Source organism: Enhydra lutris, unplaced genomic scaffold, assembly GCF_002288905.1.
Source record: "Enhydra lutris kenyoni isolate GAN:26980312 unplaced genomic scaffold, ASM228890v2 scaffoldscaffold90, whole genome shotgun sequence".
NCBI lineage: Eukaryota > Metazoa > Chordata > Mammalia > Carnivora > Mustelidae > Enhydra > Enhydra lutris.
The window spans coordinates 6,046,765-6,107,712 of NW_019154174.1; the positions used below are offsets into that span (position 1 = coordinate 6,046,765).

The 60,948-nt window shown below is 50.5% G+C and overlaps 3 protein-coding genes and 1 non-coding gene across 7 annotated transcripts; 3 read left to right on the forward strand and 1 right to left on the reverse strand.

Annotated features, from left to right (window-relative positions):
• Positions 1 to 1,186: 1,186 nt before the first annotated feature.
• Positions 1,187 to 1,259, forward strand: TRNAK-CUU. Its single transcript has one exon. It is a non-coding gene; the product is annotated as a tRNA-Lys (tRNA).
• Positions 1,260 to 7,954: 6,695 nt separating this feature from the next.
• Positions 7,955 to 11,893, reverse strand: LOC111162220 (zinc finger protein 689). The gene is made up of 3 exons (XM_022526466.1): positions 11,439 to 11,893; positions 11,082 to 11,195; positions 7,955 to 9,547 (listed from the first exon to the last, which is right to left on the reverse strand). The coding sequence occupies exons 1-3, from the start codon at positions 11,641 to 11,643 to the stop codon at positions 8,364 to 8,366; spliced, it is 1,503 nt and encodes a 500-aa protein (XP_022382174.1). The 5' UTR covers positions 11,644 to 11,893; the 3' UTR covers positions 7,955 to 8,363.
• Positions 11,894 to 40,777: 28,884 nt separating this feature from the next.
• On the forward strand, positions 40,778 to 45,908 carry LOC111162262 (proline rich 14). 4 transcript variants are annotated; one of them, XM_022526545.1, is made up of 12 exons: positions 40,778 to 40,851; positions 41,655 to 41,726; positions 41,850 to 42,018; positions 42,621 to 42,742; positions 42,815 to 43,004; positions 43,236 to 43,279; positions 43,473 to 43,582; positions 43,894 to 44,482; positions 44,845 to 44,914; positions 44,995 to 45,086; positions 45,374 to 45,445; positions 45,536 to 45,908. In XM_022526545.1, exons 2-12 carry the CDS (start codon positions 41,704 to 41,706, stop codon positions 45,813 to 45,815), a joined length of 1,761 nt encoding a protein of 586 aa, XP_022382253.1. In that variant the 5' UTR covers positions 40,778 to 40,851; positions 41,655 to 41,703; the 3' UTR covers positions 45,816 to 45,908. The 4 variants fall into 4 exon arrangements, with proteins under 4 accessions (XP_022382253.1, XP_022382254.1, XP_022382252.1 ...); XM_022526546.1 differs by lacking the exons at positions 40,778 to 40,851; positions 41,655 to 41,726 and having other exon boundaries at positions 41,743 to 42,018; positions 43,518 to 43,582; XM_022526544.1 differs by lacking the exons at positions 40,778 to 40,851; positions 41,655 to 41,726 and having other exon boundaries at positions 41,744 to 42,018.
• A 1,492-nt stretch (positions 45,909 to 47,400) lies between these two features.
• On the forward strand, positions 47,401 to 59,365 carry LOC111162278 (fibrosin). Its single transcript, XM_022526576.1, has 18 exons — positions 47,401 to 48,952; positions 49,242 to 49,421; positions 50,167 to 50,202; positions 50,323 to 50,352; positions 51,433 to 51,481; positions 51,573 to 51,873; positions 53,268 to 53,569; positions 53,779 to 53,984; positions 54,100 to 54,144; positions 54,364 to 54,459; positions 54,716 to 54,784; positions 55,583 to 55,612; positions 55,994 to 56,065; positions 56,383 to 56,503; positions 56,609 to 56,689; positions 57,665 to 57,748; positions 57,880 to 58,087; positions 58,178 to 59,365. Exons 1-18 carry the CDS (start codon positions 48,497 to 48,499, stop codon positions 58,764 to 58,766), a joined length of 2,955 nt encoding a protein of 984 aa, XP_022382284.1. The 5' UTR covers positions 47,401 to 48,496; the 3' UTR covers positions 58,767 to 59,365.
• The last annotated feature ends 1,583 nt before the right edge of the window (positions 59,366 to 60,948 follow it).

The following is a 60,948-nucleotide window of genomic DNA, read 5'->3' on the forward strand; positions in this document are numbered from 1 at the left end:
TGGCTCAGTCGATAGAGTATATGACTCTTGATCTTGGGGTCATGGGTTCGAGCCCCACTTTGGGTGAGGAGCTGACTTTAAAAAAATAAATTAAATATTTAAAAAAACAAGAACAAAATCCGGGGCATCTTTGTCTTGTTCCTGATTCTAGGGGGAAAGTTTTCCATCTTTCCCCATTGAGTGTGATGTTAGGTGTGGGTTGTTCATCTGTGGCCTTTATCATGTTGAGGAAGTTTTCTTCTATATCGAATGTATCAAGAGTTGGGTTTTTTTTTCATGTTTTTGTCATGTTTAGTTTTGTCAAATTCTTTTTCTGCGTTGAGATGATCATTTTTTCCCCTTGTCCTATTATTGTGGCATAGTACATTGACTGACTTTCATCTGTTGAAGCCTTCTTGTATTCCAGGAATATATCCCATTGGTCATAGTGTACAACCCTTCTAATATGCTGCTTTGGTTTGTTAGTATTTTTTTGAGGATTTTTCTATCAATTTTTGTATGGAATAGTGGTCTATAATTTTCTTATAATATCTTTGTCTAGCTCTGGTATCAGTGTAAGAGTTTTTAAAATATATTCTAGACTCAAACCCCTTTTCAGATATATCTGTTGGAAAGAACTTTCTCCCATTCAGTAGACTGTCTTTTAATTCTCTTCAGGATATCTTTTGAAGCACAAGTTTTAATTTTGATGAAATCAGTGGATCTATTTTTATCTTTCATCATTTGTGCTTTTTTTGTCAAAGCTAAGAAACCATTATCTGATCCAAGTCACAAAGACTGACATCTGCATTTACTGTTAAGAGTTTTATAGTTTTAGCTCTTACGTTTAGGTCTATCGTTTGTCCACATTGAGTTAATTTTTTTTAAAGATTTTATTTATTTATTTGAGAGAGAGAGCACAAGTGGGTGGAGGGGCAGAGGGACGAGCAGACTCCTTGCTGAGTGGGGAGCCTGATGTGGGGTTTGATTCCAGGACCCTGAGATCATGATCTGAGCCGAAGGCAGACACTTAACCAACAGAGCCAGCCAGGTGCCCCAAATTAATTTTTATATATGGTTGAAGGAAGGGATCCAGCTTCATTCTTTTGTATGTGTATATCTAGTCTCCACACCATTTGTTGAAAAGACCGTTTCACTTTTTGAATTGTCTTGGCAATTTTGTTGAAAATTAGTTGATCACAGGGGTGCCTGGCTGGCTCAGTTGGTAGAGCATGGGACTCTTGATCTGAGGGTCATGAGTTCAAGCCTCATATTGGGCATGGAGCCTACGGGAAAAGAAAGAAGCGGGGGCCTGGGTGGCTCAGTCACTCAAGTGTCTGCCTTCTGCTGAGGTCATGATGCCAGGATCCTGGGAGCAGCCCCACATCCAGTTTCCTGTTCAGTGAGAAGTCTGCTTCTCCCTCTCCTTCTGCTCCTCCCCCTATTCATGCTCTCTCTGTCTCTAATAAAATCTTAAAAGGAAAAAAAAAAAAAGAAAGAAAAGAAAATCACTTGATCATAAATACAAGGGTTTATTTCTTGGAAGGACATTTTCTCTCATTTAATGAATTCCTGTCATGTAATCCTTCCATCCTTCAGTTGCACAGGAGTGTCCGCTGTGACCTAACTGGGAGTATAATGACTTAAGTGAAAATGTTGTAAGGTTCTTATGTTTTGCTTATAGTTTGGAGATTTTGTTCATTAGATTTTTTTTCCTTCAAAAGCCAAATCCTTTTAAATCCTTTAGCAAGTCCCTGTGAAAATACTATACTGTGTACAATAAAAGTGAAAGGTGAGTACCTAGTATCTGATGCTTAACTGACTGAGCCACCCAGGTGCCCCAGTATTTTTCATTTTAGATTAAAAATAGGGGCACCTGGGTGGCTCAATCAGTTAAGTGACCCACTTTTCATTTTTGCTCAAGTCAGGATCTCGGGATCTTGGGATGGTGAGATCAAGTCCTGCATGGGGCTCATGCTGAATGTGGAGCCTGCTTGGGATTTTCTCTCTCTCCCCCTCTGCCCCTCCCCCACTTCTCACTCTCTCTAGAAAAAATAAAAAATAAAATTAAAAATAGGCAGGCATATTACAGAGCTTGCTTCAGCAGCACATATACTAAAATCAGAATGATACAGAGAAGATTAGCATGGCTGCTGCTTACGGATGACCCGCAAATTCGTGAAGTGTTCCATATTTTGTGCAGTCCCCCCACCAAATGGCCACGCTTTCCGGATGAACTTGGAGGAAATGATAGGAGTCAAAGCACAACGTGCAGCACTGAATAATGAAAATTATGGCATTTTGCTAGAAAAATACTAAAAATAAAAAGAGGCATACAGATAATGAGAAATGTTAGACTTAAATAAGTGTTGGAAATTTATGAGTAACTTCCAAAAGAATGTATAACTTTCAAAGAACAAGGAGTGAAAACCTGCATAAAGAAAGAATACGTAGCAAAAAATCATTAAGTCAATATACCATGACAAATTGAGAAATTTATTTGCAAATTATATTCCAAAGGACTCATTTCTTATTAAAGAACTACAAATGCTAACAACAGAAATATAGGTAAACAATATAAATGGCAATTCACATAAAAGAAAATCCAACATCTTAAAGCATTTGAAAATATAATCACTTGTAACAGGAATGCAACATAGAATTGCATGATGGTATTTTTCAGCTTTCAGAGGAGGAAGGATCAAAAAGTTTACTGATTGCGGGGAAAGGTTTGCTGAAGAGGGTTGGCAGGGGGAAAAAGTTTGCTGACACTCCTGTCCCAAAATAGTCCCCCTCGTCACTCATCCCCTCATCCTGCACTGAGCACTGCCTCATATGGTTTATCTTTTTCTTTAGCCTGGAATCTCCATGAGGGCAAAGACAATATTGTCACTGTTGTATTTCCATCTCCTAGAACATTGCATGGCCTGTGGCTGTTGCCCAAGATATTTGTTGAATGAGGGGATGAACGATGCGCCGTGTCTCAGGAGGCGGAGGCAGTCACACATACTGCTGATGGGAGTGTAAATTCATACCACCTCCTTGGAAAGCAATTTGGTAATAACTATTGAAATTGATGAAAAAGTTCTGGACATAGTGACGGGTTGTACAACATTGTGAATGTACTTAATGCCACTGAACTGCATAGTAAATTTTATATTTTACCACAAAAAACCCCGCAGTTTTGGAACTGCCACAGCAATGTAAGAGATCAACTTTTTTTACTTCCAAAATTCACTTCTTAAACACCATTTGTAGGAAATTTGTACAAAGTAGGCTGTGAATGGAATATTTTATTTGTAAGACTGACTCCTGGATAGCAGCTGGCAGGCCCAGGAATGCAGACTTGCCACATGGCCACAGCTACAGGTAAGATGACCCGATCCTGTGGTGACATCTTTTATTCTGGGTGCTTCTGTCCCTTTCACAGGTATGTTGCCTTTCACTTTCAACTCTGTAGGAGTGTTTCCTGGTCTTGCTTTTGATGACCCCTAAACCAGTAACCTATTTGTTTTTTTAAAAGATTTTATTTATTTATTTGACAGTGAGAGAGGGAGTGGGAGAAGCAGGCTCTCCTCCAAGAAACGAGCCGGATGCAGGGCTCAATCCCATGACCCTGGGACCATGACCCAAGCTGAAGGCAGATGCTTAACTGACTGAGCCACCTAGGCACCCCTTCTCTGTGTTTGCTGTTAAGCTTTAATTCGCAGGACAATCATGATACTTTTTTTTTTTTTTTTTTTGCATTTTCCTGGCTTCTTGACCAATTGCTCTCGGAACTTGGGAAAATGAATACATTTGCCAAGAAATGCTGAGAAGGAATTCCTACGTGTGCACACTAGAAGGAACCACAAGAGGCACCAGGAACACTAGAAGAAAATGGAGCATGAAAGCCAAGTTATGAGAGCACTTCAGTAGAAAAACTAAGATAAATAAGATAAAAATTAAATTACTGATTTGCTAACTAAGTCCTGAGGTGTCTTAAAGGACAGTTTCTGTGGAGTAGTACCTTGTAGAGCAGCCAGCATTGGAGGCAGACCTGGCTTGGAATCCTGGCTCTTAGGTTTACCAGATACGTGATCCTGGACAAGTTATTTAATATTACCAGTGAGCCTCAGTTCCCTCCTCTATTAAAGGGAAATAATACCTACTGTCAGGTGTGCAATTTAAGGTTACCTATTGTTTCATGGATGCTGGCAGAAGACAAGAGATGCCAATGTCATGGACAGAAGGCCTTATTCATGGTACAAGCCAAGTGAGCATCATGTATGTATCGGCTCTTTTGCCTCCCAAGCCCCACAGGCAACATGGAGGGGCCCGATGCATGCCGGGCACACAGCGAGTGGCACTGTGGGGGAGGAACAATGAACTTGAGGAACCTGGTGCTAGGTAAGTAGTAAGCAAGCTGCTCTTTGTCCCACGTAGAGACACTCCTTCTCCCTCACGGTTGCTTAATGCAAACACAACCCGAAGAAATGGCTGGGGAAGAGTAAACGAGTTGTCAGGGCCTTGTCTTTTTTTTTCCCCCCATATACTCTAGGTTATAGCTTACTAAAGGAAAAGGATACAGATTAAAATCAGCAAAGGATAAAGGTGCATGGGGCAAAGTCTAGGAGAAACCAGACACGAACTTACAAACTTGCAGGTGTCCTTGTCCCATGGAGTTGCCCTTTATTCTCCCAACGACTTGTGACAGTATGTGTGAACTGTGGCCAAGCGGAGAAACTCACCCAAGCCTTGGTGTCTAGGGTTTTTATTGGGGAGTCAGTTACACAGACATGGAGACTCACATGACTGACCTCAGCTGCTCAGACTCCGTCTCCCAGAGCAAAGACAGGCATTCATCATAAACCACATTGTTAGGATAAACTCATCTGGTCAGACTGGTACCGCATGACTCGAGGCCTCCAGTGTACAGGAACACCCTCATCAGGCAAAATAGTACAAGGGCTCAGAATTTACCTCCCAGGAAGGAGCCAGGTGCTAGTCCTGAAGGTGAGCTTTCTTTGGAATGTGCCAGGTTTGAGCAGCCTGGGCCTGCTGAGTTAGTCCTTTTCTGCACACTCCTGATCTTCATGAGTCCACAGCCTGGTGAACTACAGTGATGTTTTGGATCTCCAAGAATTAGGATGTGTCTAGATCCAACGTCCAGTAAGCCCTGAAAACTCTAGTTACTTCCCCTTTTCCCGTGCCCTGCCACCCTGGGACATGGCTGCAGGTGCATTTGGAAAAGGCTAGAAGGAACATATACAGCATGTCTCATTCAGGAGCCTCTAGGTCTGGAATCCGCTCATCTGACCATTTGTTGAAGGCAAGGCCTTGCATTTTTGGCAAAAACAGTAAGATATGGGGCGGTGCGAGAGACACATGGAAGCACAATTACTTTGTGTGGTTCTCATACACATTACATGGGAATGTATGTAAAGTGCTTTACACAGTACCTGGCCCATGGTAAATGCTCAACCCGGTGGCTATAACACTTGCAATAGGCCAAAGAACACAGTGAATGCAGGCTACCGTTTCAAGAAATTTAGCTGAGGGGTGCCTGGCGGCCTCAGTCGGTAAACCATGTGATTCTTGATGTTGGGGCTGTGAGTTCAAGCCCCATGTGGGGTGTAGGGATTACTTAAAAATAAAATCTTAGGGGCGCCTGGGTGGCTCAGAGGGTTAAGCCTCTCCCTTCAGCTCGGGTCGTGATATCAGGGTCCTGGGATCAAGCCCCGCATCAGGATCTCTGCTCGGCGGGGAGCCTGCTTCCCTCTCTGTCTACTTTTGATCTCTCTTTCTCTGTCAAATAAATAAAATCTTTAAAAAAATAAAATCTTAAAAGACAGATTTTAGACTGGCATGTGTGTGTTCCAGAAAAGAGAGGGGCTCTGAAACCATAAAACTAAGAGGAGAGGAAGAATAACAGTTGTAGCAAAGTCCCTGAGAGGGCAGTAGGGGAAATCATGAGCACAGCTGTGTTGGTGAGCGTGGCGCCCAAGTAAAAATACTGGTCAGAGTGGGGAATGCAGTGTTAAGAGCTCCTATCTGAAACCTTAGGTTTCTTAGTGAAAGAGAAGGTATTCACTGGTTAAGGATGTAGGGAAGACTTAAGTCATACTGAAGGCTCACTGAGATTGGAGATCAGGAAAGGTGTGCTGGCCCCTGTAGGTAGCACTGCAATTTTCCCCTCTTTGCAGCTCATGGGTGATAAATCAATATTGGGAGGGTGGATTAATTCATTCTTTGGGTTGCAAGTAACAGAAACTCAAACTACCTGAAACAGAAGGGGAATGAATTAGAAGGATACTGGGATCTCCCACTGAAAACAGGGCCAGGATCACAGCTGGTCAGGAATGGACGCTGGGACTGAAGTGCCTTAGGGAACCTAGGAAATTGTCACTCATCTTGGCCCTCCACTGACCGCACACACCCTGGAACTTGGACTTCCAAGCCTTATGAGTCACAGTCCAGGCCCAGAGAAAAGTTACAAAATTCCTAGGTAGGGTTGGGTCAGCCTGGTGATAAGAGTAGAACAGCCACCTCTAATACAGAGCTAGGCAGACGTTTGAATAGCTCTCTGTTAGGGCAGGGCAGGTCTCTGTAGAGTAAAAATTTTTACCCAGTCAAGGACCTAGACTTACAGTTTATAAACAGGGATTCCACAAGGAACATCATTTATTGACATTTTAATGAGACCCAATCTGGTATGACCCCTGTCGTGGGGCAGCTCATCCATTCATCCAAGGAGAAACAGACAAATAGTTACAATGCATCTTGCTAAATACCAGAACAGAGGTAATTACAAACACTGCGTCCCCCAGCGGCTCTCCCACTTTAGGGCTGAGATTAGGAGAGCTGAAGGAACAAGCAACAGGGGTAGGAACATGACTCACACTCCAGCTGTTGAATAGGAGAGAAGTCATGTTTGGAAATCCCAATTTGGTGCAGCTACCCAAGGCAAAGTGGTAGGCCTTGTTCATTTTAATGTGGTAAAGCTTTATTGAGCATCTACTCAGGGGCAAGTGCCAGGGAGGCATATCAGAGATTAAGACACGTTGCTGCTGCTGCTTTGGGGAGCTTCTGTGAGGAAGGCAGGCATAAACACAACTCGATGGCTGTAGACTCCTCCTGCCCTGTATTCAAGTACTTGGCTTTCTGCCCTCCTTGAATGGCTTCACCTCACTTTATGAAAAATGTTGACTGAGGACTCACAGAAGGTTCTGTGCTGATGTCTCATTCGGTTGAGAATCAGGGAGGAGTGAGACCCAGTTCTCAAGGATTTTCTAGCCACTGGCTGCCTGAAACTAATCCAAATCCCCTGGATGAAGTGCAGGCTGGTCCCAGTTTTACCTCTTGCTGCTAGACCATAGCTCCCCTGCTTCTCCTTAAAATCAGTCTTCTCCCAAAACTCACTTTATCTATGTCCCAGACCCAACTTGAATCAATTTTCCAAACACAGGGGGGCAGAAGACTTAGCTTCACAGTATGTGGTTTAAAAAAAAAAAAAAAAAAGCTTAGGTATTTATGTCTTCGTAACCCAATGAAGCCCTGCTCCAATGTCACCACCCCCAAATTCAGTGCAATCTAGAGCTGTTAAAATAAGTAGAGACCAAGGAGGTGTGCACTGTACACTGTGGTGCTGGCTTATTTTTGGATGACCCTTTAAAAGGGACACTGAAAAACCAACACCTGTTTGGAGAGAGATCACGTGTGGGAATTGAAACCCTGTCAATTGACCAAATCATGCTGTTTAACCTGAAAACGTGGGCAAAGCAGTTGTGGTTAAGTTATCTGAAATGCTGTCATGTAGATGAAGTATTACATACTTTGGGCTAGGCTTCTAGGGAAGGAGAAGGTGGTACTTAACCGCCTTCTAAAGATCAGAGCTATCCCAAAACGAAATTACCTGCCTTGTGAGGTAGTGAGCTCCCTGTCAGGGGAGGTTTTAATGCAAAGGTTAAAAAAAAAAAAAGAAAGAAAGAAAAAGAAACCACTTGGCAGGAGTGTTGAAGAAAGGGGGGCTAAACCAGGTTTGTTTAAACCTGGTATGGAGGAAGGGGCAAAGGAGGGCAAGATACTGCCCCCCACCAACTGTATGCACGAACTAGAAAAGCAAACAGCCCCTAAAATGGATGGGAGAACTTTAAGCCCTGACATCCACACACAGAAATTCTTTTGGGCTAGGGTAGCCTGGAAAACATGTGATGTAAGCTCTCCTAACAGGACTGTTCTAGACACATCCGGTAAGGCAGTCAGTGTGGTGAGACAGACTCAAGTTCAGGTCGCCATAGCAGGAGACCTGGGTGTTCCTTCTGCCTCTGCCTTGTATGACCCGGGGCTTCACCTTCCCTTCCCTGAGCCCCTCCATGAAATGAAAATCTACTGTCCTTCCTGTACTAAAGGGCACTGCCCTTCTGGGCGGCCCCCCCTGCAGCAGCTCTGGGGCCGCAGTTTGGGGCTCTGGGGCTACACTTGTGGACGGCCAGAGACCACCTCTGGCGGAAGCAACGGCCGCACTCGAGGCAGGGGAAGGGCTTCTCCCCCGTGTGCAGGAGCTGGTGCTGTGCCAGGTGGCTCCACTGGGCGAAACGCTTGGAGCACAGGTCGCACGCGTACGGCCGCTCTCCGGAGTGCACGCGCCGGTGGCTGGCCAGGAGTGAGGGGTAGGCGAAGCGACGGCCGCAGTCCTCGCAGGCATGCAGCTTCTCCTCGGTGTGCGTGCTGCGGTGGATGGCCAGGGATCCGCTCCGCCGGAAGGCGCGGCCGCAGTCCGGGCAGGGGTAGGGCTTCTCCCCCGTGTGCAAGAGCTGGTGCTGGAGCAGCGTGCTGCGCTGGGAGAAGCGGGCCTCGCAGTGCTCGCAGGCGTAGGGGCGCTCGCCAGAGTGCACCCGCCGGTGGCTGACCAGGCGGGAGGACGAGGAGAAGCGCCGCTCGCAGTCCGGGCACGGGTAGGGCTTCTCGCCCGTGTGGATGCGCTGGTGGATGACGAGCGCGGTGCGCTGTCGGAAGCGGCGGCTGCATTCCAGGCAGGTGTAGGGCTTCTCGCCGGTGTGCGTGCGCTGGTGGATGGCCAGCAGGGAGGGGTAGGCAAAGCGCCGGCCACAGCTGGGGCACTGGTGGGGTTTCTCGCCGGTGTGCGTGGTCCGGTGATTGGCTAGGGACCGGCTCCTCCGGAAGCAGCGGCCGCAGTCAGGGCAGTGGTAGGGCTTCTCGCCCGTGTGGATGACCTGGTGCTGTGAGAGGTTCTTGCGCTGGGAGAAGCGCTTGCCACACTGGTCACAAACGTAGGGACACTCACCAGAGTGTGCCCGCCGGTGACTGACTAGCAGGGAGGGGTAGGAGAAGCGGCGCCCGCAGTCCGGGCAAGGGTAAGGCTTTTTCAGATTCTGGGCACACTTGTGGCTCTCCAGGGCCGGCCGGTCAGGGAAGGTGCAACCACAGTCCGGGCAGATGGGGCCCCCAGAGGTCTGCCTGGGGATTAGTCGGGGTTTGCTGGGCCGCCGGCCTCGCTTGCCCTTTCGGGGGGCCTCCTTAGGTGGGAACACTTCCTTCTCTCCATTCTTCTTTCTGGTTCTGGTTTCTACGGACACACAGGGAGACATTAATTTAACAAATACGGGGCCCCTGCCCTTGCCTATGGCAGTGTTAGAGGTTAGAAGGCGAAGACACTCAACCTGTCTTCAGGGAGTGTTAGTGCCACAGACATCCCACTGTGACACAACCACTACAGAAACGGGGAGGATATTCCAGGAGTCCCCAGCTCCATCTGGAGAAGTCGGGAAGTGTTTCTTGCAGGTTCTGCAGGCTTGAGAAATTAAGTTTTTGAAGCGGTAAGTATAAGGCAGGAAGTGGGAACATGAGGTACGGGCTGGCAGGGACTAGGTCATAAGGCCCTCTAAGCCAGTGGTTCTCAAATTTTATGGTGATCAGAATCATTTGGATGGCTCATTGAAACAATTTTGGGTTCAGCAGCTCTGGGATGGGGCCCAAGAATTTGTATCTGATTCTTTTCCCGGTGATGCTGCAGCTGGTCTGAGAACTACATCCTCAGAACCACTGCCATTCAGGACCGTGAACTCTATTTTATGCAATGGTTCTCAAACTTAAACATGCATGCCAATCTGCTGGGGCTGTTAAAAGAGAAATACAAAGTCCTAGATGTCCATCGGAGTAAATCAATAGTTCTGGGTCCAGGAATCTCTATTTTTTTAAAAAAAGATTTTATTCATTTATTTGACAGAGAGGGAGAGAGAGCACAAGCAGAGGGAGCTGCAGGCAAAGGGAAAGGGAGAAGCAGGCTCCCACCGAGCAGAAACCCTGATGTGGGGCTCGATCCCAGGACTCCAGGATCGTGACCTGAGCCAAAGGCCAATGCTTAACCGACTGAGCCACCCAGGCGCCCCTAGGAATCTTTTTTTTTTTTTTTTTTTTTTTTTTTTTTTTTTTTTTCCCCAAGTGACTCAGATAACTGACAACCATTTGACAACATACTGTGGAAAAATGGAAAGGTTTTTAGTAAGGAAGTATCATTTTAGTAAGGAAGTATCACTTAGTAAGGAACTATCTTGGAAAGAGAGTCCTGGTCTCAGAGAATCTAGCACAGAAATGTCAGTCCAGATGCTTACATCCAGCCCCACGGGTGGATCCGGGGCCCTTCTCCCTGACTGGCATTAAGGAGAGCCTTGCTTGATCCCCGGGAGAGCGTAGATTCCTGCACTGATTAGGAGTCACCCCGCCAAAAGGGCAGAAAAGAGGGCTCTGCACTCCCAGACCGCTGTTGCCCACGAGATCCCTTCAACCAAAATCCAGAAACTCAGGGAGGTATCTTGTGTCTCAGAGCACAGTACAGAGCAGACTGGGTTCAGGGATCCTGAGAAGGAGGCCAGAGGGTAGCTCCTTTTAAAAGCTAACGGATTCATTCACGCAATAGAGAACTGCGGACCCTTAGTTTGCAAACTGACAGGTAAATCACCCTATGGCGGGACCCACCCAACACCATCAGAGAGACAAGACCCTGAAGCTGTGAAAACAATCAGTGGCATGGGTACCCCTGGCCACTAACATTCTAGACAAGTTTAGAGGCTGCAGGCCCTGCACGGGCATTTTTCACTCACTTCTTTGGACTGTTAACCCCCTTGGGCACTCCTGCGGATCCAAGGCAGCCGGTTCCCAATCATCGGTATTTCGTTCCAACCAGGAGATGAGGGCTGGTTTGGGACCTGAGCACCCTGGGGAAGGAGAACCAGTCAGACGTCCAGCTCCTAGATAAGACTGGGTAAAGATCTACCCGGTGTCATCTCCTGCCAAGCCCCGGTCCTCCTCCCCTGACACAACCTGGTCACGGGCCAGATCCCTGGACACTCTGAACTCCCTGCCGTCAGCGCCCCCCACCCCCACGCCTTCACCCACCGCCCGACCTAAGCTCCTCCAACCCTTTGGGCCCCGCGGAAGCGAACTGGGCCGGGCCTCACCGAGCGCGCTCAGGTGGCCGTAGGTCTCCCGCATCACGTCCCGGTACAGGGCCCTCTGCGCGGGCCGCAGACAGCCCCACTCCTCCGGGGAGAAGTACACGGCCACGTCTGCGAACTTCACCGCCCTCGGCCTCCTTCCCCTTCTCCGGCCGGGAACGGGCTCTCCTGGTCCCCGCGCGGAGAGCGGAGCCGAAGGTGGCGCCATTGGACCCCAGAAGCCGGCGCCACGGCCTTCCCCGGCCCGGACCCCTGGCAGACCCCGGGATTTGGGAGCCCCCGCCGCACCCGGGCTGAGTGTGCCTGGGGAGGCCCTGAGGGAATCGGAATCGGCCGCCCTGCTGGGCTAACGGAAATCTTTTGCTGTTATTCAGGCAACTCCTGCCCGAACTTGGGGAAAAGGCACCGGAAGATGCCTTCGGGGAAGATGGCGGCGCTGCTACCGCACCGCCTTAGCCTGGAACACAGGCGGCTTCCAGCTATCGATTTTATTGACCGGAGCGCCATGCCGGCTTCCTAACCTCTTTGCCCTCAAGTGTGATGGCGCTGCGATTGGGCTTCAAGCCCTTTTTTCCCCCATTCCGCGCGCTCATTGGGCGGCGACCGAAGATCGAGCGTTCTGATTGGCTGATGGCGAAAGCGGCCTGTTTGAACGAAGCCAACGGAAGCGTAAGGGCAGGAAGCCGACCTTCCGCGCCGGTGCCTGCAGCCAGATCCGAGGCGGGCAGCGGGGAGCTCGCCCGGCGTCAGTGACAGGCCCCCATTCTCTGGCAGGCGCTGCCCCGCTGAGGGACGGAATGATTTGAGTGACGGAGCCACTCCAGCCAACCCGGGGCTGAGATTACCCCGGGTGGCTTTCTGAGAATTGGACAATTTCCTTGTTGCCCTTTTGGGAGGGAAATTAACGTTGGCGTTTCCCGCGCACAGGCACTGTTCCCCTGTTACACATTTCGTCTTTTTTTTTTTTTTTTTTCCTTTGCTACCACTGTGTTAAGTTATGGTCATCATCCGGTTCTACTGATAAGAAAAATCTCAGAGGGATACTGTTAGTAAAGAGAAGGAACAAGGATTTAAACCCGGGACTGACCCGGCCTTTATCCAAACCGCTGAACTCGGCTCCCTTCCCCCTGCTATCCGAATTCGCTTGTCAACTCAATAGTCTGAGCTCCCGGCCTCTTCTCAGGTTCAATCTTCTGCACATCTCCCCATACTCTGTTTACATGACATCTGTCCAATGTACAAAGCGTAGCTCTAGGCAGTTTGGAAATAAGTCATGCACCATGCTCTGAATGGAGTTTCTAGTTGAGGCATATGCATTTACAACTAATAACAGTGCTGCAAGCATGTACGTGAAAGGCTTAAGAAAATTGCTGATGGAACCAGTCAGCCCCGGCTCCATCAGCCCCTGGCTCCTGTGTAAGTGTGCAGGGTTTTACCAGCTCAGGGTCATCTCCCAGGCGATTTGAGGGTTAGCAATATGCCATTTACTATATACTTCAGCTGGTGACACACATCTCTCTCCAACCCATTAAATTTTTTTTCAAAGCACCTACTATGGGCAAAACATTACACCACGGAGAGCCTGGGTGGCTCAGTCGGCTGGACATCTGCCTTCTGCTTCAGTCGTGATCTCAGGGTCCTGGGATCAAGCTGGACATTGGGCTCCCTGCTCAGCGGAGAGTCTGCTCCACCCCCACCCCCACCCCGCCGACCCTCCTCCCTGCTTGCTCTGTTCTCTCTCTCAAAAAACAAAAACAAAAACACTATCCCAAAGCCTGCAAGGAGTAAAGACAACATATCAGGAATTCACAAGATAACATAGGTCGTAAGAGATTCCAAGGAAGATTGTCTTTGAACAGAGGAAGTAGGAAACACACACACACACACACACACAACTGCAGTAAACATTGAGTTCTCCTCTGTCCTAAGCATAGTGATGGTTTATTGAACAAACTACTGGGGGAGGAGGTGGAATGTCAAGCTTGTCAAAATGAGTAAGATAGAGTCCCCTCTGAATGACTTTCCCGATTGATACATCAGGTGGAAAATGAGTTTGGTCTATGAATGGGTAGGGTTTGCAGAGGGCAGTGGTGCTCAATGTATATCTGTTGAATAAACAGCTGAATTCCACAGCCATAAAGATCTCTGGTACAAAGCCAGGAATTCAGGAAAGCTCTGACTGTGGTGGGAATGAGGACACTTTCTGTGCCGCACAAAATACTGTTAGGGTAAAACTGAAGGATTGATCAGATAGGTTGGCACCAGATATTGGATGGCTTCATCCTGCCATCACTGGGGAGCTCCAAATCAGTCCAGAGGAGTGATTTACCTTCCGATAATGTTTTTGGAAAATTACTCTGGTAGTTTGTTTGCAGGGCAAACTGATAGCTTTGTGTCTAAGCTTTCTGCCTATACATAATTCAGTTTGGAGAAATAAGATGGTAAACTTAGGCTGCTAAGGGAATACAAAGGCCAATGGAGAGCAAACCATTTAATTTGGGAGAAAGTGACTAAACAGAAGACTGGAAAGAAATCTGCGGACATTTTGCCTGAATGGTAATGATGTGCTGTCAATGATGCTGCATTGAACAGGAAGGATGATTTACTATTAAGATGAAAAGGTGCTTAGCCCTCTTCCCACATGCAGGAAAGGGGAGAGCAGGCTGGGCTGAGGAGCAGCCTAGCCCTTTGGCCCTGGCTGGAAAGGCCCCATTTGGCCCTGGGCTGTAAAGTCCTGGCTTGCCATCATCTTGGTGGGAGCTCCTAATGTAGGACCTAGAAATCAGGCAGAGTTGGAGGCTCTTAACTACAGGGAAACATTCTGGAGAGAGAAGCACTCAGGACTTAATGTGAGAGCAGAGGTTCTTGCTCCTTTTCTGTATAAATTCCTGGATCCATCTTGAGCATAGGGACAAGCAGGGCTCCTCTTGAAGGCTGCCCACTGTAGAGAAGGATGGAGAAGATCTAGGGAATCTACACACCAAGAGGCCACATAAAGACCAAAGATACACTATTTTGGAAAAAGGGAAATGGTGTTGAGGGCCAACTAAGTACCAGCTGCCACCTTGTAGGCACATGGATATAGATGATCTCAATTGAAACTCATCTTCCAGGGGCAACTGGCTTGCTCAGTCGGAGGAAGAGAAGATGCTTGATCTCAGCGTCATGAGTTCAAGCCCCATGTTGGGTGTAGAGATTACTTCCATAAATAAAAACTTAAAGAAAAAAGAAACACACCTTTCAGAGTCCTTATGAAGACAGTTATCAGACAGTCGAGAAGCTTATCCAAAACCTGTTATTAAAGACAGGGATGAGATCTGAACCTAGAATGTCCTCTGCATTCCACTGGCAGCTTAAACTGGGTGCAAGGCTTTGAGGTTAATTTCTCCTTGGTTCATCCTCAATTAGAGGGAAGTAACTGGCAGTGCAACCTTTGATGATAGCACACATGGACTTCACCTTATGCACCTTATGCACTAACTGGAACCCTACCTTTGCCTCAAATGTCACTGTAGCATAAACCCAGACTCCAGCAAGCCATGTTAGTCCTGGGAGAAAGTCACGTCATGAATAATGAAGGAAACTTATATTTTCTCTTGTTTTTTTAAGATTTTATTTGTATGAGGGGCACCTAGGTGGCTCAGTTGGTTAAGCGACTTCCTTCAGCTCAGGTCATGTTCCCAGGGTCCTGGGATAGAGCCCCACATCTAGCTCCTTGTTCAGCAGGGAGCTTGCTTCTCCCTCTCCCTGCTACTCTGCCTGCTTGTGCTCTCTGTGTCAAATAAATAAAAATCCTTTTTAAAAGATTTTATTTATATGAGAGAGAGAAAGCAGAGAGGGGGAGAAGCAGACTCCCCACTGAGCAGGGAGCCCGACATGGAGCTAAATCCCAAGACCAGATCAAGACCAGACCAAGATCAGGATCTGAGTGGAAGGCAGGCGTTTAACCGACTGAGCCACCCAGGCACCCCAAACCTGACCTTTTCTTAGCAGAGTCTCGTAGTCCAGTTCTGGCCTGTCCATCTCTGGGTGAGGTAACTCACTGGAACATTTCTGATTACTTCTATATTCTGTTCTCTGAAGGAGGACATAAAGGCACTACAGACCTTTTCACTTTGTACATCAACCCCACCACCACCTTTTTCCCTCTCTCTTCTGCCTCTTCACTCTGTGTGGCTACCACTTGATCAAAAGGGATATCTTCCATCATAAGCTTCTTCACAGCACCCACACTTCTGGAATTTAGCTAATAGTGGACATGAACTGAGGGCTCCTGATCTCCAAGGGAGGAGGCTAGGGCACAGGTCTCCCACACCTTGGTCTCTCCACATTTATTTGTTTGTTTGTTTGTTTAGAGACAGCAAGTGAGCATGGCGCAGGGTGTGTTGAGAGACAGAGGAAGAGAGAATCTAAGGCAGGCTCCACTCCCAGTGCGGGGTTGGATCTCGCTAATACTGAGATCAAGACCTGGGCCAAGATCAAGGGTCAGTCAGTTAACTGAGTGAGCCACCCAGATAGATGCCCCTTGACTTCTCCATGTTTGCCCAATGGATTCACTGGCGGTCTTGCAAGGTTAACTTCCTCTTGGAGCTTTTCCCAATGCTCAGGGCTGAGAAAGGGCCTCTCATCAGAGTGGAGGTACCCATGGCTTAGCAAGGGGGAGCAGAAGATGGCCACACTCTGGGCAGGGGTAGTTTCCCCGGTGTGAGTGCATATCTGTGAATGGCCAAGGGCGCCTGTGGCTGAAGCACCACCTACAGCCACAGCACCGGTAGGGCCTCTTCCCCGTGCGGGTTAGCACTGTGAGCCCCACACTCCAGACAATGATGGCGGCACTTCCTCCGGCGCACGCGCAGGTGGTGGGCCAGGAGGGCGGGGCGTGCGAGGGCACACCCACAGTCTGCACCTGCGTTGGGCCTGGCTCGGGAGCAAGCGGCAGCTGCAGTCAGCACACAGGTGTGCCATGTGTGGAGCAGCTATGCTAGACCACGTGCACCCTCTGGGAAAAGTGGACACTGCACAACCCCCCCCCTTAACACACACACACGCACACACACGGGGACAGTCATGAGAATGGATCCACCGGTGTCTAACAGTGAGGGGATCGCAAAGAGCTGCCCACGGCCCAGACGTGTACAAAACTTCTTCCTTATGGAGGTGGCCAGCGCCCTACTTTTTCAGAAACAGCAGCCACACCTGGGGAGGGAGGGGCAGCGGAAGACTGTCTCGCCTGGGCGGAGGAGCTGACGGTGGAGCAGCTCCTTGCACCACGAAAGCAGCCTCCATACTGTCACAGCGAGACGCTGCTCAGCACAGAAGGCCTGCTGGGGGCTGGCCAGGAGGAAGAGTACAGTCCAGACAGGGTGGCCCCTCTCGCCTAGGCTGCATTCAGTTCCTTCACCCCCATTGCTTTCTGCACAGAAAAGAGAATCGGAACTAAAGATTGTGGGGTGCTCTGACCCACCCCAGACTCACCCCGGTTCAACCAGGGCAGAAGGATCTAAGGGTGAAGCCCTCACCTGGCCATGATCCACCAGCCTCAGGCAGTTTCCTATTTTCAAAAAGAGAACCATCCCTTCTCACCGCAGGCCTCCAGAAGTGTAGAGTGTTCTTAAAAAGAAGGGCTGGATTTTTTTGAGGGAAGCTGGCACCTCTCCCTAGTTAAAGACCTTACATATGGACATTTCCGTGGAAACATTCTAAAAAAAAAAAAAAAAAAAAAACACACACCAAAAAACAAAAAGCTAAACAAACCACACCTCAGTGCCTGTGGCGCACACAAAAACACCTGTCTTCAACCTAAATGAAAGGTGGCAAGTCATTAAATTCTGTAGAGGGTTCCAGGCAGCTTCATACGGCAGGATATGCCCTGAGAAACAGGGGCAGCCCAACAAACCAAAACAGGCCCCCTTCCAAGTCCCGTCAGAAATACACCATGCCTATTTTTAAGTTAATTAAAATGAAAAAGCTCACTTCCTGGGGCACATGAGCCACATTTCAAGTGCTAAATGGCCACATGTGGCTAATGGCTTCTGTGTTCGACCTCACAGACAGAACATTTCCGTAACTGAGTAAAGCTCTATTGAAAGCAATAATCAAAGTACTAAGAGGAAAGAAGGCAAAAGACCTCAAACCCCAACTGTTGTCTCGCCCCAACTGCCAGTTGGGGCTACCCTTAAATGCAAGGACGCACCCAGGTCTGGGAAAAAACTTTAGAAGGTTCATCGGATTCTTAGGAATTGGGGTCTTTAAAGAGAAGGGTGCAGTGTAGGTGTGGCTGCGGGAAGAAAGAGCCTGCCCTGGGCTGGCTTCCAAGAGAGGATGCCGTCCAGCTCAGCCCCACTTTCCTCACCTAGCCCAGATCCTCGGTGCCTAGCCGCCACCTCCGGACGTTTGCCCTCCGGGCTCCAAGCCTCCTTCTTCCATTTCCAGGAGACAAAGGGGAGCTTGGGGCCTGCGAATCCTAAGGAGATGAGGCCAAAAACAAGGCGTGGTTCGAGGATGGAACCTAGATAAGGCGTTTTCTGGGCAGGGGTGAGTATAGCCTCCCAAACCCGAGCAAAGACCCTCCCTAACAACAGACACACAAGCGCATCCGGACCGATACCGAATGGTACCCCTTTTCGCTAAAAAGCGGAGAAGGGGAGAGCTGGGACGCTTCGATCACTCCCAGATGGTCTGGGGCCGGCCTCATCAAATCCCGGCAGAGGGCCCAGGGCTTAGCACCAGGGGTTAGAAGCCCTTCGCCCGCAAGGGTAATGGCACCGCTGGGCTTCACGCCCTTCTCCCTCCCCTGCACGGTCATTGGGTGACGCGGGGCAGGAAGCCAGGAGCCGCGTTCTGATTGGGTCTCGGCGAATCACTCGGTTGGAGGGAAGCCGGCCGCAGCCTGCGAGCCCGCCTTCTTCCTGGAGCCCCAGCCAACCCCGGAGCTCAGCGGCCGAGCACCTGCTCCGTGCCCTGCGCGGTGTCGGGCCGCGCGTGCGAAGCGACGGCCGCGCAGCCCGGCCGCCCCAGGGCCCACAGCACCTCTGGTCCTCCCGGCCGGGCTCGGCCCCCGTCTCACCAGAGCCCCGTCTGCGTCGCTGTTGGGGGCTCCCTGCCGCCTTTGCACTGAGACTTGAACGTCGCTGCAACTTGCATTGAGCGCGCCTGTGTTGAGCTCAGCTCTAGGAGCTGGGTACAGAGCAGGGCGCTAAACAAAGCGTCCTCGGCCCTGGAGGTTACACAAGGCTCTCCACAGCCTTCCAGATTCTCAGGTCTCCGCTGGGTCGGACCCAAGGTTTAGTCCCAGAGCACCTGCAGGTCTCCATGTCTGATCACGATTAAACGTGGCATCTCCAAACACAACGCTGGGGTCTGGAAAGAGGTGGCATTAAGGTGGCTGCTCTCGGTGATGCTTACAACCTCTCGAGGTAGACACACAAATATACAAAGGTCTGGGTGCCTCCAGGGCTGGAAAAGCCCCAGTCCCGAGATCATAAAGACATCATAATGCACGCAGACTTCACTCCTAGCTTAGTATGACTTACATCAGCATCGGAAGGCGGACCAGTCGGCCTCTTGCTTATTTCACCTCAGGTGACACCCCTTTTCCAACATTTTGGTAAACCTGTGAAGATTCACACAGGACCTACCATGAGAAAGCCACAGTGTTAGCACGGACATACACCAGGGAATTATAAGACCACCTCTGGACAGAGCTGAGGAAAACAGAAAGATGGGAAAAGACAGGCATTGTGAATCAATTTGGAAAAAGCAAGCAAGCAAGCAAAAAGGCCAATAGCTCCTCACTGACTGAAACCTGGAGAAAGAGCTAGTTGTTTAGGGACACCTGGGTGGCTCAGTCAGTTAAGTGTCCGCCTTTGGCTCAGGTCATGATCCCAGGGTCCTGGGATCGAGTCCCACATTTGGCTCTCTGTTTAGCAGGGAGCTTGCTTCCTCCTCTCTCTCTACTGCCTCTCTGCTGACTTGGGATCTCTGTCTGTCAAATAAAATCTTTTAAAAAATTAAAAAAAAAAAAACAGTTGTTTAGAGGCGCCTGTGTGGCTCTGACTCCTGGTTTCAGCTCAGGTCTTGATCCCAGGGTGGTGGGACTGAGTCCCATGTGGGGTTCCCTCTAGGGAATCTGCTTCTCGCCCTCTGCCCCTCACCCTGCTCCTGCACATGCTCTGGCGCTCTCCCTCTAAAATGAATAAATCTTTTTTTAAAGCAGTTGTTTAGGGACACCTGGGTGGCTCAGTCGTTAAGCGTCTGCCTTTGGCTCAGGTCATGATCCCAGGGTCCTGGGTTTGAGCTCCAAATCAGGCTGCCTGCTTGGTGGGAGGCCTGCTTCTCCTTCTCCCATTCCCTCTGCTTGTGTTCCCTCTCTCTGTGTGTTTCTGTCAAATAAAATCTTTTAAAAAAATAAAGCAGTTGTTTAAAACAGGGATGATTAGATATACCTGTTCAATATTCAAAATCTATGCTGTTCTCCAAACCATTGGGAGGCCTACTATGAAAGAAAGAAAGAAAGAAAGAAAGAAAGAAAGAAAGAAAGAAAGAAAAAAAAAAGAGGGAGGGACAAAGGAAGGAAGGAAGGAAGGAAAGAAAAGAAGAAGGAAAAAATGAAACAAGATGGGATCAGGAGGGAGAAAAACCATAAGAAACTCTTAATCTCAGGAAACAAACAGGGTTGCTGGGGGGTGGAGGGGTAGGGATAGGGGGGCTGGCTTATGGTCATTGGGGAGGGTATGTGCTACGGTGAGTGCTGTGAAATGTGTAAGCCTGATGATTCACATACCTGTACCCCTGCGGCAAATAATTCATTATATGTAAATTTAAAAAAAAAAAAAGAGAGAAGAACAGAAAAGAAAAAGAGAAAAGAGTAAGTGCTGGCAAGGATGTGGACTAACTAGGTTCCCGTGCACAGTGGGTGGAAATGTAAAATGGTGCAGCCACTTTGGAAAACTGTATGATGGGTTCTAAAAAAATTAAAAATAGAATTAGTTTATGACCCAGCAATTCCACTTCAGGTATGTGTCCCAAGAATTCAAAGTATGGCCTTGAAGAGCTATTTGTCTACACATGTTTATAGCAGCAAATTCACAACAGTCAAGAGATAGAAGGAACCCAGGTGTCTGTAGATCAATGAATGGGGAAACAAAATCTGGTTGATAACATGCTATGGAATACCATCCAGCTGAAAAAGGAAGGAATGTCAGATACATGCTACAACTTGGATTAAACCTGAGGACATTATACTAAGTGAAATAAGCCATAGTGTATGATTTCACTTATATGAGGTGTCTATAGTATCAAATTCATAGAAGCAGGAGGTTGGGTGATTGTGATAGTGGCTGAGTGGTGGAAGGGAATGGGGAGGGTTTATTTAATGAGTAGAGAGTTTCAGGTTTGCAACAGGAGAAAGGTCTGGAGATTAGTTGCCCAACAACTAAGAGAGTGTACACTTAAAAAATGGTTAAGATGGTAAATTTTATGTTATGTGTATTTTGCCACAAATAAAAATAAAAATACTTACCCAAATACACTAGTAGATCAAATCCAGCAATGTATTAAAAAGATTATATACCAGAATTGCACAGGACTAATCCAGAAATGTAAAGTTGGTTTAACATCTGAAAATCAATGAATATAATACATTATATATCAATAAAATAAAGACAAAACCCACACAATCATTTTTTAAAAGATTTTATGTATTTATTTGACAGACAGCACAAGTAGTCTGAGAGGCAGGCAGAGGGGGGGGGGAAGCAGGCTCCCCGCTGAGCAGAGAGCCAGATGCGGGGCTCGATCCCAGGGTCCTGAAACCATGACCTGAGCTGAAGGCAGAGGCTTAGCCCACTGAGCCACCCAGGCACCCCACGATCATCTTAATAGAAGTGCAAAAAGCACTTGATAATATCCAACACCCCTTCATGATTAAACCACTCAAAAATTGGACTCAAAGAAAATGTCCTCCACCTGATGAAAGACTGAATGCTTTCCCCCTAAGGTCAGGAACAAGACAAGGAAGTCCACTCTCGCCATTTCTATTCTATTCTACTCACCACTGTTATCCTCAACACTTCTATTCTATTACATTGCATTGTTCTAGCCAGAGCAATTAGGCAAGAAAATAAAAGCATCCAGATTAGAAAGAAAGATGTAAAACTATCTGTGGATGACATGATATATAAACTCTTGAGGAATTCACTGAAAAAGCCATTAGTACTGGGGTGCCTGGCCAGCTCAGTCAGTAGAGCATATGACTTTATCTCGAGGTCATGAGTTCAAGCCCCACATTGGGTGTAGAGCTCACTTTGAAAAAGGAAAAGGAGAAAAGGCCATTAGTACAGCCATTTTATAAGGTTGTCAATTTCTTACAAAACTAAACATACTCTAACTATATGACCCAGCGATTATGCTCCTTGGTATTTACCCAAATAAGTTAATAACATAAGTACACATAGAAACCTGCACACAGATGCGTATGGCAACTTTATTCATAACTGCCAAAGCCTGGAAGCACCTCCTTCAGTAGGTGAATAGATAACCGATGGTACATTCATACATGAAATATTAGCCCTAAAAAGATGTGAGCTATTAAGCCATGAAAAGACATGTAGTAGCCTTAAATGAGTATTACTAAGAGAAAGAAGGCAATCTGGAAAGGCTATATACTGTATGATTCCAACTATATTACATTCTGGAAAAGGCAAAACCATGGAAACAGTAAAAAAAGATGAGTGGTTGTCAGGATTTGGGGAGAAGGAATGAAAAGGTGGAGCATGGACGTTTTTAGGGTAATGATACTATAATAATTGATGGATACATGTCCTTATGCCTCTCTCAAAACCCATAGAATGTACAAAAACAAAAGGGAACCCTAATGTAAATTGTGGGCTTTGGATGATAAAGATATATCAATGTAGACTCATAGGCTTTAACAAATGTACCAATCTGGTATGCGATGTTGATAGTAGGGAGGCTGAGATGGGGGTAGAGAGATACAGGAACTTTTGGTACTTTCAGCCTAACCCTAAATTACTTCAAAAAATAAAATCTATTAAACTGTTTAAAAAATAATGATTCATTGTACAACACGGATGAACCTTCAATACAGTATGTCAGGTGAAAAGAGCCAGAAACAAAAGACCACATATCTTATGATTACAATGATAAGAAATGTTCAGAATGGCAAATCAGTAGACAGAAAATAGATTAGTGGTTTCCAAGAGCTGAAGGAAGGGACAACGGGGTTGTGATGGCTAAAGGGTTTCTTTCCAGGGTGATGAAAACATTCTGGAGTTAGATTGTGGTGATGGTTGTACAACCCTCTGAATATACTAAAAATCACCAAATTGTATACTTTAAAGGGACAAAGTTTATGGCGAATTAATTATATCTCAATAAAACTGTTTTTTAAAAAAAACTCTACTTGTGTGTCTGCGTGGCTCAGTGGGTTAAGCGTCTCCCTTCAGCTCAGGTCACGATCCAGTAGTCCCGGGATCGTGTCACACATCGGGCTCCCTGCTCCTCGGGGAGCCTGATTCTCCCTCTGCTTCTGCCTCTCTTTCTGTGTCTCCCATTAATGAATAAAATAAAACATTTAAAAATAAATAATTAATTTTTAAAAAACCCAACTATGTTGTAGTCTTATTAGACAGGGAAAGATGGTTGTGTAAATTATTTAGAAAATGAAACAAAAAACCCAAGGCTTCCAGGAGGCATTCTAGAACAGTACCTCCCTATGTCTCAGCCCCACCACTTTACCTCCTCTGTCCCCTCTAGGCATTTTGCACGCCTGGGTGGTTTCCGTGGTTGCAGCTTTCAACCAAGAACTGGTTTAGATACATTGTGAAAAATGAAATGAGTGAGCAGCAAAAAATGGGCAGAGCGAGCGCCCCCACGTGGCCTTTAGGTCTCCTGCATCCCATCCGGCACAAGGCCTTCCGAGCCTCAGATTTCTCCATTCCCCCAAGAGAAAATACACGACCTCCTCGGCTTGGGTTCAGGTTCTGCGCTCCAGATAGGGAGCGGGGCTGGAGGCGGCGCTTTGGACTCTTCCAGCCCCCAGATCCTGCATGCTCCAACCCCAGGGTCACTGTATTTTCCGGGCTGAGGAGACAGTACCCCACTGGGCCCGGCCTTAGAGCTGGTCCGGATCCGGCTTCGCGTGGGGCCAAGCTCCGTCCGGAAAGGAGGAATCACGGCATCTTGGGTCATTCTGGTACAATGAGACCGGAAAATGCCCCATGAGAATATGGCGGCGACCTGCCTTCACAACCGTCATTCTGATGCACTGGGAAGCCTGTTACTCGTTCCGGTTGACCTTAACTGTCAAGAGTCAGCTGCGAACGCTCAGCTCCCCCTAATATAATTCCTAAGCCGGTAGTGGAGCTGGCGGAGATTGGCTAGAGGACTGGCAGCGCTCAGTGATTGGACCACTCCATCACTGAAATAACTAGGTCTGCGCTGGTTGGTCCCTGGGGCCAGACTCTAGGACGCTGTTGCTAGGTAACGCCTGACAGGGGGCGGGTTCATACGCGCTGGACCAGGCGCCGTTACTGTGGAGTGAACCCGCACCGAGCGTGCTCTGCCCGATTCTACCTCTGCTCCTTCTGTTGAAACTAAGCTCATACCATCTGTCTCACAGACATGTCACTGGAATTTAAATGAGTGTGTAAAGTTTGGGGCCCGTGAGGCAGTTAATTCAAGAGAGTTATTATCTGAGGGAGATGAAACTTGCCAACAAGTGAGAGGCTTCCTACCGTGTTCTACTATCTTGAAGCAGTGAGAAATGCTGTAAGTTTATATTTTTAATTCTTGGAGAAGCCTTGAAGGTTGGGGGTGTGGTCTTTGCCCCATCTTCTCCAGAGTCCCATCCCTTAGCTATTCAAGTATGTCCCAAACCCCTATTCTTGGTGTCCCCCTCACTCTCCCAGACTCAACTAACCTAGACTTCTGGAAAGTATCTGGATAGTGCTTAGTGTCCTCAGGTGAGTACAGATCTAAGAACTGAGACCCCTGTTCTTTTTGCTATTTCTTGACATGTTTCTGGATTTTTTTTTCTACTACTGAGGATCATTCTGTTGATGCTTAATCAGAGCTAATAGATGGGAAAATACTTCAGGTCTTTGGGAAAGGTGTGAGGTCACTTCCCGCTTACTCATTCAGGTGATGTCCTTGTAAGAGCCGACAAGGGCCCAGCACTTCCTGTACCAGTAGTGAGATAATTCTGCGTACTGCTTCTGTAGCTAATCAGTTCCTAGGCCTTTGAGAAGCGATAGTCACACTCAGGAAAGAGGCAAGGCCATGCATCTTGGTGCAAATCCAAGGTAGGGACTTTTCAGAAGGCCCAGTTACAGTCAAGGTAACATATCTGGTTACAGGGTTTATACTGGGGGATTAACACAGACTTGGATGCAGACTGTGGGTCCTAAGATGTCAGGGCATCATGAATGCCAGGCCCTGGTCCTCAGTCTCGGGGTGAGGCATCTGCTCTGGCCCTGATGTTTCTATCTCCCAAGTTTTCTTGGCTTTTGGTCCCTTCCTTCTGCATCTCCTTCCTCTTATTTTCTACTGGAAAATAGGCAGAATCTCAGAACTTAGTCTGTAACCACTTTTGGCTCATAAAGGCAGTGGGCAAATTCAAAGGCTTGAGTCAGAGCCCTCCGGGAGAGTTGATTAAGAGAGGTGCCCAAGTCCCCACAGTTGGCACAGTCTTATAGAATCCTGGGGCCATTCATTAATCCCTCACCAAGAGCCCGTCATGGGGCGCTTGGGTGGCTCAGTTAGTTAAATCTGCCTTCAGCTCAGGGCATGGTCCCAGGGTCCTGGGATCAAGACCCCATTGGTCTCCCTGCTCAACAGGAAGCCTGCTTCTCCCTCTCACACTCCCCTGCTTGAGTTCCCTCTCTCACTGTCTTTCTCTCTCTGTCAAATAAATAAATAAAATCTTTGAAACCAAGAGCCCATCTTGTCAAGGAGGGTTGATCGAATGTCTCAGTCGAGATATTATTCTCCACCTATGAAGGTTGACTCCCCCCAACATTCCTTTCCAATAACAGGAACCCTCTAGGGACCCTCTAGAATTAGCTCAGCTAAAGACAAGAGTCCTGAGATCGTCACTCTATTGAGAAACTACTTTGATATCCTTTATATTTTAAGTTTCCAAAGGCCCAAGATGAGTATTCAGAAAGTGTAACTGGACACCTTAAAAAAAACTCACTAGATTTTAACCTCTTTTTAATGAGTGACATACTAAAACTTGAAGTGATCATGAGCGTCAACTAAGCTCTTACAACACTCCCATCCTAATGAAAGAAAATGTACCCTGAGCTCCAATACTTAATTCGTCTTTGGGACCCTTTCCAAAGAGTTCATGTTTCCTTTTGAATTCCCATTTATAAAGCACTCTTATCCTATGTTCCCATTAACAAGGGGCCAGAATTCTCTGCCTTAATTTTCTTACCTGTTAAACATGGATAATCCTTTCTTTTTCTTCTGGATGTTGTGAGGATTAAATGAAATAATGTAATTAAAGATCCTCTTTAGGAGCACTGAGGTTCAGGACCCGAGCTCAGTAAGTGCTGAAGAAAATTTATTTCTCTTCCCCAGTTCCACATCAGGACCCCCTCTCTCTATAGCATTCATTGGAGAAAAGATGTGTGGAGAAAGAATAGTCAAGGGTTCTTTTTAGAAACTTATTATTTCCCCAAACCTAGAAGGAGCTTGGTACCACTTGCAATCTGAGAAAATGGAACTAGCCTAGAATAGGTACTGAAATTGCACCAGATGGTTCCTTGAGAAGATCTTTGTGAGGGATGTGTCCTTGAGACTTTCCAAGAAGTCTGACTTGAGACGTACACTGATCCCCTCAACTCAACAGACTTCTCTGGGATGTACCTTCTCTTTAGGATCTGGAGCTCCAGAGGACCGCAGACCTCAACTTTTTGTCCCCCCCAAGAAACAAAAGCTTCTCTCAGATCCTAGGGAAGAAGAAATGTGTGTGTGTGTGTGTGTGTGTGTGTGTGTGTGTGTGTGTGTGTGTGTTTGGGGGGATACAACTCCTGAGAGGCCTTTTAGGCATTATTGGGACCATTTTAGCCTTAAAAAAACTGGAGGCTTAGAGAAATTAAGTGGTTTGCCCAAGCCCACACCACATGTAAGAAAAAGAATCCAGATCAGAATTCAAGTCTGTCTGATATCAGTGCAGAAGCACTTAGCCACTTGGGGGTTCTGAATATGCTGCCTCTGTGACCCACAGCTTTAGGGACTCAGAAGCATAGCCAAGGGGGATGGGAGGCAGAAGGTCTTTAGCCCCAGGCCTTATTTTCAGGAAACTCTGAAATGTAAACCTTTTTTTTTTTTTTAAAAGATCTTATTTATTTATTTGAGAGAGAGTGAGCGAGAGAAGAGAGCCGGGTAGGGGCAGGGGCAGAAGGAGAGGAAACAGATGCCCCGCTGAGAAGGGGCTCCCAATGCGGTGCTGATCCCAGGTTTCTGGGATCATGACCTGAGCTGAAGGCAGCTGCTTAACTGACTGACCCACCCAGGCCTCCCTGAAATGTAAACTTTTGATTTTGTCTTCAAACAAGTAGTCTGGACCCAGAAACTATTACTAGACCTTACCCTATGTATTATTTTTCTATTACAGTTATTTTGTAAATAGAACAATTACATTGCAGAGTATTTTTTTAAGATTTTATTTATTTAACAGAGATCAGATATAGGCAGAGAGGCAGACAGAGAGAGAAGGGGAAGCCAGCTCCCTGCTGAGCAGAGAGCCCGATGTGGGGCTCGATTCCACGACCCTGAGATCATGACCTGAGCCGAAGGCAGAGGCTTTAACCCATTGAGCCAGCCAGGTGCCTGCAGAGTATTTTTTTTTAAGGATTTTATTTATTTATTTATTTATTTATTTATTTATTTATTTGGGAGAAGAGAGAGAAAGCACGAGTGGGGGGAGGAGCAGAGGGAAAGGGAGAAGCAGACTCCCCGCTAAGCAGGGAGCCTGATTTGGGGCTCAGTCTCAGGACCCTAAGATTATGACCTGAGCCAAAGGCAGGTGCTTAACTAACTGAGCCACCCACGTGCCCCACATTGACGTGTATTTTTGTGTTAAAAGCATCAGTATGCTAAATGCATTTAAGCATTAACTAAGCATTAAGCTAAATGCATTAACACAGCCACACTGTGTTTTGTTTTTTAGTCTCTCCCCCCTCCCTCCCCCCCCCCATTTAAAAAATACAGCAGCTTGGCAGGGGGTGGGTATGTAGGGCTAGGACTTTTGCGACTTTTTAATTAGACCCATGTCGGCCTGGGGTATCGCTCCCAGGACGCCTCCTTTCCGACCAGAGATCCTCCCCACTCGGAACCCCAGGCCGCCCCTTAAGTTTATGAGCCCCTGGAGGACCTCTCAACTTTTGATCCGTATCCTGAGAAAGTCCCATAGAAAACCGGACGACGCCAGCTTTGGGAGACAAAGCCGTGTGATGACCTTTCCTTATTGAAGCAAGCACCGCTGGGGATCCAGGTTCCTTGCCGCGGAGGGCGCTGGGGCACTGGGCTCCCGGAGCCCCTGCCGCTGGGGGCTGTCCCACGATCGCGCTCGTTGATAGGCCATCTCCAGCAGAACGCCAAGACGAGCGGCGCGGTGACTGGGCCTTGGGGAGGGCGGGAGGTTTGAACTGCGCTTGCGTGGAGTGACCTGCCGCCGCGCAGCTCTGGATCCTAGGCGGGCGAGTGACCACGGTACCTGGAGGAAAAGGCGGCGTAAGGCCGCTCTCACTTGCAATGCAGCGGCCAGAATGAGGGGCAAGAACCCAGGCGGCTCTTCCCGCGGAGTTCTGGGTTGGCTTCTCCCGGAGCGGCTTCGATTCCAGCAGGGCTGCTGGATGGAGCCCCGCGGACTTCCCACTCCGGAGCTCAAGACAGCAGCTCCTCTATGCAGGGAATCCGAAATCCGTGTGCGAGTTTAGGTTTTACACAGCCTCAACACCGGTCAGTTTTCTCCTGTAAAATAAGGGTGTTGATCCGCAAAGATCATTGAAAAAAAAAAAAAAATCCTACGAAAGAAGTCCTTACGGAAGTCAAATAAAAATGTGTGATGGTTTATATGAAATGTCTAGAACAGATCTGTAGAAGGGCTGGGGAGGGGGTTAGGGAATAGAAAGTGACAGTAGATGGGTATGAAGTTTCTTTGGGGGGTGATAATGTTCTAAAATTAGGTAGTAGTGATGCTAATAGACAAAACGCCTTTGAATTGCACTCTTCGAAGAGGTGAGTTATGTGGTAAGTGAGCTCTCCCTCAGAAAAGCTCTTTTAAAGTGTGTGAACGTTTTTCATCACTTCACTAAAATTTGGGGGCACTCTAGTATTCCAAAACTTCCCCATATTGTCTAATTTGTCCTCCATCTAATTTTTTGAATTGAGCAGCATTTTAGAAGGGAACACAAATAATTGCAGGACAGAAGGGACATGAGAAATGCCCTAGAAGATCAGAGGAAGACACTTGAAGAAGGCTTCAGCAAAGACGTGCCATTTTGATCTGGGCCTTCAAGGATGGACCAGTGGTTCTATGCCCCAACTTGGGGCTTGAATTCACGACCCCAAGATTAAAAGAGACATGCTCTACCGACTGAGCCAGCCAAGTGTCCCAGTGACTGGTGTCTTCATAAGAAGGTAATATGGACATCGAACGACAGACTCCAGGAGAAAGCCATGTGGTGACAGGACAGAGATTATAAGGACACAACTGCTGGCCAAGGAATGTCAAGGATTGGTGGCCTCCATCAGAAGCTAGGAAGAAGCAAAGAAGCATTCTGCTCAGGGTCTCAGAAGGAACATGGCCCTGCAGACCTATCGCTTTTGGACCTCTAGCTTCTAGAACTGTGGGAGAATAATTGCTGTTGTTTGAAGGCACCAAGTTTACGGTGATTTGTTGCAGTAACCCTAGGAAATGAATGCACTTAGCCTATAGTAGGCATTGATAAGTGTTAGTTTCCTCCCTTTCCCTGAACACAAAACAAGAATTTTTTCACCTTACACTGTAGGTGGCAGGGAGGTAGTAAATGTTCTTGAGCAAGGGAGTTATATGGCTTTAAGATTTGGAAGAGGAGGACGCCTGGGTGGCTCAGTGGGTTAAGCCTCTGCCTTCGGCTTAGGTCATGATCTCAGGGTCCTGGGATCGAGCCCCACATCAGACTCTGCTCCACGGGGAGCCTGCTCCCCCCACCCCCACCTGCCTCTCTGCCTAGTTGTGATCTCTGTCTCCCAAATAAATAAATAATCTTTTTTTAAAAAAAGATTTGGAAGAGGAGAACCTGGAGTTGAGAAAAGACTTTTGCTTTAGTTCATTCACATCAGAGTACACAGGGGTCTTAACTCATGGAAGAGGAGTATAAATGCACAAAAGTGTCCTTTCCAGAGACTTCTGTGGTCTACTATGTTCTAAAAGAATGGCATGGTTTCATACTGATCTAGTCCCAGAAAATTCTCTTTTTAAATTTACTTTTTATTTTTTTTAAGTTTTATTTATTTACATCATCTCTATGTCCCACATGGGACTTGAACTCGTGACCTGGAGATCAAGGGTCTCATGCTCTTTATGGTTGAGCCAGTCAGGTGCCACAAGAGAAAATTCTTACGGCTCCCAATCCAGAAAGCCAATCTCTTGAAATTAGTCTGAGGAAGCTAAGGGTTGGATGGAGATCCCACTTCATGCTTTTCTCTAACTTAATTTGTTTAAAGCTCTGCTCCCTTCTTCTTTCCTTTAACAAACAACTTCTTTCCCTCTTGAGAAGGGGAGAGATTAATATTCTGTCCTTTCCACGACCCTCCAGGGATGAAGAATGGCGGTGGGATACACCTTTGCTTTCTCTCTTCCCAGTTTCCCTGCAGTCTCACCTTCTCTGATTCTTTCTTTCTGCTTTTGACCATGTTGTTCCATATTTGTGCGGTCGCTTTCTTGTTGCTAGCTACCACAATGCGCCTACTTTTTCATCACCTATCTCACCTAGGACGCATAATTGGACACAAGCACACACAAACGCCCCGCAACAGGGTTTTGTGATTTGATTCCGTTAAAACAATTCTCTCCCAAGTCCTACCAACTTCCTCATTAAAACACTGCCACTTGATTTCATTGGCTTCTGAATACCTTTTCATTTTGTTGGTTTTACTTTTCTGGCTCTTCTGTCTTTTGTCACAGTCTTTCTTTTTTAAGATTTTATTTATTCATTTGACAGACAGAGATCACAAGTAGGCAGAGAGGCAGGCAGAGAGAGGGGGGAAGCAGGCTCCCCGCGGAGCAGAGATCCTGATGTGGGGCTCGATCCCAGGACCCTGAGATCATGACCTGAGCTGAGACCAAGAGTCCGATGCTTAACTAACTAAGCCTCCAGGAGCCCCACAGCCCTCATCTTTATTTATGTATTTTTAAAATTATAAAGCTTATTTATTTATTTATTTATTAAGTAATCTCCGCACCAACATGGGGCTTGAACTGATGGCCCAGAGATCCAGACTCACAGGCTTTTCCGACCGACCCAGTCAGGTGCCCTGACAATCCTCATTTTTAAAGTGCATTTCCCCAAGATTCAGGCATCCAACCCCTTTCCCTTGGTTTCAATTGTCATTCTATCCTCTAGGCCAGTGATCTCCAGCTAAGGGTGGGGGGCTGATCTCCCTTCCCCCGGAATACTTGGCAATGTCTAGAGACATTTTTTTGGTTTGGAGGAGGGAGGGTGGTGACAGGAGAGGACAGGGAAGGGATGTGTGTGCTATGACATCTAGTGGGTAGCAGGTAGGCCTACTTCTGCAAAACATCTTACCCCGTTCCTCACAAAGAACAATCTGGTCTAAACTATTAAGAGTTGTTGAGGTTGAGAAACCCTCCTCTAGGCCTCCACATCTAACTGGCTGCTTGTTACTTTTTCTAAATATTTTAATTCACTATTCAACCACACTTCACTCCTATTACTGGCGTATTAGACCTACTGCTCCTTTATCTGACCCCTTCTTTTTCATGGCTTTCCGCTGCCAATCCTGAAAGCCTGTTATATACTAGGAGCTTAAGATAAATCAGTAAAGGGGCGCCGGGGTGGCTCAGTTGGTTGAACGTTTGACTCTTGGTCTCGGCTCAGGTCCTGATCTCAGGGTTGTGAGATCGAGCCAGCCCTACTTCGTGTTTCATGTTCAATATGGCATCTGCTTGAGATTCTCTCTCTCCTTCTCCATCTGCCCCTCCCTCTGCTTGTGCTCACTCTCTCTCTCTCAAATTAAAAAAAAAAAAAACTAAAGAAAAAAATAAAATCTGAAGGAAAAAAAAGATAAATAAAAAGAAAAAGAATAGGCAAAGTTCCTCTCCTCAAGGAGCTTCATGAGGTGGCAGGCAAGATGTTGGCCAGATCTGTAGCCATTTCAAGGCTTGATGGAGCCTGAAGGATTTGCTTCCAAGTTCACTGACGTGGCTGTTGGCAGGAGGCCTCAGTTTCCCCCATGTGAGCCTCTTTATAGGATTCCATAGAGCCACTTACAACATGTCAGCTGGCTTCCTGCAGAACAAGTGATCCAGGATAGAAAGAGCAAAAGAGGGTATCTTTTTATGACCTGGTCCCCAGAGTCACACACTGCCAGTTCTGCTTTCCCCTATTTATTGGGTTCGAGGCAATAGGTCATACTCAAGATTAGGAAATTAGGCTCTAACTCTGAGGGGAGAAGATTCTAAGAATCAGTGGATATACTTGTAAAATCATCACACTTCCCTCCCTATTATATCTAGCCTATTTTAATAACTCACCCCCATATATACCTTACGCCCAAACTCACCTTGCACAAGAGTTGCTATATCTCCCTAAAACATCATCTTAATTTTGTCTTGTCCTTCCTCAAAATTCTCCACTATAAAATACAGGTGCTAAGTGACATATATATAAATGTTATCACTGAAGCATTGTTTCTAGTACTGAAACGTAAAAAACAACTTAAATCTGATCAACAGGAGAGTGATCAAAGACACTGTGGTATATTCACACAATGACCAACTAGGCAGCTGTTGAAAATAACACAGAAGTGCTCTATGCACCGCCAAGGAAAAAGCTTCTGGATGTAGGTATGGGTGAAGAGCAGAACAGTGTGTGTAGTACGCTACCTCTTAAGTGTAAACAAGGCAGGGGTAGAAGAGTATATTTGCTTTTATATACACCAAGAAATTCTGGAGGATAGATAAGAACCTAATAAGAATGATTTCCTATGGGAGGGGTCCAGGACTGACTACAAAATTATTTTAAAATATGAACCGTGTGAATATACTACTTATTAAGAAGTGAATTTTAGGGGCGCCTGGGTGGCTCAGTCGGTCAAGCATCCCCCTAGCTTGCTCTCTCTCTCTCTGTCAAATAAGTAAATAAAATCTTTAAAAAAATAAAAAGAAGTGAATTGTATTTACTTATTTTTTTAAAGATTTCATTTATTTATTTGACAGAGAGAGAGATCACAAGTAGGCAGAGCAGTAGGCAGAAAGAGAGGGGAAAGCAGTCTCCCCGCTGAGCAGAGAGCCCAATGCGGGGCATGATCCCAGGACTGTGAGATCATGACCTGAGCTGAAGGCAGAGGCTTAACCCACTGAGCCACCCAGGCGCTCCTATGTTTTGGTTTCTTGATCCGGGTACTGGTTATATGGGTGTATTCACTTTGTGAAAATTCATTGAGCTTACACTTAAGAATTGCATATTTTTCTGTATTATATTATTCTTTAAAAAATTAAATAATGTATATCTCAATATGTAAATGCTTAGGGAGGACTTAGTCAAAGACTTAGTGAAGTGATCATAATGAAGTCATCATACGCTTGGATCTACATACAGGATTTCTATGAATTCAGCAGCTACAAGCTTAGACTGTCACAGATGGGTTGCATTGGTGACTCAAATTCAAGTGTGCCCCTCTGTGCCATGATTTTCCAAAATGGCAAACAATTCTTGGTGAAATTCCAAACAAAACAAAATACAATCTTTCCTTGATATATACAGGTGTCTGTCTCTCTGGAAAAGTGAGGATTAAAACTACTCTTTTTGGGGCGCCTGGGCGGCACATCGGGCTCCCTGCTCAGCGAGGAGCCTGCTTCTCCCTCTGCACCTCACCCTGCTCATCCTCCCTCTCTCTCAAATAAACAAACAAAATTTGGGGGGAAAAAACTGTACTCTTTTTTTAAACAATTTTTTAAAAATTTCGTGTAAGTAATCACTATACCCCATGTGGGGCTTAAACTCTTGACCCTAATATCAAGAGTTACATGATCTTCTGACTGAGCCAGCCAGGTACCCCAGGTTTATAACTGTATTTATAAATGTGTGTTTATATATAAAATGGATTTAGGTTCAGTACTTGGATAATTATAAATGTGTTTTGACCTACATGAAAGTCCATGGGCCGTTCCAAAACTGGTGGAGGACAAGGGACATGTCATTGAGCAAGGCTGTCTGCTGCTGTGTAAGACAACTGATATCCCCGGGTTCACCCATTAAATGCCAATGTGACAAAAAAATGTCCCCACAAATTCACAGAACACTCCCTAGGGGGTAGCATGTCCCTTATTGAGAGCCACTGGTTTAGGGCCACAGATTTAGGGCATAAAGAGGGATGCTCAAAGAAGTGGGAGGTGAAAAGATTATTTAGAGCCCAGTGAAAGTCAGCTTAGTTGGAGGAGAAATGCAGTGAGGGGAAAAAGGAGGGGACTAACAGGCTTGAGTCATAACAATGTGGTTAGTGAGTTGGAGGACAAATGAGTGAGTGGAAACTTGCAGACAAAAAACTATTGACTTTTAAAATTTACTTCTTGGGGCACCTGGGTGGCTCAGTTGGTTAAATCTGCCTACCGCTCAGGTCATGATCTCAGGGTCCTGGGATCAAGTCCCACGTTGGGCTCCCTGCCCTGCAGGGATCCAGCTTCTCCCACTCCCTCTGTTCCTCCCCTTGCTTGTGCATGCACTCTTTCTCAAATAAATACAATCTTTAAAAATAAGTAAATAGGGGCACCTGGGTGGCTCAGTGGGTTAAGCCTCTGCCTTCAGCTCAGGTCATGATCTCAGGGTCCTGGGATCAAGCCCCACATTGGGCTCTCTGCTCAGCAGGGAGCCTGCTTCCCTTCCTCTCTCTCTGCCTGCCTTTCTGCCTACTTGTGATCTCTGTCTGTCAAATAAATAAAATTTTAAAAATGTTTAAAAAAAATAAAAATAAAAATAAGTAAATAGGGGCGCCTGGGTGGCTCAGTGGTTAAATCCTCTGCCTTCGGCTCAGGTCAGGGTCCCAGGGTCCTGGGATCGAGCCCCACATGGGGTTCTCTTCTCAGCAGGGAGCCTGCTTCCCCCCTCCACCTGCCTCTCTGCTTGCTTGTGATCTCTGAGCCCCACATAAATATATATATGCACATATATATATGTGTGTATATATATATATTTAAAGATTTATTTGAGAGAGAGAGAGGGAGAGAGCACGAGTGAGCCACAAGCAAGAGAAGGAGCAGTGAGGGAGAGAGAGGGATAAGAAGACTCCATGCTGAGCCCAGAGCCCAACATGGGACTTGATCCCAGGACACTGAGATCATGACCTAAGCCGAAACCAAGAGTCGCACACACACTTTAACCAGCTGAACCACCCAGGCAGCCCTTAAATATATATTTTTAAGTTTATTATTTTTTTTATTAATCTCTACCACCCCAAGGTTAAGAGTTGCAAGCTCCTCTGACTGAGCCAGCCGGGTACCCCTAGTTTTGCCTCTTTTTAATGTAATACAAATGGAATCATACTACATATACATATATATGCACAGATATACTCTTTCATGTCTGGATTCTTTTCGTTCTAAAATTCATATCCTTGCCCTGTAATTGTACTTTTATTCTAAATTATGTAAGGCACACTATTGTACTATTGGATACACATTTTAAAATAAAAGACTTTGTCTTTTATACTGAGGGTTATATTGAGTTTTTAAAAGTAGCACAGTAGGGATGCCCTGCTGCCTCAGCTGGCTAAGCACCTGCCTTCGACTCAGGTCAAGATCCCAGGGTCCTGAGATTGAGCCCTGAGTCAGGGTCCCTGCTCAGCCTGGAGTCTGCTTCTCCTTCTCCCTCCTCGTCTCTCTCAAATAAATAAAATCTTTTAAAATAAATGAAAATAAAAGTAGCACTGTAAATGTGTTACTTCTCTATTCATTCATTTGTTCGTAGCAAAAGGAGGATTAAAAATAATTCTAAAAGGCGTGCCATAGTTCTGATAGGCTGCCACCAAATTGTTTGCAGCCTCCTGAGTTTGCCCTCTGGCCCTCTGCACAGTTGAGGTAACCCAGGCACGGTCTCCCTTCCTGACCCCCTTTTCCTTCAATTCTCAAGATGATTCATCACTTTCTCAGAGAAGTCTCTTTCTCCAGCTCTGCTTCTGTGCTCTTTCAGGAACCTGTACACAAGCTGAGTTTAGCATTTATCTCACTATGCACTGTGTCTGTTTACTTGTCTCTCTGGGGAAAAGGACTCTCACTGTCTCATTCACCATCGTAGCGTTTGTGTCTGGTATGTGCTTGGAATTCAACAAATGTGTTGAGCAAATAAATGGACACCTTAGCCTATATTTAGAGCCTTCTCCACCAGCCAGGCCCCATCTAGGTCTCTTTTGCTGACAGAAAGATCATGGATGTATGTATGTGTGTGCGTGTGTGTTATGGACCTCCCTGCCCCAACACTGTCACTCTAGCTGTGAGTACCACTGTCCCTCTGCCTTCCCAGCCTGCAACACCAGGCACAGGCATTTCCAGAAACCTCTACCTAGACTTGTTTTCTGAGTGCTGTCTAGAGCTGACCTCCACCCAAAACCAGAGGATGCCAAGGATTGCCTTTAGACAACATGGCGGCTGTCCAACTCAACCTCCCCCATTCTAGCTAAGCCAGCTGTTCTCACAGGCACCATCTGCACTCATTTTCTTCTTTTCTTTCCTTCTTTTTTCTCTTCAAGTGTGAAGGGAGCATTGGAAATGCCTTTATGGAATATGTCCGTGATGCAGCCTTTAAGCCTCTCTTGAAAATGGCCTACTCTCTGAAACATCTGCATGTAATTACAGCAGGGACTTTCAGATATTCTGCTTTATTTAAGCGAAAACGCTAGTATTTTTGTTGGTGACAGTGTAAGTCTACGTCCAATCAGGAGAAGGAAAGTACACAGTAATTTGAACAAGGACAAGTTTATTCTACAGAATTACTGGGGCAGGGGCACCTGGGGGCTCAGTCAGTGAAGCGTCTGCCTTCCGCTCAGGTCATGATCCCAGAGTCCTGGGATTGAGCCCTATGTTGGGTTCCCTGCTCAGTGGGGAGTCTGCTTCTCCCTCTCCCTCTGCCCCTCCCCCTGACTCATGCTCTGTCTTGTTCTCCATGTCAAATAAATAAATAAAATTCTTGGGGCACCTGGCTGGCTCAGTCAGTGGAACACGAAGCTCTTGATCTCAGGGTTGTGGGTTCGAGCCTCATACTGGGTGGGGAGATTACTTAAAAATAAAATCTTCAAAAAAAAAAGAATTATCAACTATAACAGGGAAGTAGAGAAATGAGGGACTGGAATGTGTTCGCTTCTGGGGCTGCCATAACAAGTTACACAAACTAGGTGGCTTAAGACAACACACATCCATTCTCTCATCGTTCTGGAGACTGGAAATCTGAAATCGAGGCATCGGGAGGGCCATACGCCTTCTGAAACCCTGGGTAATAACCTTCCACGCCTCTTTCTAGCTTTTGGCGATTGTTAGCAATCTCAGGCATTCCTGGGTTTCAAGATGTCTGTGTCTCTGTGCATGTCTTCACAAGGCGCTCTCCTTTCTATTTGTATCCAAATTTCCTTTTTCATACAAGGACACCAGTCATCGGATCAGGATCCACCCTGATCCAGTATGACCTCACTTGTATCTGTAAAGATTCTATTTCCCAAATAAGGTCACAATTATAGGAACTGGACGTTAGGACTTGAACATATATTTGAGGCGGGGGAACACAATTCTGCCCATTACAGATAACAGGAAGTAAAGATTCTCAACAATGCAGGAATAGCAGATAAAAGAAGTCACTACCCCAGCTGGGGATGTAGCACCCAAGGCATAGCCTCTACCTGGGCCTCCCCGGGGTGAGATCTACAACTTTTTGGAGAGAGCACCGAAGTTGCTGGGGTGCCACTTCTGGTGGAACTTGCTGGAAATCCCTCTGGGACACCAGGGAAAACTGCTCACAGGAAGGTGCCTCAGAGGCATTGCACCAGAGAACCGTCCAAGGGATACAGCAGGGGAGCTTCTGGCCAGTGTGCCTGGCAGGAGCTTGGCACTGGAGAAGCGGCCTACACTTCAGAATCTGGGAACAGGGGAACCCACTTGTATACCCCAGGAGCCTGCCAATAGGGCTCACTGCAACCAGGAAGCAAACCCCTTTTTTTCTGCAATCCCTCCATAGCTGCCTACTGACAAATTTAATATGATGCCGGTTGGCAAAGAAAATATATTTAAAGGGCTCAGATCCCTTTTCAGAGAGGAGGCAAGAAGCATGAATTTGCAGCTGAGGTAATAAACTCGTAACTGGTAGAGACACATACCATTGTTTCAGATATTAACGGACATCTCCCTTCACCCTTCTTGATTCTCTACTTTCCTCAACCTCTCCCCACCTCTGACATCCTCACCATAAGCCCTATCACTTTACCATTCAGTTGTTCTAAACTTGACACCTTCCTATCATCTCCGCCCCCCGAAAAGAAAAAAAAAAAAAAAAAAGGAGCCAAATATAGTACTTGTGGCAGGTGGCTCTCTAATCGGGGAAGCAGAGTTAGACCAGAGGCAGGAGCAACTTTCTCAGACCAAAACAAATTCCGGCAACTCGTAGTCGCTGACCAAAGTGGAAAGGCCCCAGAAGGGGTTCTTAAAAGCTCCTCACCTGGGGAATTAAATTGATCACGAATTGCTGACACCTGGCTTGGACAAGTCCTTTAAGCGGGAGAGGGCTGAGCAATGGCTATTCTGTATACAGGAATGTAAACTCTAACCTCCTGGGGGTAAGCACCTGTCTATCCCCAGGCACCACGTGCAGGAGGTGTTGCAATCTTGTTAAATGGTTGATGCCAACCAGAAGAGCAACCCAAACTCAAGGTTTCCTGCCATTTTCCAGGAATGGTACTGAGCAGAGTCGGCTTGAGGGCCAAAAGGGATAGAGGGTACTCTGAGAGAAAAGAGAGATGGTTTTATCATCCATATTTTACATATTTTACCTGTAGCCCAAGACTTAATTTATCATGCACAATCAGATGTATCTTCTGATTTGATTTTGATTTTTCAAGTCTATTTAGAGATAGGCATGACAGAGTTTATTGTTCTCATTTTACAAGTGAGGCCACTGAGGCTGGGAACAGTTAAGCATAAGTGAGGCCAAGTCTAAAGGAGCCCAGAGTTTCTGGAGAATGATACAGCCATGTGTCAACCTCCAGCCACATCCCCTGCCCCAACGGAAGCTATGTGGGGCCTCTTGCTACTGGATCAGCACACACTGCCATGCCCTGGAGTGTGTGCACAGGCGGTGATAAGAGTTGTTGAAATGGTAGTCACAAGGAAGGCAGAGGTGAAACCGCTCACCATTACTAGCCTGGGCTTAGGGTCAAGACTCCCCAGTCTACATTAGACTTAATTTGATGAACGCCAGCACACCAACTTAGGATCTTAGGGCTGTGCCTCCCTACCAGATTCTCAGGCCCAGGCCCTGACCCTTTCCTCAGGCTACTTCCTCAGGTTGACTTCTTCAGGAGACCCAAAGAATCAAAACTCTGATCAGGCATGCTCTGCCCTTGAAAGTTTTTCTTGCCCTGGGGCTTAGGAAGCACCTGTTTAAGCAGAAAAGTGAGAGTCTGCAGAAGGGCTCTCAGCTCACCAAGGTTGAAAAGCTTTTCCAAGCAGTCACAGCTGGAAGCATCGCCATACCCCTAAGGAACCCCTATACCCTTTCAGGCACCATACAGCCAACAGGGATCCAGGGCAGAGAGAACACCTCTAGATGGAAAAGGTGCCGCCTACCCTCAGCAGAAGTCTCATCGTGGATTTCCAGAGGTCCCTGCAGGCCTTGGGTTACAAAGAGTTGGCTTGGTCTGGAGGGCGAGCCCTGGATGAGTCCTTGCTTACATCTGGATGACTCTGGATGAGCCCTTGGTTACAGGGTTGGGGAGTCACTTTCCACACCAGCTCTCACTGATTTTGCTCTTTCCATATCATCCTCTCTGTGTCATTACTTTTATCACTAAGCCCCAGAAGAAAGAATTATGCTGGGCAGGGAACTCTGCACCTTCATCTCAGACCCAGGATTCTAGTCTTCAGGCTTTCTTTTTCCTGAAGAAAAAAAGTACCGGTTTGGATCAGAGAATTCTGGGGAAGGAGAACTACTGGAAACACAGGCACTGGTTTGGCGGTGAGGGTGCCTTCACAGTGCAAGAAGTTAGTGCAGGCCCACTTCCTGCCCACCAGTAGCCCACCTCCAGGTAAAGGTTTCATGATACAGCCTCTCAAGCATCAGGATTTCATCCCTTAATACTAAAGACTACGACTGCTACTACTGCTGCTGCTACTACTCCTATTACTGAGGATTGTTTCCCTTCAAACAGCGCTCGTGGGAGTCCGGAACAGAAAGGAAAGCTGCCAGACACCACTGAGCACGCCAAGGTGGTTATCGGTCCCTCTATACCGAGCCCTCGACGCGGGCCACACAAACCCCCACACCTCCGAGAAGAAGGTCAACGGCCGCAGCCTCCTCCCAGTTTTGGCTCAGCCCAGTCTCTCCGGGACGTCGTGCAAACACTGGAGCCGGAGGCTCTGGTTCCTAGTCCCGCCCCAAAATCTTCTCAGCGCCTTAGGAACCGGCTTGAGGATTCCCGGAGGGTACCGGAACCGCCCTCAATGAGGCCTCTCTAGGAAATTGGGAATTTCCCATGTCGTTAGTATTCAGTTCACGTTTATTGGCCTAAGAACTAAAGCACCGGAAGGTGCCCTTAAAAAACGTGGCGGCACTCTACTCACTACAGCTACCTCAGTAGCTCAAGAAACTTGGCCTGGTCTTCAACCGCTGACTGCCTGGCCTTCAGAAAATGACACCATCCGGTCCACTTTGGTTCATCGAGGACAGAGCTACCTGCCCTCAACTATAATGGCGGCGGTGCCTAATTTGGCTTCTTGCCCCTAGGGAAGATGGCTGCCAGGTGGCTTCACTTAGTTTCTCGCCACCCCGGAAGACGGGGACCGGCGATTGGGCGGTGCCCGAGGGCTCGGAGAAGAAGGCCCTTGGCGGTTGGGCAGTGCTGGGTAAGGCTGGTTTAAAGGAGCCGGAGGTAGGAGCCGTCGAAGACCCGGGATCCGCGGGAGGCGGCGGTGAGCGGCGCGCGGGGGAGGGCACCGAGCGGCTGGAGAGAGGGCGGGAGGAGGGAGGGAGGGAAGCAAACATTTGAACCATCTGGTCCCGGGCTGGGGAGAGCGCTGGGCGGGGAGCCGGGGGGTGGGGGGAGAGGGGGTCTGTGGGCGGGACCTCCCGGGATTGGCGTGAAGGGGGTATCTGCTTGACAGTAGATCCCCGGGGATCCGGACTGAGTTCGTGATGCTCAAGCTCGGGCCACTCCTATCTGAGTGGAGCTTTGCGGAGCCCAAACTCACAGGGAGAGAGGATCCCCGCGGCGTCTCATTGGAGGAACCGCGCTGTAGGATTCTTTCCACAGGGATCCAGTCTAGGGGATCTGGTGGGGCGGGGTAAGGGAGAGGACCGTCGGTGTGTGGGAGTATAGCTTCGGAGTTCTTGGCCACTCGGTGGCAGTGGATGAGGATTGCAGAGGGATCCGGCGGAAAGTGAGACTCCCAGGACCGGGATCCCAGCTGATCCCGGGAGATCTCAGGGCGGATTCTGTAGGGACAAAGGCCCCAGAAGCTCGGGCCGTGGGAGAACTGGCGCCGCTGCAAGCCAGGTTCTCCCAGCAAGTGCTAGTCAGGACGCGGGTGGATCCACTGATCTCGGGCGACGGCAGCGGGAAGACACCCTCTCTGGACGGCCAGCCGGGGTCGCCCTTTCACGCCCTAGGGCTTCGGCCTTTGGGCTACCGGGAGCCGCGGGCGGACCATGAAGGGCGGAGCCCCAGGGGAAGGGCTGGCCCTCACTCCCCGCTCCCCCGCTCCCCCCATCCCAGGCTGCGACCTGGGATCCCCCAGGGACTCCCCGGAGCCGCCGCTTCCCCAATGGACTTGCCCGGGGACTCCAGGTGAGAGCGCACCCCGCCCGCCTGTCTTGAGCACGGGAAACGGGACCCTGGCGGCCGTACCGGGGAAACCACAGAGCCAATGACAGGCTCAGGCGACCGTCCTCTGCTTCTCTCATCTTCCAGTTCACCTGGCCGGTCACGTCTGTGCCGCCAGCCCCTGGCTCGAGCATTATGGGGAGCCAGGAGCCCCAAACGGCCGAGACTGCAGTCTCTAGCGGCCCCTTCACCTCTGGAAAAGGCCTCTCGGAGGGTTTTGGCTGTGGTGCTGGAAGATATTATGGCTGCCCACATGGTGAGCTCCCTGAACTGAGAGGCCCCTTTCTCCCTCAGGCCCCCTCTTCAGAACCAGAGTCAGACCAGATCACTAGTGAGGATAATTGAGACCCAAATACCTCATTCTCACACTCATTGCCAGGCAGCCTCCCTAATGCTAGAGATCTCCTTGGCTCTCACTTAATCCAACCTAGATCTGGGCAGGGTCTTTAGTGCCCATTCCCCACAAAAAAACCCTGCTGGGCTGGAACCACATCTCTACAAGTGCTCTTAAGTATAAGAAACCCTTGATTTCTTCCCAGCCCAACGTCTAGGCAATTCTTGGGAAGCAGGCTGAGGTCTTTGGCTCTATTGCACAGGTTAGAAAAACAGGGCAGTGACTCACCCAAGGTCACTCCTTTCCATTTCTCCAAACAGCCTGTGTGAGATTACTACAGCTCGGGACATTTACTCTCTGGCCCCGAAACTGATTCAGTTAAATGCACTTCTTTGGGTTTTTAAGCGAATTCTAGCCATAGACTCTGTCACTTCTGTGGCATATGGCCCAGTTAGGCTCAGAAAGGCCCTGTCCAGTCCAACCTCATTTCATTGCCTTGCCCTTGACACTTCCTCCTCAATTAGGTTCCCCTGGTGTCCCAAGAAGAGACCCCCACCACACGGCACCGCAGCAACCGGCAGGATTCTATCCACAGCCAGCCGCCTGCCTCGCCACCCCAAGAGGCTACGTGGTCCTCACAGACCAGGTGAGAATGGCGGGATGGAAGGTAGGCTAGGAGCCTACCTGAGCCCCTCTGATCTTCTTGTTTCCTCTCTAGGCCTCCCGACCCACTGCACTTATGCCGAGAGCCCTTGAGCCGCATCCACCGGCCCTCTTCTACCCTGAGGCGGCGATCAAGGACAACCCCTGGCCCAGAGGAGGGCCCTTCACAAAAGGTGGACTGGGCCCCCCAGCCTACTCTGGTGGTGATGCTAGAGGACATTGCCAGCCCAAGACCCTCAACTGAGGTATGAGAATTTGGGGGTAAGGATGTAAGGGGTTCAGCTGGGATAGGTTTTTCCCAGAGCAAGGAGAACAGCATTCTATATGGAAGACACTGAGGAGAGACCTATATGAAAAAGTCTTTGGTGTGAACCCTGGCAGGCTTCTGGACGCTTGAGAGGGTCAGAATGTGGGGAGCTAGAGAGGCCATAGGGGGCTTCCCTGCCTCCCCCAAAACATCCTTTGTTTACATCCAGGGTTTTGCTGATGAGACTCCCAACTTCCTCATCCCCACGAGAAGGTGAGAGGGCTGGGGCAGGGATTAACGAAATGTCCAAGGCAGCAGTTATCACCCCAGCGGCTAGAGCTAAGGGCATCAGAATTTGCTTGTCCAGTAGCACCTTCAGAAGCCTTAAGGGACTGGGGAGGTGCTGGCTTGGGTGGGACCTGAACCTGGAAGCTCCCTCAGCCTTTACTTTCCCCCTTCACCCCAGAGCCGAGCCCGTGACGATTGTTCACCAGTCAATGCCTCCATCCAGGGACCTGGATCCCCCATTCCAGCCATCTGCCCTGCCTGAGGACCCTCCGGAGACCCCACCACCAGGTAAGGACTCAAAGGGATGAGATTTAGGGCTCTGGAAAATGCTGGCTGAGCTTAAAAGTATCCGGGGCAGAGGTAGGGGCTGAAGGGAAGAGGCTTATCTCCCTCCCTGAGGGGAGTTTGGTGTGTGAAGATGGGGTATAGACTTCAGAGGCCTGACGTTCAACTCCTAAATTTAGGGCTTGGTATTTTAGGCGTGGGCTTATACCTTTGTGAGGGAAGCTTAGTGGTTGGGGGAGGGGCTGAGGCTACCAAAGTAGAGCTTAGGCACATGCAGCTGAGGAATGCCCACCTGAGCCTCTCCTTCTCCTCAGCCCCGGATCCTGTACTGGAGCCCCCATCGATCCCACCGCCGTCCAGCCTTTTACGCCCCCGCCTCAGTCCCTGGGGCTTGGCCCCCCTCTTCCGTTCCGTCCGCTCCAAGCTGGAGAGCTTTGCTGACATCTTCCTCACGCCCAACAAAGTCCCACGGCCCCCACCCCCATCACCCCCCATGAAGTTGGAGTTGAAGATTGCCATCTCAGAGGCTGAGCAGTCCAGGGCTGTTGAGGACACTGCGTCTGTCAGCCCCCGGCCCCCTATCCGCCAGTGGCGAGCCCAAGACCACAACCCCCCAGCACCTCTCTCTAAGCCCTCTCTGGGCCGAAGCCACTCCTGCCCTGATCTGGGACCTCCTGGCCCAGATGCCTGCAGCTGGCCCCCTGCTCCCCATCACCCAAGCCGGTCACGGCCCCGGCGGCACACCGTGGGTGGTGGAGAGACGGCCCGACCGCCACCACCCCCTCGGCCCTGTCTCCGGAAAGAGGTCTTCCCTCTTGGAGGAGTGGGAGGCTCTCCTACCCTTGTCACAACTTGCTCGTCCACCGCATCTTCCTCCTCCTTCTCTGAACCTGCAGAACCCAGGTAGTGCTCTCGATAAACCCTTCTTTTCTTTTCTTTTTTTTTTTTTTGAAAGATTTTATTTATTCATTTGAGAGAGAGAGAGAGCGAGTACGTGCACAAGTTGGTGGGGTGGGCAGAGGGAGAGGGAGAAGCAAACTCTGCCTTGAACAGGGAGCCTGATGTGGAGCTCGATCCCAGGACCCTAGGATCATGACCTGAGTCAGAGTAAGACACTTAACTGACTGAGCCAGCCAGGTTCCCTTCGATAAACCCTTCTTAAAGCCCTGGCACAGTCTGGGCTCAGCCTCCTTCCCTATTATCCAGTGGGCAGGAGATGGAGATATTGCTATAAATTTGTCCATGAGCCTTCACTTTCTCTGCAGGTTGGGCTCAACCAAAGGGAAGGAGCCAAGGGCCTCAGAGGACCAGGTGCTTTCAGACCCGGAGACCAAGGTAGGAGTACAGATCGGGGGAGGAGACAAGTGGGAGCCTGAGGCCATGCTGCACCCTTATCCTCTGCCCTGTTTTCGCAGACCATGGGAAAGGTTTCTCGATTCAGAATACGCAGGACACCAGCCCGTGCTCAGCTAAACCTTACACCAATGGGGCTGCCTCGACCAATCAGGTGAGTGGCTTATTGTACGTGGAGCTGCCTTTGCAAAACAGGTGTAGGCTCAGATCCCCTGAAGTGTGGCTTTGTCTCCTCTGAGAACATAATCCAGCTTGGAGGAGTCCATTTGGTCTGGACATGGTTTGCACCATCTGTAGATGGTAGAACCATCTGTCTGCCTTAGGCAGCATTCCTGGCCCTAGCGTGTCCCAGAAACTGAAATATAGACCAGGCCTTGCTTATCCTTTTTCCAGGGTACAGTGGCCCTGGGTTTTTCAATGGCCTCTGCTCTTTGCTCCCAGGTTGAACAAGAAGGAGTTCAGCTTAGAAGAAATTTATACCAACAAGAATTATCAGTCGCCTACAACCAGGAGGTGAGACACTTTGAAGGCTTGGGGGTGATAGAGGGAAGGCTGGAGCCACGGGCCATGCTGGTAACCAGCACCCCTCCCTGCCTGGTCCAGGACCTTTGAGACCATCTTTGAGGAACCCCGGGAGCGCAATGGGACTTTGATTTTCACCAGCTCAAAGAAGCTTCGGCGGGCTGTAGAATTTCGGGACAGCAGCCTTCCTCGATCCCGGCGGCCTTCTCGTGGGGTGCGGGCTGCAGGTGGCAGGACCCTCACCCCCAGCCTGCCCCCCAGCCCAGATGTGGGACCTCTGCTGCAGCAGCGGCTAGAGGAGCTGGATGCCTCACTCCTGGAAGAGGAAGAAGTGGATAGGGAGCAGCCCCATCGGACCTAGGAGCTCCATCTGTTTGTCCATCCGTCCTGAAGAATCTGAGGCAGTTATATATTTTTCTCTATATTTCTAGTAAAGTTTTCGATATGTTTCTGATCCTTTTGTATGTCTCTACCTGAGTTTGAGATTGATTGACGGTACTGGCTCATGTTTCTACTTTGGCCCCCGAAGACTGGGAAATGGGGGAGGTGCCAGGGAAGGCAATGAGGGTTGGATACAGGGAGGAAGTGGGGGGAGGATCATGGGAGATACTTCCTTGATTTGAAAATTTTCCTGTGTGGAGGGATACTTTGGAACCAGCACCGGAAGATACTGTGACCCCGGACTCTGATCAGGGTTCTCTAAATTCACTTAGATCAAGGAGGAGTCTGAGGGACCCAGAGTGGACGAAGGCCTTGATCAGGATGGCCCTGAATTCCTCCTAACGTGCAGGTGTGAACTTGCTTCTGGATTCAAGAGATAAAAGTAATCACCTGTAATTGAGCACTACAACAACTTGTAGTATGTGCCTGACTTGCACATAGTGCTGTGAGAAGGAATTTTCACATTTACACATAGGAAAGCAGGTTGAGGGGCGTCTGGCTGGCTCAGTTGGTGGAGCATGCAGCTCTTGATCTCAGGGTGTCATGAGTTCGAGCCCCAAGTTGGGTGTAGAGATTACTTAAAAAAAAAAAAAAAGAAAGTTGAGTGTGTAATGTGATGTCCTCATTAAAACGGTAACCCAGGCAACCAGAGGCCAGGAGTGGCATTCTCCATCTTTCAAAACTTAGAGGCACAATAGAGCAGTGACTTAGAGCACAGACTGTGTGTGGAGTTAAGCTTGAATCCAAAACCTGTGTAGGAAACTAAATGTGTATCAATTCCCCTCCCCCCCCTGTAAAATGGGTCTAAGAACAGTACCTCCCTGAAAGATTTCTTAACTGCCAAATGAGTTAACATGTGAGCAAAGCAGCGGACACTCGAACGCAAGGTGGTTTTTTTCCTTTCCTTATTAGCACGCGGACACCACAAGCCAACACTCTCCCACTGAAGGGAGCGATAACGCGACGCGGTTTCCTTCCCAGCGCGTCTGGCGCTCGCAAAGCACTCCGCGTGCTCGGGCCACCCCGCACCGCGGGGGATCCCGCAGAGCTGCCAGCAGCTCGACAGTCTCACCACGCGCGTGCGCGAAAAGCCAGGCGGTCTGTGGGCTAAGCCAAGCGGCGGAAAGAGAGAGACGACGTATCCGGCAGTGGAGTGGAACCTTCCGCGGCCGCCCGCCGCCAAGCGGCCAACCGCCCCTTAGGACTCGCGCAGTACATCACGACTCCAGTCTCGACGCTGTCTGAAGGCGGACCAATGAACAGAGAGCAGGAAGAGGCGGGGTCACCTGGGGGACCGCCCCAAGCGCCTACTTCTAACCAGTCGAGTCACAAGACCTGATGAAGGGCGGGGCTAATTTGACGTACACCCAATCCAAGATTTGAGGGCGGTTACATATTACCCACTCCCCGGAGCTTGACTCCGCCCTTCGCCTTGTCGTACACTTCTCAACCTATCAACGACTAAGCTTGTGGAGGGGTGAGGGGGAAGGGGGCGGAGAGTGGGAGGAGGCCGAGAGAGGAAGGAGGCGTAGGCTGAGGAGGAAGAGGGAGGAGGGGCAGGGAAGTCCTGGCGGAGAAGAGGCCCAAGACGCCAAAGGAGACAACAGGAGGGTGCGCTGGAGCTCCCCCGCCTCCCAACGGCCGTTCCGGATCCCTCACGTTGCAAGTCAGGCAGAGACGGAGGAAAGGAGGAAGAGACTTTTATGTCGGCAGACAGAGAAGCTGTACCCGTCACCGTTGCCTCACATCCGGGGCTTTGGAGGGCTGGCCCCGCGGCCCCGCCCCCCCCCCTAGCCTTTCATGGCGACCGGAGGCGGAGGCTGGAAGAGACAGGCCTGGAGGAGGCCCCTTTAAATCTCCTTAAAGGGGTGGCCGCTGAACTCGGCATACTACATCGGCAACCTTAAAGGGGAAGCCATCGAACAGAAGCTGACAAACTGAGAACTGTGCTGTTGGGCGAGCTGGAGCGAGTGGGGATTCTCTCCTCCTTTTCTCCCCCACGCAAGAAGTTCTTTAAACTCAGCTTAAAGGGGAAGTGGCCGCTTGTGGAGGACCAGAAACTTAACTCCTGAGCCCTTAAAGGGGCGGCCTGCTGTTTGGAGGACCCTGGACTCCTTAAAGGGGTGGCCTCTTTTAGCCGGAGGACTTGAGACACTTTTAAAGGGGAGGTCTGCGTTTCGGGGCGAGCTTTCGGTCCCTTTTAAAGGGGTGGCCCTTCCTCTTCCTCGGGGAGACTTGTCTCGACCCCTGGCAGGGGGCGGCCACCGCACTAGGCCGGCTGGACACCATCGGGTCGTCTTAAAGGGGTCAGGGGCTGGACAACTTGAGGCCTCGCCTTAAAGGGACGGCCGCACCGTTTTCGCCGTCTCGGCTCCGCCGGCCCCACAGGGGGGGCCCTCGGGCTTGTCGCCCCGGGGGCGGCGCCGGCTCCCCGGGCCTTGGCCTTGGGGCAAGCTCGGAGCCAACAGATCCTGCTTTAAAGGGGAAGCCGTGGCCTTTCCGTCCCTGTGCAGCCGCCAGCGCCGCGCCTGCGACCCCGGGCCTGCGGACAGGCCGCTTCGGGCCCCGCCGCCTCCGGATGCGGCGCTGAGGGCGGTCGCCATGGAGACGGCAGCGGCCGCGGCTCCGGGCCCCGGCTGGGCCGCGGAGGGGGAGCGGCGGCGGCGGCGCTGCTCGCGCCGAGACCGAGACCGGGAGCAGCGGCGCCGCCGAGGTCCCGGCGGCGACGCGCCCCGGGCCCTGTTGGCCGCCCCGCGCGGCTCCTCGTCCTCCTCGTCGCCGCCACCGCCCGCCAGGCCTTGGTCGTCAGCTTCGTCCGGAGAGCGGCCAGGAGGCCCGAGACGACGGCGGCCCCGTCCCAGGCCTCGGCCCCCGCGACCCCGAGCTCGGAAGCGGCCTGCCGGCTCGGGCAGCCGCGGGGAGGAAGAGGAGGAGGAGGAGGAGGGGGGCGCAGACGACGGGGAGGCCGAGGAGGAGCCTGAGGAGGATGAAGAAGAGGAGGAGGACTTGATCGATGGTTTCGCCATCGCCAGCTTCGCCAGCCTTGAGGCCTTGCAGGTGGGGCCTGTTGGAGCTGGGGACCTTTGGGGGCTTCAGAGGGGCAGAGAGAAGGGTATGGTGCCTGGAGTGGGTGGAGTTGAGGGGGGAATGCTGGCACCCCAAACCAGAGCAACCGGCTCCTCTGGCCAGGCCTCTGCCCCACCCTGGGGTGGGAGGAGGTAGAGTTAGTCTCCAGGGACCAGCCTCGTTACCCGGCCTGAGAGCCACTTTGGTAGCCTGGTCACCCCTAGAGAGGTCGGGAGCTTTCCTTTCTCCATCTACTTTAGTCCCACCTCCTCCTCCACAGAAGGATGCATCTCTTCAGCCCCCAGAGCGACTGGAACATCGGCTGAAGCATTCTGGGAAGCGGAAGAGGGGGGGTTCCAGTGGGGCCACTGGGGAGCCAGGGGACAGCTCTGATCGGGAGCCTGGCCGGCCCTCTGGGGATCGGGCCCGAAAATGGCCCAATAAGCGGAGAAGGAAAGAGGTGAGCTTGTCATGGATCCTTGTCCTTTAAAACTCTGGACAGAATGCCCTTCACATTAATGTTTTCCATTAGCAGTATTGCTTCTCATCATAAACAGTGATTTTATTCTCTAATGGCAGAGGAGATGGCAGAACAAATTTGAGCCCTCACTCCTCAATTCAGGTCTGACAGAGACATGTCCACACTCAGGCTTTTCTGCTTTTGGCTTGCCCTGTCTATTTGAAATAAGTTGGTTTTTCAGAGATGTATCAAAAGGACTTCGTGGAATCCTAAATGAATTAGGAACAGTCTCAGATCTCTCCAGGCAATAGCAGTCTAGCAAGAAAGAAACAATCTGAGCAAATACCTTGATCAAAACCTGAGAAGCTACAGAAGGCAGAGATCTGGGAGAGATGCTGCAGAAACCCACATGAGGAAGCCACTCATTCTGCCTGGGGGATGGGAGGAGGGTTGTGGTTAGGGAAAGCCCCCTAGGATGTCTTAGTCAGGCCTTGAAGGATAGTCATAAGTTTGCTAAGAGGAGAAACAGGCAAAGTTGTTTTGAGCAAAAGCACAGAGATGTGAGAATGTATTCAGAAAATGGCGAGAGCATTGGGAACAGGGGTGGGCCATAGTAGGAGAAGCAGCTAGAGAGAGAATGAGAGTGTGTCGTGAGGGGCCTTGAGTTCCTTGCTGGGGAGTTTAGACTTTATCCAAAGGCCTCGCCAGTAAGCCTTCCTTACCTCTGGACTCTGGTCTTTCTCAGGCCTCCTCCCGTCATTCTCTGGAAGCTGGATACATAGTAAGTGCTTTCCACCTGTACCGGCCCCTCCCCTCTCAATTCCTCTCTGAAAGTCCCCTCTGTCCCTTGGGCCCCACTCTTCTTCCCTCTTGTGACACCTCTGTCTTTCCTTTTCCCCAGTGTGATGCAGAAAGCGATCTGGACGAGAGGGTGAGTAGGGCTAGAACTTGTTCGGTGGGCAGTGTTGTAATTTGTAAAGTGAAGTGCAGCTCAGAGGTCTGCCAAGTAGAGCGAGAGAGAGCCTCCCCCTTGAGTGGGGAACATAAGTTAGATTGAGCCATGACTGGATGGGGGAAGGGGGGTACGGGCAGATTGAATGGGTAAACGACTTTTTTTCTTTGGTAACTAGAGCCAGTTTCTAAAGAATAGAAAGCCCATGCCTTGGTGTACCATCTTTTCCTAAAACTTTGGAATACCAGTGGTTCTCCACAGAAATTCAGGGTGGCTGTCGAGGTGAGCTGGTCATTCCTGCTCGCTGTTGGTCTGCTCTCACAGAATCCGAGCAGAGACCACGGTTCTGGCAGCGAGGACACCAAACCCTTGTGATCAGTGTAGGAACATATCTTACAAAGTTCTGTTTCTATTTATTGTTAGGTCGGATTTGCTTGTTTTGAAATGATGTGTTTTAGTCGCTCTCGCTCTATTCTTGTAACTAACTAAAAAGTGTATTACCTGATGGGTGTCTTTTTTTCGTTTAAAAAATTGGCTGGACAGGGACTGTGGTGAACCAGAGTTCTTGTCTGTCTAAAGGAGGTGACCACTGTCTAGTCCTAGCTAATTGTTGCCAGGCGAGAATAGGAACCAATTCTTAAGAGAACCTGCAAGTCTGAGTTTGTATGAGGAATTCCTGAATTTGTAAATATCAGCAATTAGTTTCAAAGGTTTTTGCTGACACTTGTGGGCCAAACAGATCTGTAAGTCAGGTGGGCACATGGGCCAACAGTTAGTGACAACTGACATTTTTGGCTTTGATGTGCCTACTTCTCTGACACACGAGTGCCGCCTCAATTCAGTCCTCCGGGCCTATCAAATTCTGAGGCTTAGCTACCCCACCCCTTTCTTCAAGCATAGGCCCCCCGGAACCCACAGTCTTTGCTGGATTTCACCTAAGCAGATAGAATAGACTTGGCAGCACTGCCACTTCCTAGCAGGCCCTGGGGGCTGTTAGCTTTCCTGGGTGAGGGCCTCTCCTGACCAAAACCTGACCTTGTCCCTGCCCTTCTTCCCCAGGTCTCCGATGATGACCTCGACCCATCCTTTACTGTCTCAACCAGCAAAGGTTGGTCTCAAGGGCTGGGGCTGGACACAAGGGAGGGAATTTGGGGGAATATGGGCCGCAACTGAATACACCTGCTGTCCTGTCCTCGCAGCCTCGGGCCCCCACGGCGCCTTCAATGGGAACTGTGAAGCAAAACTCTCCGTAGTCCCTAAAGTGTCGGGCCTGGAGCGGAGCCAGGAACAGCCCCCAGGGCCCGACCCGCTGCTAGTGCCTTTCCCCCCAAAGGAACCACCGCCTCCACCGGCCCCTCGGCCTCCTGTCTCACCCCCTGCACCCTTGCCGGCCGCCCCCAGTCTGCCACCCCCACCCCAGCCCCAGCTGCAGCTTCGGGTCTCGCCCTTCGGCCTCCGCACTTCTCCCTATGGCAGCAGCCTGGACCTCAGCACTGGCAGGTGAGTGGTCCAGGGGTTTGGTCTGGTCTGGAAGGACCTGGTCACTTCGGCGCCAACCCCTGCATTCTGTGGCTGGGACATGGGATGGTACCTATGGGATGTGGCTTGAAAAAAGGATTCTGAGGCTGAAAAGCTTGAGAGACACTGGGTGAAGCAAATGTAAAGTGATTACTCACTTACAGGGCTTCCTAGGAGCGTTTCACCGGACATTCCTGTGCAGGGAAGTGCTCTCTCTGCCGTTTCCCAACTTTATGCGCTGCTGAGGCCTTCTTATAAGGCACATCTGCTAGGAATAGTGTTCTTCAGAACACACTTTGGGAAATGCTGACATGATTAATTCAGGGTGCTGGCTTTGGTGTCAGTCAGACCTGGTTCAAATTCTTGCTCTGCCGCTTGTCGTGGCTGTGTGATTTTTGAAAAGTCACTTCATCTCTCTGAGCCTCAATTTTCCGTTTCGGTCAAAAAGAACTGGTAATGGTCCCTTTGTCCTGGTAAAGCTGTCGTGAGGATCAACGATGAGGTCGTGCAGTGTTTCCCAAAGTGTGCCCGTGCATCGCTAGCCGCATGCGGGATAACTTCAGCTGTTCCGGGGAAAACTTTTATTTTAGCTGTTAACGGGCTTTAGAAAAACACGATCAGTACCTCAACCCTTTGATGTCACATGTATTGCCTGGGCGAGGCTAAGTTCAAAAGTAAGGAACTGAGTTAAGTGAAAAAAAGTAAACGGTGCAGGCGGGTACGTGGCTGCGGCAGCCGTTGGGAAGGCGGTGTGACATGGCAGAGATGTGGATTAGCGTGTAAAGCAGGTGCCAGCACTTGGCCTCCAGTGAGTGCTCGCTGAAGGGTAAGAGTCACTGATACCGTTCCTGTTATCGGTGCTGTCTCTATTATTGTCCTCGTTACCGTTCTCTTTTCTTGTTCTTGAGAAAACTAAGGCTCAGAGAGGGGCAGTGACTTGCTCAAGGTCACCCAGGGTGTTCATGGCAAGACGGGCCTAGAATTCAGGTCGCCTGACTCCTAGGCCAGGCCAGTGAGGTGCTGCTTCCACTGTCTTAGGGTGGGAACCCAGGTGGCCTGTTGTAAGGAAGCGTCACAGCGAGTGACGGGTTTCGTGCCGCGGTTGAGTCAGGAAAGGGCAAGTCACGTGGCCGGAGACGTCCGAGGCAGCTGTGTGGAAGAGACCTAGAGAGGGAGAGAGAGGGGGTTGCCGGGTGTGGGGGTTACCTCAGTCTGAGGATGGGCTCCCCGGGTGGGGGTGGGGGTTCCTGGGGGCCGGGTTCTACCACCTTCCATGTTGGAGAACCAGGGTCAAGGTATCGCCCAGGCTTCTGACCCCGTCCCGTCAGAGCTGGCACCTCCCAACCCCTCACTCATCTCCCCACTTCTCTCCCCAGCTCTTCACGGCCGCCCCCCAAGGCCCCGGCCCCTCCCGTGGCTCAGCCTCCCCCCTCATCATCCTCTTCGTCCTCTTCCTCTTCATCTGCCTCCTCCTCGTCCGCGCAGCTCACCCACCGGCCCCCGACGCCCTCACTGCCCCTGCCTTTGTCCACCCACAGCTTTCCCCCCCCTGGGCTGCGGCCCCCCCCACCACCCCACCACCCCTCCTTGTTCTCCCCTGGCCCCACCCTGCCCCCACCCCCACCCCTGCTGCAGGTGCCAGGGCACCCTGGGGCCTCAGCCGCTAACGCCCTTTCTGGTGAGTTTGGGGTCCTGGCCGGGGTGGGGGGTGGGGGACCATGGCCCCGGGCTTGGGCCCAGCCGGCTTTGGGGCACCTGGACCTCAGCAGACATCAGGGCTTGAGGAGGGAGTGGCTCAAGGCCAGGAGGGAAGGCCAGTCACCCGGGCCCAAGGAGGCTGTCCTGGTGGCGACAGACATTAAAGCCTTCTCCCCTCCCCTCCCACAGAGCAGGACCTGATCGGCCAGGACCTGAACTCTCGCTACCTGAATGCCCAGGGTGGCCCCGAGGTGGTGGGGGCAGGGGGCTCGGCCCGGCCCCTGGCCTTCCAGTTCCACCAGCACAACCACCAGCACCAGCACACCCACCAGCACACCCACCAGCACTTCACCCCTTATCCCCCGGGCCTGCTGCCACCCCACGGCCCCCACATGGTGAGCTCCTCATTGGGCCGCTGATGAGGCCCAGAGACTTGGAGGGAGGGTATGGCTTCCAGGGGAAGGTCCTGGGTCCCTGGCTGGCAGCTTACTCTTCCCTTCTCTTCCCTAGTTTGAGAAATACCCAGGAAAGATGGAAGGCCTTTTCCGGCATAATGTGAGTGTGTGTGTGTGTGGTGTGGTGTGTGTGGGCACAGAGGCATCCGTGTGTGTGGCCCTGACTGTCGGGGTCCAGTCTTCAGCTTCAAAAGCGAGAGCCTTGAGCCTGGGAGAGCTCCCTGGGAGGTTTTAGGGTGGAGGCCTGAGGACTGATGGGCAGACCAGACGTGGGCCGCACCTCCAACCCCAGCTTGGACCAGTCCCCTTCTCTCCGCAGCCGTACACGGCCTTCCCTCCCGCAGTGCCCGGCCTACCTCCGGGCCTCCCGCCTGCTGTCTCCTTTGGCTCCCTGCAGGGGGCCTTCCAGCCCAAGGTGAGCTCCCAATCCAAACGCCACCACCTCCCACCCCTACAAACCCAGACACCACTGTGCCCCCTGTCCCCCACCCCGGGGTCCACATACCTTCTTCCATTCCCCAGAGCCATGCCCTTTCTCCTGCCCTCCCATCGTGGACCCAGCTTTCTTCAGAGCTATGCTCCCTGCCTGTCCCAGCCCCCATCTTGGTTCTGGACCCCTTTTATGCCTGGTGCCAGCTCTCCTGACTGATCCCTCCACTCCCCTTTCCCAGAGCACGAACCCCGAGCTGCCACCACGACTGGGGCCAGTGCCGAGCGGGCTTCCCCAAAAGGGGACACAGGTGAGGGGGGTGCCGAGGCAGGTCCTTGAGGAACTAGAGTATCTGTTGAGGGAGAGCAGGGTTGATTGAGAGTGAACCCCTGATTCCTCCCTTTACTGTACAATCGGGATTATCCCTGAGAATCTGACAAGAGGAAATTTCTGTAAATGACAAAGTTTCCCAGGCATGAGGAATAGGAATTTCATGAAGTTGCCCCAGAAATAAGATCACTAGGACAGTGGTTTTTGTAGGAGTTTTCAAATTTTTTAAATTACAAAATCCTTTTTTTTTTTTAAATGACATCATACCAGGAAGTCCTGTCCATAAAACAAGGAAAAGATAAGCTGCCCCTTTGTGAAGTGGCACAGGGAGCAGCCTTCAAGCCCATGGCTCTGGGAACATCGGGAAAAGCACAGGATATGTTTCCGAGGGGGGAGACTAGACCAGATCTCTTACGGTGTTTTCTAGCAGCAGTAAGGGTTTTTTTCTAAGGAAATCTTACACGGAGTCTCATGACATAAAGCTGTTAATAGAATGACTTGTCCGGTTGAGAAACTTGTCTTGCCTGCCCACTAACCCAGTCAGTCCCCAGTCTTCCAAGCAGAGCACGTCCTTGGGGCCCGGTTCAGGAACTTAGTGCTGGAAGGGAGACACCCAGTGCGGGAGATGGGGAAAGGAGTCTTCATAGGAGCGGGAAAGGCATGAGGGAGCCACACAAGGTCTCCAGTGTTTGGGTGGGGATTAGGGACTGTGGAGACGAGGTGCCCAGGACAGTAAACAGGTCTGAATCGCCACCAACCTCTGCTTTGCCATCCCCAGATCCCCGACCATTTCCGGCCACCTTTGAGGGTGAGTTTGGTGAGGACCTCAGGCTGCATGAGGCTGGGGGCTGGTGTCAGGGCATTTGGCTGAGGGCGGGTCTTGCTTGGGAATAAGTGAGAAGCCCAAGACGTGGAGGCAGCCAGATTTGGAACAGCAGAAAGGGCGAAAGGCTTATATGCCACAGACCTGGGTTCCGACGTAACCGGCTGTGGGACCTTGGGCAAGACAGTTTATCTCTCTGAGCCTCAGTTTCCTAGGCCATGAAGCGAACCTAGTCATCCCTCAGTTGTAGGGGTGACGAGTGGGGATGTTGTGTGGAAAGGCTGGGCCGAGGACCAGGCCTGGAGTGGGTGATGAGTGAACATTCTTTCCTTCCCTTTCCCTCTGGTTATCCTTCTGGGGCGGCAGAAACCAGGGAAGTGGTGTGCCATGCACGTGCGCGTGGCTTACATGATCCTGAGACACCAGGAAAAGATGAAGGTACTGGGGCTGGAGGGCTGGGGCAAGTGGGCTGGCCTGAGCCCTGGGCATCTGCTTTTGGCAGAGCTTGGCCGCATCTTGGCCAGAAACGTCCCCTCCTGTCCCCGGTCGCTGCCTCAGCATTTTCACAGTTAGCACTAGCTTCTCCGGCTGAGGAGCGGGGGGTGGCCCGAGAGGGCTCTGAGAGAGGTGGAAGTTAGGCACCCAAGCCCCATCTTGGCGCCCGCCAGCCCTTGGGGGGGGCCTTAGGAGTGGAAGAGCAAGAGCAACATCTCACCCGGCTCCTCACTCACCACCCCTCTCCCTGTCCCACGCAGGGCGACTCCCACAAGCTTGACTTTCGGAACGACCTCCTGCCCTGCCTTCCGGGGCCCTATGGGGCCCTGCCCCCTGGGCAGGAGCTCTCCCACCCGGCCGCCTCCCTCTTCACTGCGACTGGTGAGTCTGGCCAGCCCTCTCGGGGCCGGAGGTTCCCTTTCTATAGCCCGAGGCCCACCTTGCGCCCACTCAGCCTCACCAGAATCTCCCACCTCTCTGCCCCAGGTGCCGTCCACGCTGCAGCCAACCCTTTCACGGCAGCTCCCGGGGCCCACGGACCCTTTCTGAGCCCCAGCACCCACATTGGTAAGAGCTAAGGGCATGTTGGGCAACCCCAGCCCAGTCCCTAACTTTGAGGAGTTCTCAAGCTGGGGATGGAAGTTAGACCTGAGAGGCAGCTGGAATGGGAATAGGCCTGGTGCCACTTGGTTTGTGACCTTGGACGAGTTACTCTAACCCCTCTGAGCCTTGACCACCTCATCTCTATGCAGTGGGCTAGGGCAGGGCAGAGTGACTGCCAGGCTCTGCCAGCTCAGATGCGGTCTCTGAAATAGCCAGTGGTAGAGGTAGTGTGCCACCTGGGAGAGGAGGCTGGAGGAGGGCTGTTCGGGCCCAGGCGGAGCAGCGGCACTGTCTCCGGCTCTACCAGTTTCGGCGGACTTTGTGGGAAGATTTCAGCTGGGTCCGCGTAGAGAGGGCATTGAGCTTGATGGCACAGGGGAACGTGTTCGTGGAAGAGAAAGGAGTGAGGTGTTCCCGTAGTGGAATAGCTTAGTTGTTCTGACTGGCCATGTGCATGAGATCAGGGTCGGGTCGGGAAGGGCCCTGCATGTCAGGTGGGAGGAAGCTGGCAGAGATCTCCAGGCAAACGGTTTGCTGTAGAGCTGGTCTGGGTGGCCGGTATGGGGGATTATGGGGTTAGAGCCTGATCTCTGGAGTCAGAGAGGCCCTGGGGTGGGGGGGGTACCACTTATTGGCTAGATGACTGACCGTTGGCAAGTCACTTCACCTCTCTGAGCCTGTTTCGTCATCTTGAAGTGGGAGTGGTCCTGTCTGCCTCTCGTGGGGCTTGTCGTTTGTGAGGTTAAACACCACGATGCATGTCAAAGCTCAGCATCTTACGAGGCCCAAGGAACAGCACCCTGTTGTTAAAACCGAGTCGGAACGGCTGAGGGCTCCAGGGCCTGCTCGCTGAGCTGCGCCTTCCCTGCCAGTCTTGGAAGGTCAGGGCACTGGGCGCCCGCTGCCCAGTGCCCTGACCATTGCCCTTTCCTCCCGCAGATCCCTTTGGGCGTCCCACAAGCTTCGCCTCCTTGGCTGCCCTCTCCAACGGGGCCTTTGGAGGCCTGGGCAGCCCTACATTCAGTGAGTGCTGGGCGGGGTGGGTGGGTGGCTGTGGCAATGAGCTGGTGGCCAGGGGTGGGGGGGGGTCCCCGAGTGGGGCCTTCTCCTCCTCCTCGTGGCTCCTGTCACCCTCTGCTTCACCCTCTGTCTAGACTCCGGCGCCGTCTTTGCCCAGAAAGAAAGCCCAGGGGCCCCACCAGCCTTCGCCTCCCCGCCAGACCCATGGGGCCGCCTGCACCGCAGTCCTCTGGCCTTTCCTGCCTGGGTCCGGCCCCCTGAGGCCGCTCGGACGCCAGGCTCAGACAAGGAGCGGCCTGTGGAGCGGAGGGAGCCCTCTCTCACCAAGGAGGAGAAAGACAGGTGTGCCTCCCCACCACCCGCGCTGCCTGCCCTCGCTGCCACCGGCGGCCTGCTGCTCGGACCGCTGCAGGCCCTGCTTTCTCTCCCCAGGGACCTCCCCTTCTCGCGGCCCCAGCTCCGAGTTTCTCCTGCCACTCCCAAGGCCCGGGCCGGCGAGGAAGGGGCCAGGCCGGCCAAGGAATCCGTGCGGGTAAAGGAGGAGCGGAAGGAGGAGGCCGCCGCCGCCGCTGCTGCCGCCGCTGCTGCTGCTGCTGCTGCCGCTGCTGCCGCTGCTGCTGCCACCACCGGGCCTCAGGGCCTTCACCTGCTGTTTGAGAGGCCCCGGCCACCCCCCTTTCTGGGCCCTAGCCCCCCAGAGCGCTGCGCTGGCTTCCTGGAGCCGACCTGGTTGGCAGGGCCCCCTCGCCTGGCCAGGCCACCCCGCTTCTATGAGGCTGGTGAGGAGCTGACTGGCCCTGGGGCTGTGGCCGCCGCCCGCCTGTACGGTCTGGAGCCCACCCATCCCCTGCTCTACAGCCGCCTGGCGCCACCACCGCCACCCGCCGCAGCCCCGGGGACCTCTCACCTTCTCAGCAAGACCCCCCCGGGAGCCCTTTTGGGGGCACCGCCTCCGCTCGTGCCCGCGCCCCGGCCTAGTTCCCCACCTAGGGCCCCTGGCCCAGCCCGGGCTGACAGGTGAGGGGAGGGGAGGGACGGGGGCACAGCTCCATCCCCCTTTCTAATGACAAGGTCCTAGAGCTGAGGTTTGAAGCCAGGGCTGGAGGGCAAAGGTCATGACCTCACCAGCCACCTCTGAGGTCACCGAACCTGGGAGCCGAAGCCCCAGCCCCTGCAAGATCAAGCATCAGATGGACCTTGGGGTCACTGGGAGGGCAGAGGTCACAAGCCTCTAGAGAAAGGGGTGTGTGTGAGTGTGTGAGAGTGTGTGTATGTGTCTGTGTGTGTGTATATGAGAGGTGAGAGTGGGGGTCATGTCAGAGGTCATAGCTCATGACCTCCTGAGGTATACCATCGCTCCCCCTGAGGGCCCCTAGGCCCTTGGCCTGCCTCCCCAAGGGCTCAGTAAGCCAGAGGCCAAAGTGCCCCCCCCTTCACCTACCATCCAAGTCCTCATGCCCTCTCAGGGCTGGGGGAGGAGGGGCTGACGGAAGGGGGGTTCCATGTACATATTTATCTCCCCTTCCACATAGCCCCCCAGACCTTTTGTACATTTTTACAGGGGTGCCCCTCCCAATAATCCCCCTTCCTGGTTAATTAAATCCTCAGACTGGTGCTGTGTTCCTAGCCTCTGGCCTCTCTGTGGGGGGAGGGGGGATTGTAGAGGGAAGAGCTGGGAGGGGAAAGGCAGGAACCCAGGGCTTATCCCTGGGAACATGGAGTCAGCAGGAGACAGAGCAGCAGGGGAAGGGACCTGGGTACCTAGGCTGGAAAGAAGGGCAAATGCTTCCTGCTTCGCTGACAGCCCAGGTCTCCCCCCGCCCCAACTTGTTCCTGTTAACCTCTGTGTGCCACCCCAAAAGGCTCAATCTCTAAGCTTCAGACTCCACCTCTTAGTGGCTCAATCCCCCAACTCCATTTCCAAGTGCCCCCAGGACTCCTGGGCCCTGCCCTCCAGAACCCTGTTCCCCAGAACCCTACTCTAGGCTGGGGGTGGGGGTGGGCAGAGAAGGTCACCACGTACCACACACCAAAGAAGGGGGTCGGCCCGGGGGTGGGCCACACAGGCAGCTTCTGCAGCAGCCTCTGGGCGGCAGTCCCAGCCTTCCCAAAGCAGCAGGCGCCCCCAGGCTGGGGCCCAACCTAGAAGGCAGGGGTCCGTTTAACAAAAACATAACGTTGACTTTTTTCCCCGGTGGGGCTTATTCTGTAACATGACTTGCGGATATTTATATAAAAATGAGTGTTACAATGAGGCCCCTTGGCTGCTCTTTGAGTGTGTGTGGGTCATCTGGTGGGGGTGGGGAGCGGAGGGGGAGGATTGGGTCAGGGAGGGATGAGGGAGGACAACACTATCCGTGTCCTAGTGAAGGTTCCCCTTCCCTCCCACCTGGGAGAGCTGTCCTTTTGCTTGTGGATAGATGGATTGGAGCACTGGGCATTGAAGCTTTTCACGTTTTCTGCAACCCAGGAGTACCTATTCTACAAGATTCAAACAAGACAGAAGGATAGCAAAACTGAATTTTCCCATTTACCTACCAATCCATGCTCAGCCCCATTCCTTTCCTGAGGTAACCCTTCAGTCATTTGGTCTATGCTCTTCAGGCCTGTTTCTTTGTGTTTATCTGCACTTAATGTATATGTGTAGTTCTGTTAGAAAAGATAAACAATTTTTTTTTAGAAACTATTGGTTTTCCTTTTATAAATGGTCACTATAAAATGCTATAAAATGAACATAAATAGGGGCGCCTGGGTGGCTCAGTGGGTTAAAGACTCTGCCTTCAGCTCAGGTCATGATCCCGGGATCCTGGGATCGAGCCCCGCATTAGGCTCTCTGCTCAGCGGGGAGCCTGCTTCCTCCTCTCTCTCTGCCTGCCTCTCTGCCTACTTGTGATCTCTGCCTGTCAAATAAATAAATTAAAAATTAAAATGAACATAAATATATTCTATAAAGGGAAAATGCCTTATAATCTTACCCCTCAGAGCTGACCACTACTAATTGTCAGGAGTATCTTCCTCCAGTTATTTTTCTAGCTGAATGCTTCAAATACTGTGCAAAAAAATGGGATCCCATGAGATGTCCAATTTCACAGCTACCTTTTGACACAATATTATTTTTTGACATGATCATTAAAAACCCAAGTGACTAAACCGAGCTAGAGAGGCTGGCTCCTACCCGAGCCATCCAGAATTGTCTTGTTTCG

Excerpts from the sequence above, each read along its gene's own strand:
- LOC111162278 (XM_022526576.1), top strand. The coding sequence starts at position 48,497 with ATGGAGACGGCAGCGGCCGCGGCTCCGGGCCCCGGCTGGGCCGCGGAG. Across the intron at positions 50,203-50,322 it reads CTCTGGAAGCTGGATACATA|TGTGATGCAGAAAGCGATCT; the intron begins GTAAGTGCTTTC and ends CCTTTTCCCCAG. Across the intron at positions 56,504-56,608 it reads CTCCCTCTTCACTGCGACTG|GTGCCGTCCACGCTGCAGCC; the intron begins GTGAGTCTGGCC and ends TCTCTGCCCCAG.
- LOC111162220 (XM_022526466.1), bottom strand. The coding sequence starts at position 11,643 with ATGGCGCCACCTTCGGCTCCGCTCTCCGCGCGGGGACCAGGAGAGCCC. Across the intron at positions 11,196-11,438 it reads CGGCCACCTGAGCGCGCTCG|GGTGCTCAGGTCCCAAACCA; the intron begins GTGAGGCCCGGC and ends CTCCTTCCCCAG. Across the intron at positions 9,548-11,081 it reads GGGGTTAACAGTCCAAAGAA|AAACCAGAACCAGAAAGAAG; the intron begins GTGAGTGAAAAA and ends GTGTGTCCGTAG.
- LOC111162262 (XM_022526544.1), top strand. The coding sequence starts at position 41,806 with ATGACAGGCTCAGGCGACCGTCCTCTGCTTCTCTCATCTTCCAGTTCA. Across the intron at positions 42,743-42,814 it reads ACGTGGTCCTCACAGACCAG|GCCTCCCGACCCACTGCACT; the intron begins GTGAGAATGGCG and ends TTTCCTCTCTAG. Across the intron at positions 43,280-43,472 it reads TTCCTCATCCCCACGAGAAG|AGCCGAGCCCGTGACGATTG; the intron begins GTGAGAGGGCTG and ends CCTTCACCCCAG.